Below are 72,089 nucleotides of genomic sequence, written 5' to 3' on the forward strand. Positions count from 1 at the left end.
CAGCTCTGTGACCTTCAAGTGCCAGATTAAACTAGAGAAAGCCGAAATGAAATGTCCTTTCTTAAGAAAGATTCTGTCAGTGACGTCAGAGGAACTTTTTTTTTTAGTTTTGGTTCTTCGTCTACCATAGCCTGCACTGATAAAATTCTTTGTATACCAATTTGCACAGATGTATTATACTCTTTGCTGGTTTTTGCTTCAGTCAAAATTGACTACCTTTTTGAAGTAGACTGGCACGACTGCATAGAGCAAGAGAGGCAAAATCCCATTCAAATAAAGTGAAAAGGAATGACCGGTGCAGTGATACAGACACACACAATGGAACTATACAGGACAGAGTTCATGGGAAATAATTGCTTTTTTTTTAAATTAACTTAAGTACATTTTTGTTGTTTGCAACGCTGTATTCATAGACGGTGCAGACAAGTTCTACCCATACAGTTAATTACAAGTTGCTCTTTACAGGAATAGTTAAACAATTTTGGAAAATATGCTAATGACATTATTTTCCAAAAGTGAGATGAGAAGATTGATATAAACTTCACACTGGTGCATTAATTATGGAGCGAGAGTCAGGACGTGGTTAGCCGTAGCTTAGCATAAAGACTGAAAACCTCCTCAAAAGCTCACTAATTAACATTGATCTGTACACAAGCAAAATTGCAAAAGGTTTTAGTTGTGTGCTGGAACTATTTCTTGGCAAAAAAACAGCCGAGTGCAGTGACTCCCTGGAGTCTTTTTCGCACAGCGAGTTTGCGGTTTGGTACTATTTTGTGTCCGGGCTAGCCTCTGTTCCGCTAGCTTCTGTAACTCAATGCAATCTCTCATTCAGCATTTCTTTCCATCTGTCTTCCTGAACAAATGAATTCCTGGGGTTTACTTTCTATATTCTAAGACAAATCGGTTTCCTCTACAGCACTTGCTTTTAGAAACTTACCACAGGGCTCATTAACAATATCTGGAAAGTTGTGCTGTGATGCTGCACAGAAGTGCTGGGTGGATGGATACGCTGTTTTGTCAAGAAACTGTTGTAGCACACAACTTCCCCCAGACTGACTAGCTGTTTATCCCTGTTAACAGTGTTTATGCTAAACTAAGCTGACCGTGTCCTAACTTTCATTTCATTCTAGAAAAGAGAATTTATCTCCCCTGTCGAGGAACTATTATTTTCAGCTGCTGTACTCGCAGTACATGCAGCACTCTGTGCTGTGTTCAATGTGTTCAATTGTACCATCAGCTCAGGGACATGGTGTGTCAGATTTGACACAACTCATGTGTCTGTTCCTTTAACACATCTGTTGTGTCAAATAGGTCAACACAAAGATGTTATTTTGACACAAAGATATGTCAAAACTTCTTATTTTTTTCTTCTTTTCATCCTCCAGGTGACGCACATACCTCATCCTTGCTCCTTCTGCAGTGTTGAATTAAGTCTTTCGGCAGGGCTTCATCTATTGCATGCCAAGCCATTGCATCCTGGACCAAGCACAATGCTACCAGAGTCCTCTCCTTCAGGTTGTCAAGGCAAGCTAGCAAGCACTTTAAACTTTTAGCGCTTGAGCCAAATATTTCAACCACTGAAAACAAGTCGGAAAGAAAGCGACGTTAATCTAGAAATCGAATTAAAAACTACATTTGAGGGATAACGTAACTTACACTATTCTGAGTTCCGGCCACTTCAGGTGAAATGTCATCCAACCTGCATGTGCTGACACGTGACGTTACATCCACAACATAACGGAGAGCAGCCTATTCAAAATACTCTGGTCCATAAACTACCATTTGAACGTTAATATGATCCTGAACATAACTTAGCCCTTTCAGATGGCAACGTTATCCATTTTGGGGAGCTCTTATAGATAGCCTAGTAGTTCATTCAGAGCAAAAGGAAAACAGGAGAATGTTGAATTAATGTTCCAATACAAGATTGTCCAGGACATTTGTCTTTTTCCTCTCATTTTCCATGCGTTTTCTCCATGACTGAAGAATTGGTCAACTGTTTTCCAGGAGACATGGGAACCCTGATTTCCTTCCTAACATTCCAATGGCCGATATGTGCTGACATGCATCTGCTGCCAAAACTTCATTTGACCATCCTTTCTTGCAGTATCAGATTTGTGACCCAGGAAAATGTCTAACGAGGGTTTAACAAGTGTGTATCCACGCCTTTCAAACTCCTCCATTAATGCTTGAACAGCCCCGCTGTCATGTGGTACAGCCAAACTACTCAAGAAAGAAGCAGTGCGCTGTTGCACACTGTCTAGTTCTCTCAAGCAACTCCTTTGTGCATCTGTTAAAGTCACATTTGACAATGTAGACATTTGTGCCACAAAAATGGCTGCACGGTCACCAAGATCAGCAAGGTTTCACGATTTCTTGACTCCGATGCTACATCTACAGCATCACCGGACATCTCCAAAACATCAGAGAGGGGATCATCAGTTACAACTACAATTGTACGATGCCCCTCTCTGGTAAACTGGGTTGAACTGAGACAGTGTTAGTTGATGATGATGGTGTAGCATGAAATCTATAGAGCTGGTTGGAAAGTTAAAGTTATATGTCCTTGGGTAGCCATCTTGGCTGCAGAGGACAGACGGGTGAGGTGAACGTCGTTCAAGTTGACGGCAACTCGCTGAAATTCAACCGTGGTTTCCTGTCGGGAGAGGCAGTGAGTTACGCCAACAGTGAGCGAGGAAAAAAAAGTATGAATAATATGTCATTTGTTAAGCTGTGAGTAGAGGGAGAGTCAGCGAGCCGCTTGGCCAATTCATGCAGTGTAGAATGCCATAGGGTTGCCATAGGCTTAAGCTAATGACGGTGACTAACAAAAAGCAACAGTTTTGCCTATGAACGGTGCATCTGTGCATGCTGGGCGTGGATGCACTGTTTGCAAAGTGATTTCGCAAACGGCAAGGGAGTTAGTATCATGGAAATAGTGGTTCCAAATCACATCGCAGATAGCAGCATTATTCTAAATATGATTGTAAATCGCAGTTCATCAGTCTTGTGTATGTCACGGCATTGTTTTGGCCGATACTCGCTCGCGCCTACAGAGTGCAAGCAACAGAATGCTGACTGCAGTTAACTTTCTGAAAACTCAACACAGACCCGTTAAGTGATATTTGGATGTGGAAAATGCCAAAGCAGCGGCTGAGGCTCTTCAACTACACTTGAGCTTACCTAAAACACTGAGTTTTAGGTACCTTTTCAGTGTCTCTCAAAGACTTTGTCTTACCCTTACTAACTTTGAATTGGAATTGACTCACCTCAGCTCCTGCTGCCCCACAGGCGTCCACACAGTCTCCTGAGACATTAAGAATCAGACTGGCAATAATGAGGTTTTGTGCCCCTCCTAGGCTGCCCGTGTCAACCTCAGCCCCTGGCACATTCTCTCCCATTCTTTATGTGACTGGAAACTTTCTGTTGACTTGTTGCTTTGAGTCCATTCAAATGTTAGATCACATTTGCTGTCATTTTGGTCAGTGCCAAGATCAGCCATGTGCCTCTCGTGGGTCATGTCTCTAGTTATTGATGTTAACAATTTAGCATACACTGTATTGAGAGACAGCTGACAGCTAGCACAGTATCAACAGGAAAATGATATGCAGCTAAATCTGGCAGCTTATAAAGATTTTGGACCACAAATGGTGCACAGCTCTCTATCCACGGTTTAATAAAGTGATATTCAAAATCTGTCTTTTGAGTATCAAACCATCACCCCCTGCAGGCATGAAAGGTGGCTGTAAAAGGTTTGTTTGTTTCTTCACAGAGAACAGCAGGAGTAGTCTGCTTGGATTCATGGCTTTTACAATGGAGTCCAGCAGTGACAGGTTTTCATTGTGAACACAAAGCATGAAAATGTCCGAACATTGCTGCTGTCCATCTGCATGTTATACAATGACAAAGACTTTTCATATGTATTTCCATAGATTTTTGATGAAGTATCAGCTGAGCTTACTGATTTTGAAATCGGGTTGCGTCACACGTAAAGAAAATCTTCACATATTCTCTCTAATCTTTCCAGATTTTCTCTCGTAAATATCAAACATGAAGGGGCGGCCCCGGTGAGTCTGCAAGCAGCTCGGACTGGATCTGTAAACCCCTCACATTACCAGATAATATGGGCCGAGCATCGGTACCGACCAAGGTCCCAGACCAGATTTCTCCAGATAAATGGGCCAGGTACGCTCCTGTTGTAATCATAAAGCTTTCAAGCTTGGGCCTTACTATTTCACACCTGCCTTTAAATGTCATTTTTGGCCCTTATACGGTTGTAACTGTTAATTTAAACACGCCAGTGAGAAATCAATTTGAATTTGTACCCTCGTCCTACCAACTGGGGTCCCAGCAGACCCCAGAGGTATACTTTTTGTTATATCTCACAGGGGCTTTATTCTATCATTCTAGTTTTTCATTACTTTGTCAATTTATTTGTTCCTAATGACTTCATATGATTGGTTTCTTTTTTAATTAGTGCGGGACCCCATTCAAAAGCTCCCAGTTCTGCCTATGCAATTTTAATAGGTGGAACTATGTATCGAGTTCATGTTTGCCATGGGGCCTGATACAAGGTATCGCACTCATTGCCCTCAGTGGCACTCTGTCTGCTGCATCTGATGTTCAAAGTCAGAAATGACACAATATGCAAATTAACTGTAACTTTGCTCAGATACCAATTCTGATTAATTTATTACATCACTAATAATGTCTTGATTAGAAATAAGTTAATATTTTGCTATGACGGTTGTTTCTTACCGTAGTTTATTCTCAGGGTCCCCAGGGAGACCCGTCAGTAGTCCTTGTATGTTAAATATGTTGATAGGATGAGGGTACAGCCAGAAGAGACCAAGCCGGTTTAAACGACGAGAAAAGGAAATAGTTTTTCTCGCTCAGTAGGCTGTTCCCTGTCTTTTATTAAACTAACGTCTCCTCCCTCTGCTTCAGCTGTATAAAACATCATCTGTTCACTTCTTATGGAAATCTGGAAAGAGCAATGGTCAACCCATCAGTGAAGGGAGTGGTCAGGAGCCTTGACGTCTTATGCTGGAAGTATTTATTGAAGCTTGGCCAATACAGTGGTGACTGCATGATGCCTCCTCAATTCTGAAGTTGAGCTTCCCTGTGGTCAGACTTTAAACCCCTCAATGAACATGCTACAAACGTCACACACCCAGAAGTGGTCAAACTCTTTGCACCGACAACAGGCGCAGATTTAGTCTAAACAAGCATTAGTCCTACAAACAAGGAAACCTGTTGACCTGAAATAGTTTCCGATATGTCTGCACACTCTGACCTGAAGACATACATGAACTCTGTCCTCTATCTGAATTGCTCCTGTCTTTCCCCAAACACCACAGACGGATCTCCTCCGAGATCTACCACTGACCTAATGCTGACCTCAAAGTCCACTTCCTACCCTAGTGACCCCTAATTCTGACGTCTGGAGGATAGGGATGAAGATAGAAAACTCCATAACATGGTAACTGATGCTTGAGGCTTGTAAAAAAAAAAACACTTCAAGCCTGCATAAGATATATTTGTCGTGAAGATACTACAAGGAGGCTGATGTAAAAAGGTTTTACACGGTTGACGTTTTGTGTTTTTATCCAATATGCACCGGACACAGCCTGAAGAGTTCCAGGTTGATGTAACTCAAACTAATTCCATATCTGGGACCAGCACAGACACACTTTCAGTCAGATGAGAAATTGAATGTGAGCTGGTCTCAGTGCAGACAGAGTGTTATGAATTTGAAAGGACGCATGTTTCGGAGTTAGCTGTGTGTTGTGACAGCGGTGCTTCCAGTCAACTCAAGCTATAAAGCTGCACAGCGGAGTGAGTGATGAAATTTTGAACAAAATCAATCATCATGATGGCAGCTCGTAGGGAAATAAAGGCCAGGAATGAAAATAACCACAATTATCCTTTAACCAAACAGGTTTCTGACGAGGAAAATTGAGGAGGAAATTAGAGATGTAAAAAAAAAAAAATAGTGGCGAAGGACGGGCAAGGCAATGAGGAGAAAATAGAATATAAAAGAAACCAGTCTGCAGCACTAAAATAAAACTAACGGAATCAAAACAGACATAAAGCAGAGCACAAATAGATAAAACACAAGTCACCTCCGTCAGTCATACTCTTCTGTGTGTCAGTCTACTGTTGGTCATAAGAGTTCTGTGTATATATGTATGTGTGTGTTTATGGGTTTATACAGAGTTGTAGCCAGAGTACAAGTCAAATAAACGTGGGGAATCTGACGAATTGTTATCATTTCGCCACTTCCCGATTGATCAGTTGATCAGATAGTGAAAATCCTGAGGGACCTCGGGCCACATTGCATATTTGATAACCTATGAGCTCCCTTTTGACAACAGCTAATGTTAGCATTCAACCACTTTCTAGACAGTGTTCTCCTTCCAGGCTTGAATAAGTCTGTCCAAGATGTGTGTTGATATTCTAGAATTAATGTATGCCTACTCTACCCTACTATCATTGTATATACACTGATGACCCCCACCGCCCACACCCACATACGATTATGAAAAAGGGGAGAAAGTAGCCGACTTCCTTTGGAATATATGTATATTTCATTCCATTCGTTGCATAAAAACAATAACAACAACGGTACAATTAACCTAAATATCGAACAGATTCTGAACAGACTATGTCCTGTGGATATTGTGAAGTATACAATGATTTTTCCATATATTTTTAGGAACACAATTATATATCCGTATTATGATTTTCTTTGAATTTCATTATCATACAAACGTTTTAATAATCCAAGCGGCCTGGCTTTATAATAAATAAATAAAAATATAAACTGAAATTGAGTTGTCTTCTTCACAGAAATTGATTAAATGCAACTGTATTATATTTTATATATATATGTATATAAAAATTCTTACTCCCTTCAAATCAGGAGGGTTTCACGACCCCCCCCATGGAGCTTTGGCGACCCCCCCCATGTTGTCCAGGGTGTCTCCCGCCTCTCGCCCAATGTCAGCTGGGGATGGCTCCAGCCCATTGCGACCCTGTGCACCCGACCTCGCGAAGCATAAGTGGTTATAGAAAATGGATGGATGGTTATTGGTGAATGAGAACGGAAAACTCGAGGACACATTGCGCACACAGTGTAGATGATGAAGGCCTTGAGGAAGTCAGTTTGTTAAATCAGAACATGACACAAATTATAATAGCGTCTGAATCAAAGGAGTGGCAGAAAGGGGGGCGTGCTCTCATGGAGCGGGGGAACGATGTAGATACACTGTTCTTGGGAAAAGGGGGCGTATTGGGTAGAAAACACCCGACATGAGAGAAACATTGGTGTCTCAGAAAGCAGAATGCAAGGGGGTGGATACATGCTACTAGGAGCATCATCTGTAGTATAAGTAAAAGCACACACACACGGAGCCCGTTCAGTTGCTCCCCGGGACCAGCTCGATTTATTGTACTCCGTTTTATTCAATACATCTGCAATACACCGAACTCTGAATGTTTATGACGGAATGTGTAGCAGGGGACCAGAACCCATCTGGCCCCGGTGGGGGTTTTCTCCCACGTGGGTTGGACTATGTTGTTTTATATTACTATGTTACTATGGACACCTTTTTTAGTGGGAATCAATTACTGAAAATGAGATAAGATGTCTTCATCAGTTATGTGACCCTAGCCTTGTAGCCTAGTCCGGCGAGCCTCCCATTATAGCATCTTTAATTGTCGGACTTGACTTGCCACCAGTTGTATGCACAGCATACTAAGGCTGCCACGAACAGTCAACTAAACGGTAGTCACCACTAAATATAATTCCACCTTTTGAATGTAATAATGAAACAGAAAGTAGTAAGTAAATCAGTTATTAGGTGTGGTTTTCTACATACAGAGGGATTTTCAAGTTCTTTTGAGTTGACTTCAAGATAAAATACTTGTATGTACTAACTAGAGGTGCACTGAGACGTCATTATCCGTTCCTGCGTTCGGATAGACGGCCGGAAGTGGGTGTGGTTTATACAGGAAGTCACGCAAAATCAGGCGAATGTTGTATTTTCTAACCCTAATAGTCATGGGCAATACAACTGTTGTGCCGTCAAAGCATTAAATTGATTCAATATTGGCTAGATAACTTGCTTGATTGTTTTTCCTTAATAATAACAAGCAATATCTCTTACCCTATTTTATATAACACACTGACATCTATCTAATATATGTCTATAATATACTCTCAGATGCTCAAACACTGTATGCTTCCGTTTTCCATTTGTGTGCGAGTGTAATAATGGCCTCTCTCCATACTGTACCTGTGTATGTGTGTGTGCATGGTTTATATAAAGACGTGTGCTTATTCCTCCGCTGCTGTGTGTGTGTGTGTATATATTCATTCTTCTCTGCATGTGTCAATGCGTCTGTGTACATTCCTCTATTATTCTGTGTGTGTGTGTGTTGTGTGTGTTTGCACTCCTTCTCCCCAGTCGAGCCGGCAGCTAACAATCTAGGTTAAAGATCCCTGGCTCGGTGGATCGATCCGTCCCTCAGCCTCTATCGGCCTGCCTTTAATACTTAATGAGAAAAGGTGTTTGATGAATGCGAGCCACCCTGCTCCCTGTGCGATCTATTAACACTGCTTTGCATTCATCTATAGGGCTTTGGGAAACATAGGCCTTCACCGGCCCTCTGCGTGATATCTGGGGGATTATATAAGTTTGACTGGCAACGGAGGCCTCCTTTTCTTGAGGCTGACGTTTTCATTTTCCAGGAAAACACTTCCTTCAACGTCTAGTTCTTTTTACATCCATATGTATGAGATATACACAACAACATAGGTTGTGCCTATGAGCGTATACTTGGTCCATTGTTTTGTTGCTCTAAAATAATACTTCTCTAGTGTAAGTCTAGCTCATATTTTTGGTCAGCGAATATGGATGTATATTATAAATTTAAACCTTTTTGAAGACTAGACATTCTTCAAATGATGCAGGTCTGTCACCAGGCAACCCCCTGAATTGCACAAAAGGATGAACAGAGTGCTGCAGGAATGAGTCAGCACTTTTACACTTCCAGTTCCGTCGTCTCAAAGTCGATGGGGTTTTTGGTTAGATGCTTGAAATAAGGTCTGTGTTCACGTTTTGTTCTACAACATAAAATACGTCAGTAGACACCCCCACTCCTGTATTTTGGCGGTTGCTAACAAGCGGCTAAATGAGACTACAGAGGTTGTCGCGGACATTAAACGTGTTCACGCTGAACACGGAAAGTCATCTACCCACGAGTCCGCCTTTCCAGCCTTGTTGTGTTCATACTCTATATCTATCTGTCTGTATATTTATATCTATCTATATTCTCTTAAAGGTTAAGCTCAGTGGTGGTGACGTTGAAGTAATGCGACCGTGGTGGAATTCCTTTATAGCCTGACGTTAGCTTTTTACTCCTGGCGATTTCCATTTATGCTTCAAAAGCCATGAAACTGGTGCTGATTAGTGAAGGCTATCTTGCTGAACAAAACGTTTAACTATCATAAAACTTTTGTTTTGCCACAGAGCTTATTTTCTGCAATAATCCAACATCCCATGGAAAAATCCCTTTTTGTGGAGGGAACCAGGCAGACTTCCCTGCAACACTCTACTCTTGTCTATTGGAGGTGATTGAACTTTGTAAGAGCAAGGTGAGTTTCAGCTGAGGTGCACTGGAGTCCTGAAACCTGGAAGAACTGCATAAAACAGTATAATAACATCACTTTCACTCTGAAACAAGCTTACCATTTGCTCATTGTTTTTTGGGTTTTTAGATATATATATATATATATATATATATATATATATATATATATAATTTTTCTCTCAAACACTCGGGGTGTTAATTTATCTCTGTCAGCCACAAGTGACCCAGACTGAAATGAAACTTGGTCCGATCAGTTGTGATTAGAGATGAATATCGCGCCCTCTTAGATGCATCCATTATCGGATACAGGTAAATTTGAACAATATACACTGCAACTCAAAGACAATGAGGAGGAATTCAGCTGTGATTTCATTTAATTTCAGCCTTTATTCAATCATATTCATTATCTTTCGTTGTTCACAAATGAAAACTGTATGGCTTAAAGTGATTCAAACACTCTAACAGTAATATCGGAGGTGGGGAAGCTAACCAGAAGTACATTTGCCAGACCAGCCAGTTCGTCTTCGTCCTTGAAATCTTTTCTCTTGTATCACCAAATCATACTGTTTGAAAACATTTCTGATAAATCAAATCTTTGTGCAGGTTTTCGAGTGTGGGGTCTTCTTCAAATCCCTCTGGTGCGCAAAGTCATTATGGGCTCATTACTGCCCCCCTGAGGCTGGAGGGTAGAAAAAACACTGGCTGCAGGGCAGCTAAAGGTTGGTGAGATCCCCAGCTGTAGGGGCATCCTGCATCCTGCATCCAGGACTCTCTCCCACATAAGTGGGTGAGACAGTCCCAAACGGGGACGCTAGAAAGGTCAAAAATCTGATTGTTGACTAGTCTGGTTGTTTTCTCAAAGGCTGCCTGAAAATGCGTGAGAGGTGTGCCGACTAGAAATGTGCACATCTATTAGAGATAGGGTTGCACTCCAAGGTCACATTGCAACTCCCCATCCCATTATACAAAGCCAGCCATATTATCACTGGATTGCAGTGCTAAGTAAAACCGTAACAAAGCTCTCAGGGAAATACTCTTTGATAACTGCTCAAATGTACAGTACATGCAAAAAAAAAAGAAGTGTAGATCACACTAAATAATTGGGTTTATCCTGGTCCTAATGCGTGTATAAATGATGGAAAAAAACACAAAGCACGGAGGCAGCACGGCGAAATCCCGAGCGGTTGATATAAATATCCTTCCCACAAGGGATGAGTAAACAAAAAAAATAAAAGCAGCGAAATGACAAACGGTGACAAAGATGAAGTGAGCTGAGAAGACAAATGACAGCAAGTCTCAACTCAGCTGAAACCGGCACAAAAGAATGAAATTAAAGCAGGAGTAAGACAGAAAAGTGAAAGGAGATTGTGTGAGTGTCTGAGAGAGAGAATAATAAACTGTCCAAGCTCTGTAAAGGCCAAGGTGTCCAGGTTTTTACAACAGACTTCTACATATGGTTACAATTGCAACATCCTGTTGTTATAAAATACATATTACGTTCCAGTGTTATTGCTATGAGGTGCCATTTCCCATTTTCTAAAAGAATTCTTGATATAACTGACAGTAAATAATAACTTAATTAATCATAATGTACTTATCAACAATCATGAGTAGTTTCATCATAATAAGATGATTCGTACGTACTGTGTTTGTAGCACGGAGGATGTGACATCCATCCAAAGTCTTGTGTGATTCAATACATGGCAATACAGCCTACACTGTTTCTTGTGGCTGATGTCACATGAATTCCCCCCCGTGAGGATCAATGGTGTCTTATCTAACATAGTATATGATCATATCTCGTAGGTTTTTAATGTTCCATTAGGATGTTTCAACATGAATGGTTTACATACATTTGTATGGGTATGTTTAGGCAACTCAGGGCGCTAGGTTATGGTAAGGGAAAGATGGTGGTCTTGGTTAAAGCTGCACTCATCAATATTTTGTATTAGCAATTAATCCGATGACTATATGTAACATGGAAAGGGACACTTGTGATGACCCCACAGAAAACGATCACTATCTCAGCTCTACGGAGCCCTTTTTAAGCGCCATTCAGCTCATCCTGTTGGCGTTGCAGGTTTTGGTTCACGCCAACTGCTCTCATGAAACTTTTTTCCAACAGCAGCAGCAGCAGACAGCTGTTGTCAGTGAGAAAGCTCTGATAGACCCTCTGCGCAAGACCTGCCCGGCAACCAAACAGCCAAACAGGCAGACACAGTTAGGGACTAGCCGATGAACACAGTGGAGCACTTAGCAAGTAAAGAGACAGATGGCGTTTCTCAAAGGTTGATGGAGACCAAAACAGAGCGAAGTAGCAAAGTCATATTGGACTTGATATTGGAAAACTGGACTCTCTCCCTCTCCTTTTTTTGGGAGCCTACAGATAACTCATTGGAGATAAGTGTGCAGTTCTCTTCTCTTCGACATACGTCATTACCACGAACGGTCTTTGGAGTGCATTAACCAGACAACAGTGGGTCATGGGACGCATTACATCAACCCCTGTCTCCTTAAACTCCCATTTCAAATTGGGAAACACTTTGCTTGCAAACATATTGGCACCTACGTTTCCTCAAAAGGAATCAGTAGTAGAGGTATGATGGACGTCCTTCTTTGTTATTTGCCTTTACCATGCTCATCAGTACATTATAAATAGTTTTAAAGGCAGCATATGTTCTTGACATTCCCATGTACATCGTTACCATTTGACTTGTGGGAGGATTCACCCTGACCCGCTCCTTTGCCATCTCAGTTCGTCATTCTGCCGCTCTCTTTGTATTCCGCCAGTCAAGAGAATGAATTCCCTCAATGGAGTCCACTCTTCAGCAGATGTCCAGGCTGTCACAGTTCATTTTATCATAATTGGTAGTTCCGCCTCAGGGGGTTAGGGGGGCATAAAGGGGAGAGAAAGAGACAGACATACCAGGGGAGATGGGTAGGGTTAGACAGGAGAGGACGAGCAGGAGAAAGGGAAGGACAGATGAGCAGAGGAACGAGTGAGAAAGCGAGAGGGAGCAGAGGGTGGCGGGTCCTTCAGCCAACATTTTAACTGGGTTGGCCTGGCGTTTAGATGGTCAGGTCTCAGAGCAGATGGTTTAAAGACTCACTGTGGGTCTCACATTAGCGAGCAGGATGCGGCACACTGAGGCTGGACGCACTGCAGGCCTTCCTCTGCCAGGACACTCTGCCATGAGATGTGTGATGCTGGGTGAAATCGACAGATGCAGCAGTGTGACCATCGCTTCTGCAGGAGTGACGGCCAGTGTCGAAGTGTCTCCTCTGCAGTGATTCCCTTCAAGCTTCCAGCTTTGGTCTGCGGGTGTTTAAGATCATTTTTGAAAAGGCTGATGGATGGATGAGAGATGCGACGACACTGACATAAACCACCGAACCACATCAAATGCTGTGTGAATCAATAGAGCTGTCAAAAACCCCATCTTTACAAATGTCTGTATGTTCCCCTGTACCTTCTTAGAATGCGTGAGTTTGTGTCACTACCCTCTCTTGCTAGCTAGCTAAGGCTGTCTTTAGACGGACGTTAGCAGTGCAAGGCAAAAAAGCCTCCTCATTAACTTCAATGAGGCCACCGTGTTGAAACATTGGGGATTGCAAAAAAAAACAAACACGGGGTCATACTGCAAAACATTCAATTGAATTTGGCCGAAACGAAACATGACTTTATACTATATAAATTATATAGATCCTTTTGTAATGTGAACTTTGTCAGTGTACTGTTTACCTTGTGACCGGCTCCATCAACGCAGTTCTTTTCATTTTTTCCTCTGAACGGCAATTAGCTTGCCCAATCACTATATTGTCGTGGTCACGTGGCATTTTCATATTCACTGGTTGCCGAACGTCAAGAAGGCTTATGCAATATGTCGGAAGCACACGCAGAGAGAAAGAAAAAAAAAAAAAACAACAACAACACACAAACGCAAGAAGAACTAACTTTTGCTGATATAGCTGAGCCTGTGACGATCGAATGATGACCCTCATCCCTGGGAAGAAATTTGGTTTAGTTTCTGTCTGAGTGTATGTGTTAAACTAAATGAACTGAAACCAGCATCAAGCTGTGATCCATCAGAGCAAAGCTGATAACGTGCGAGAGGACGCCAGGCCCAGCTCAAGGAGACGAGTCAAACTCACGGGGGGGGGGGGGTTCAGGCAAGGCCTGCATCCTTTCTTTGGCATCCACAACCAATGGCGCTGCAATATGTCGTGGGCCTTAAGCAGCCGATATAGCCGCAATGCTAAGCGTTCATCCATTTATTTCCCTTGATGTAAGAACAAATGTTGTCTTCAGTACTCTCCGTTCCGTGACACGGCCTACTGCGAGCTGTCCTACAGATGCTTGGTCATACATTTTGGGAACAACCACACACAGCCATATGGACAACGGACCCTTATGGACATGTGCTTCTGTGTAGCCGTGCTTGACATAAATTTTGTTAGTTGCTCGACGTTTGACAATAATAATAATAATAATAATAATAAAAAAACATTAGCAGTAGCAGCTAGCGCGACTAGGAGTCACTGCCATTAGAAATGTACACAGTTTCATCCATGAACAAGTAAAAATATAAGCTCTCAGCTGAATGGAATGGCTTTGACTCGCAGTGTAATAGGTCATAATAAATTAAACGGTACCGTTTTTGTCACCAGATCGTGGACCGTGTACCTAGTATTTAATGTAATGTGTCAAATTGTCTGAGAGGGCTACACCCCTACTTTTGACAGACGGGTGGAAAGAAAGAAAAAAAAAAGAAAAAAAAAATAATCTCGTAAATGTGCTCAGCTCCATTTCACATGAGTGGAGCGCACACTTTCGAGGCCTTAAGCAAAGGCAGACAGAGTCAGTGAGGTGAGGAGAGAGAGAGAGAGAGAAGAAACAGTGGGCAGCATGATGGCTGGCTGGAGACAAGTGGTCCGGTTCCACAGCAGATGGTCACAGAGCCTCTTGGGATGTGACATTATCAACGAGGACTGCAGCGGCTTTCAAATGAAAATGCAACTACTCACTCCTGAGTCTGCTTCACTGCTGGTTTTTATCACAGCAGCGGCCAATTATCCGAATCAAAAAGCTCACATCTTTATAACCCTGAGGAACCTGAATCCTGAATTACAAATGAGAATTTCAAAATGCTGGTCAAAGTACGGCATGCTGCGCCGAGTGGAAAGGAATGTCTTTCTTTTTTTTTCCCGCAGCTCCTGTAGGAGTGTAGTTCATAATATAAGGGGCCTTGATTCAATAATTCTGTTTAAAATCCGGCAATAAAGTACAAAATAATAGATTTAACAGTGAAACTGCACAGCTCTGTAACAGTAGGAATTCTTGAGATTTTTGTGCGACAGGGCAGCTTGTGTGTGTTTTGCTGTGCCATTGCGCTTGTTTGCTACATAACAGGGATCAAATGTAGAAATGAGTCCCGGATTCCAGAGGATGGCTGTCCCACTGTAAAATCAGAATAAAAGCCGGGAAAGCCAAGATACATGACAGCGTGCAATAGAGGAGGATTAGCAGCAGTGGTAAGAGAATATTTTGTGAGCAAGACAATGAAAATAAAGATTACTCCCAAATTCATAACATACTGTAACACCATCTCCCCCAAGTTACTGTGGCACATTCATTTGGCTTACCCCCTCCCAAGCAGCACATTGGATTAAAGAGTAATTTAACACTAAATCCACTTTTTATGAGTGAGTGTAATAAAGTGACCTTAAATATAGCTTTAAGTCAATTTTTATGCAACTGGCCCCAGATCAAAAGACAGTAAACTACATGTAAGTCTAAGACTAGGTCTGACTTGACACTTAAATGTACCTGTTGCATAAAGCTTCCCTGAGTGACTAATGTAGGACTGAGTTAGATGGCCTATCGCGCAATGCATTATGGGTGAAATAAGACACAGCAGGAGAGTGGGAGCTAATGGGAGAGTACATGTGTTGTGTACTTGTAATACCTTCAAAGTTTCTGGAACTACTAATGCCCAACTGCTCATTGCTGTTGGGCTTTTAATTGAGTGGTTATTGATTAATCAGAGTAACTTATCAAATGAACATCACGTATGCATTGTGACATTGTTTATTCATTCATTTCTTCGTGTAAATGAATGGACGCTCTCTTCTTGGGGCTCTTTCCAAAAGCCAAACGTTTGCCATCTTCAGCGCGGAGAGCAAGCGCTGCGTCCTAAGAAAGTTGAACTCTCACCAATTTGCTCCTCTCTCGTCCGACGATCAATATACCTGTCTTAACAGATTGTTACCATAGCAACAAAGCTCAGGCTCACCTCAGGCTTAGCCAGGGGAGAGGTGGCTAACTCTCCTACCTCAATTAAGTGAGTCTTACGCAACAGACAGGCTTGATTAGACCAGTCTAACCTGACAATTTAAGACTAGTTTTAAACTACGTTCATGCAACTGGCCCCTGAGGGTGTGTGTCGGGCTTAAAATACATCTTCTTATTCGTGAAGTGGGCGTTGCAGCTGAAACGGGGTATTAAGTTGCTCCTCGCTGAAATCACCACACTGACTGGTAGTGAATTAACCTACAGGTGGTTGAATGCTATTTATGTGAACCAGCAGCAGTAGGAAATGTCCGGATTCCATAAGCAACAACTAAATGCAACTCTGACATGACTGTAGAGAGCTGTCCATTAAGAGGAAGGGTTTTTTTTTATCAACTAGTTACACTAAAGTATGTGCATGCATTGTTTTCAGTTAATCTCTTGTGCATGTGTATGTAATTTGAATCCAGCGGGGAAATGGCGGACTCCGCCACTAGTAATAATGGAAGCTACTATGTAGAGAGGACATTTCTTATGTAAATATATTGAATGGCCATTGCAGAAGTAATGTCAACCATAAATGGGTAAAAACAGGATCTGAAATAATGAACATTTCATGGGTTGTAAATAACCATAACCAATAACCATTTTAATATTTTAGAAGTACGTTTTTAAAACCAAAGAAAAAGGAAGACGGTCATTATCCATACCTATAAATATAAAATCCTCTTCCTGCAGGTATAAAGATGACACAAGGAGATAGAGACAACAGGGATCACTTTCGCCAGTGACAACAGCTGTTATCATGGAATGTGTAGAGAAGGTTTCCTGCTCTGAGATGTCAGATCACGAAGCGGATTATGATTATGAGGTGCTTTGTGGTGCAGCGGGGACAGCTTATTATGGTAGACTGAAACTTAAACCTAGGTGGAAAATGAGGCCCAGGGACAGTCAGCACATCATTCATAAACGTTCCACCAATGAGACTTTCCACACAGGAATGTCACTGGAGTGCCCGCAAAATATGCATGAATCAATAGTCATAAATTAGCACAATTTCAGAGTGCCCTTCAGCCTAAAACCTGCTTTGATACTGTGATCAAGAGAAAATGTCCAGTGTTATTTACAAGGCAGTTTCACGGAGGAATTTCCTTGCCTATTTTAATGCAACATTTGCTGAACAACGGCTTCAAAAAGCACCCGAAATGGTATCTTCACATCTTACCAACTGACTGAAAAATCACTCAAGCTTTGCCTCTCAGTGGAAACGGCACAGCATCATGGTTAACAACCCAGCTGTCAGGCTTTGTACCAAAGGAAAACAAGAGGAACACAGTCCAGTTTTCTGTGGAGGCGCTGCTGCTGAGGAGACAGCGTACAAAAAATAGATTCATTGAAACTTCAGGGCCAATCCAAACAGAGGACTTTCCTCCATGTCCATAACCACCACCAGAAATTCATTTGGCTAAACAATGTTTATCGATGTCTGTCACCAAATCTGCTTTTGGTGAGGTCTGTGCTAATATTAAGCTCATTTGTGTGTGTGTGTGTGTGCCCTTATACACATCATACACTCAGTAATCCCCTGTTTAATATTGCTGATTTTGAATCACTTACCAGTGTGTAAGGCTACCAAACTGTTGCAAAACACAGTTAAGCTTTTGGAAAATATTAACGGTTCTGAAGTTTCCTCAGCTGTGACACAGATAGCCATTGAGACAGTTCCTTTTTCTTTGCCATGTTTGCTACTCAACGGCATATGCATAGATTTCTAAGAGAAGCAATGATTTCGTCACACCAAAAAGGCAATGGTTACAAGAACATTTCCAAGACGCACGTTCCAAGAGACACAGGTTAGCAGCATCATACGCAAGTTTAAAACTTCTGGTACAGCAGCAAACCTTCCTGGGCATGAAAGGGCACAATTTCTCCAAGGGTAATCAGACATTTGAAAACTACAGCTGAGAAAGACCCTCGTATTACTACCGAAGACTTGCAAGAGTACGATGACGGTAGGAACAGAAGTATTACTGCAGACTATGAGAAGAACACGAAACAAGCATGCCTGGAAACTTCATCACGCTCCATTCTCATATAAAAAGTCAACTTGAATATCCAGGAAAAAGTTCTTGGAATCTCTTTTGTGGAGCGATGAGACTAAACTGGAACTGTTTGGACCCGTGGATCCGCGGGATGTCTGGTGCAAGAAGGGCAAGGCCTATGACAAGAAGAACACCCATTCCGACAGTCAAGCACGGAGGCAGTTCTGTCTTGTTGTGGGTTGTTGGGGGGGGGGGGGGGGGCAGCAGGAACTGGTAAACTTGACTGTGTGACTGGCATCATGGATTCTTTGAAATACCAGGCCATTTTGGTAATCAGCTTGGTAATCACTGGACTTGTGATCAGTGATCCCAAGCTTACGTCCAAGTCAAGCAGAGCTTGTTTCAGTTAATCGTTCCTGGAGTGTTCTTGCTATCTCAATGCCCGGATTTGAGTCTCATTGAAAACCTTTGGTGGGATTTAAAGAAAGCAGTGGCAGCACGAAAAACCGAAAAAAAGAATATCAGTGAGCCGGAATCTTTTTGCATTTGAGGAATGGGCTAAAAGTCCAAAAGAGAGGCGTCAGAAGCTTGTGAGAAACTACCAGAAATGTTTACTGGAGGTCAAAAAGGTCAGAGGATGCTCGACGAAATATTGACTCTGGGGTTGAATCATTTTGCTTATGGGCCTTTATGGAGAAAATGTAATTTATCTTTAGTACTATTAGTAAGCTCAACATTATGTTTTGGAAAATCACTGAAATATGTACTATTAAACTTTCTTCGACTGTTTACCAAGGCCTTAGCTGACATGTTTTCATTGACTTTAATTCACATTATTAGAATGTGTTGCACGTTTAGGGGGTTGAATAATTCTATAAAACTGTATTTACACATCTAACAGGCACAGAGCAACGTTAGCATTCATTTGGAGTCATGCTACTGGCCCCCTCATGAATGTAAGTCCAGTATTCACCCTCATTATAACTGGATTTTGTTCTTTTCCAACTCTGGAGAGAAATATCTGGGCTATTAGCTGCTACTTGCTCAACAAAATTAACCTGTTTGGTGCTGAGCATGTGTCGTGACGTTTAGAGCCTTGACAGGGTAAAAAAGCTCTGTAGAGCTGCACAGTTGGGGGATAATGTCAACAGTCATTTGATTAATTGTTCATTTTAAAATACCAATCACAGATTTCATTAGACTGTCTTCAACTCTCCCCTCTCCCAGCAATTTGTAACACTTTATACTTTGTACATTCTGAGTACGTCATCCAAGACGATGGATGATGGTTTAGCCAGTGGTTACATGGCAGCTCTTAGTGTGTTCAAGGGTAAATGACAGGCACACTGTACAGTCCATTTACCATAAGCCAGGGCCCAGTATGTGCAAATTCACCTGTTGGCTGCTTGATTGACTGACAGATTATAAATTGCAATCAATGGTTAAATGAATAATTGAACTGGTTTGCTGAATGTTAGACAGTGGGTTTGTTGGTAAGAAGAGTTGATTTGAGTCTGGGTTCAAAGTGCTCAGGCAAAGTTTGAATATGTTGATGAGAACTGCAGCCATCCTACAGGTATTATACTCTTAACAGGGTCTTTCCTTTTTGTAAAAACTACAGCGTCCCAGCTGCAAGTGCAACGACTGCTGTTTTTAATTAAAAATGGAATTATCACACCTTTCAAAATGTCACTGCATGGCTCGTCTTCAACCCGTTTTCTACACTTTACTGTCAAAATCTCATAATAGTAATTTCAGTTCTATTTGCCTCCCTCAACTGACAAATTATTGCCTTTGTCTTCGACCACCCACGTCCATCAGCCTTTCGCGTGTTAACGTGGTGTTTGATCTACCTTGTCACACAGTAGTGATTCCTGCCGCATCTATGAGACCCTAACCACGGGTGATACAATCCTTACAAAAGGAAGTTATGCTCACTTGAAAATTGTGAGAAAACCCAATTTGGGCATTTGCAAACCTGAAACATGATTTGCACTCGTATTTGTAGCCGGGTGGAAAGAGTTCTGCAACAGTATTCAGATCACATGACAGTCCATTTGGCTGAACCTTGAAACGCTTTTGCTTGACAGCAGTGTGTGCAGGGTAAGGTGCGATGTCAGGGTTAGCACTTTAGCGAGCACGAGCGTGAAATGTTAGTTAACCCACGGATGAGAGCCTGTGTCTTTTTTTTTCTTCTTCGCCGAAACAGAATATGTTATGTAAATCCCCTGAGTTGAACCCGGTATCAAATAGTGGGAGATCACAGAACAAGGGCTCATCAGTCACACTGTCTCTCCCCTGGAAGCTGCTTCATGATAATAAATGGACACAGACCTGAACAATATTTGCCTGTGGTTTTTAATAAGCCATTACAGTGCCATGAATTCTTAACCACAAAATGCACCGTTAAACACGGAGTCGGCCTGGATACTGTCAGAGTCACTTAACATGGTTTGCAGTTCATTTTCTTCAGAGCCGCACATTAGTACGACATCACAGATTAGAGGATGACACACCTGCTCTCCATTCTCTGGTTTCCTTGCTTGCAGTAGTGAGTGTTAAATTAAAATTGACCTTTTTCAGCAACACATCTCATTAATGGGACAGAGGTGCTCGCTGTGGCTGTCCTCGCCTCGTTGTCAGACACGGTTCGTCGTGATGTTTGGGCGTTAACGAAGAACACTGTTAAATCCGTTTGGCTTCATAATGTTATCCTTCATAACACGCTTCATAATGTTTCACAGTGTACGTTGTTGGTTCTAAGGAGCTAATGTGAGCGCCACTAGCATTTCCTATACCATTTCACCACCAGCCAGGAACATGAATCCATGGATCGTTTCCGTGTAGTGCCATCTGACTTGCCACAAAGCCCTCAGCCACAACTGAAATCAATTGGTTTTGGTCATCTGTACAGGTTTCGGGGACACTCTCTGACTTGTTTGCCTTTTTAAATGCTGCACAGTCGAGTGCTGGGATGGTGGAATCAGTGTGTCTGAATGTGGTCTCATGGTTGGTTGCTTATAGGAGCCCGGCTCATCCTGTCCACATGTTGATGTGTCCTTGGGCAAGACACTGAACTCCAAGTTGCTCCTTATGGGCAGGCCAGCGCATTGCCAGCAGTTAAGTGCTGCTCATTAATCCTCTACATACATAATTTGTCATTTGCTAGACAGACTGCTAAACTCGGGATCCCCCTGGAGGAGCAGGAAAACGTAGCTGGGGACTCTGGACTTACCTTGCTTAGCCTTCTGCCACCATGACCTGGTCCGGTTCTTCTCGCACTTCGCCATTTGCGTCGTTCCTTTTCACGTCACAATTGCCTTAGGTATATTTTTCTACTTGACTATTTTTGCCCACATTTTCCCTTGTACATATGCCAAATGTCTAAATGATGATATATTAAGATGAATCAGACCTCGTGGTGTGCTGCCAGCTCTTTCTTTGCTCCATATGATTGACTCCAAAACAGTTTTTTAGTGACAGCTGTGAACAAAACAGGACAAGGGAGGGAAAAGGCTGCATTTCTGGCCGTATGAACAGATAGCAGCCACCTTTCCTCTTCCATATCACTCAATACAAGACAGAGTCTGGTCTATGTGGAGTTTAGTCCCAGAGGGATGCATTGTAGGGCAGCAGGCCCAAGACTCATCTGTGACCTTCCTTGAATGCAGGCCGGGGGGGTAGGAACGGACTGGTCTTGAACTCGTGATCGGCCAGGTTGGCCGCTGTCTGCCGTGTCTTCCTGTTTGACTCCAAGGCCTGTCACGCTCTCTCTGGTTGTTGGGCTTTGTATTTTTCAGTCTGTCTTCTCATTTTGCCTTTGTCTAATCTTTCCCCAGTTTTTGTCACTTTGCATACACACATTTTCTTGCTAGTCTAGCTTTCCAGTTCTTTCTCATCTAAAGGGCTTGCCTTTCCCCTCACTTTTTCTTTCCTCCTTTTTGATGTCTTGTCATCCTGTCTTTTAAAAGAAGACGTTTTAGCCACCCTGCCTATCAGTAGTAATAACATTGTAGACTAATGTTCCTTGCAGAGAACTGGGAACTCAGGAGTGACTGTAATTACTTGACCCTAACCGTAATGTAGATTCTGTCCACATTAAGCTGGTTAAATTTAAAAATGCATCTTTTTCTCTGTTTCATCCCTCTGCCCACACTAAGCCAATGCTTTTCCCACCCAAAATCAGAGCTCAGTCTTAGGGAATCGACGGCATTTTAGTGCATTTTTTTTTTTTTTTGTGAAACAAAGATGTCAGTGGAAGGGATGTGTGGCAGTAAAGTAAAGAAGACAATTCGTTGTTGCTTTGAACTTTATCCATGATCATTTATCTTAAAGTCAGTATAGCTTATCAAACAACACAGTTGTTGTCATTAACCTGTATTTCAGTGTCAGAGACACGTCGAGGATATTCATTGGATATTCACAGAAAGTGATACAGTTCGGTTTGGTGGAAAGGCTCTGCAGTAACACAGCAATGAAGGAGAGACCTAATGTAGTAAGCTAAACCAATTAATGAAATGTCACATCAATATGATGTGCTATTATGAAGTGGCTCACGCCAGCCGCCAAGCTTATGCATACGGTAACTTTACAGTGTTCATCGTGTATAGTCATTTTTGGTATGACTGTTTTGACCACAGATAACGGCGATTGAATTCGCCAGTAGCCGTGCGGTTAGTTGACTCATCTAATGGTAAGCTAACAAGCTGACGTTACGTTAGCCAACGTTACTTGTGACTGTTTCATTAGAATGAAATGACACAACGTGAATAAAACTTGAATACATTTCCACTTGCTGTGTACGTGAGTCAGGTCAGGTAGAGTTCCATCGATGATGGTGGTTGAAGACAATGAAGATTCCCGTTCACGAAACTACTACTTTCGTCATTGTTTGATTGACAGACGCCTAGCTTCTGAAATTACATGCTACGCGTTTAAGTACACCACCATTAATGCAAAGGATCTGTTGAGATATACAGTGAGAGCCTGGATTATGAAGACATTGCTCCTACAATCCCTTCCATGAGTGCAATGTTGCCGTTATTAATGGAAATGATGGCCAAAACTACAAAAAGTTCAGTTCCATGCACGTTTTGTCCCAGGATGGATTGGGCGTGTCCTTTCAGACTGTGGAAGCCAATCCATTACAGCCTACTAAGTCCACACAGAGAGGACTGCAATTTTACTGTTTCCTGTCAAAGGCGGCTCAACAAAGGCTCACGTGTTTTGAAGTAACGGAACGATCAGAACTTCATCCTTGAGCCTGTAAAGTCTGGATGTAAAAAGTAAATTCAGTTCCGGGTATTTCTTTTCTAGTAAAACAGGTTTTTTTAATTTTTTTTTTTATGTTTAAGCTATTTGTTCCTTTGTTTTCCTCTGTTTAGGTCTACAGTCTCATCCGGTTTCTTTTAAATCTCTCACACTGCTCTTTCCACCTCAGTGGCCACTCGCTCCTGTTTACCTTCATGAAAGATTAATGATTGTTCATGGAAGCCCTTGAAAATACTGCTAATACCTCTCATGTTTGACTCTTATCATTTAACCTGCATGAGTGATTCATCTACGTCAACTGAAAAATGGTCTTCAGTCTGTAAACGAACTACGCTATGAGTTACAGCAGTGGCTCTCACTTTTTTTCTGTCACCCCCCCCCCCCCCCCAAAAGCCAAAAATTGATTTGAAATAAAATAGATTATTCAGGTCAGCACGATAGCATCAGCAAATAAACTCCTGTTGTATATTTCCCTACACAAACAATGTTTATTCAACTTAGTTGCACTCCGTAATTGTCCCATTTTCGTCCAAGCCCCCCCTCCTGCAGTGGTTCTATGCCCCTCACCCCAGGTTGGTCCACCCACCAGTTTGAGAACCACTGAGTTGCATTTTATTTGTTGTATGTAACATCAGTTGTTTGAGTCGAATGAATGAATGAATGCATGCGTGCGTATTCTAGTGTCTCGGAGTGAAATCCTCACCTGGTGGACATGAACGTATCGTCCCTGCAGGGTCCTCGGGGCTAGAACGCTTTACTTGTCACATGAAACGTGTCGAGCTTGTTTTTGTTTCTCTCTTCTGACAGATTTCAAATGCAGCAGGCGTCAAAATGTCAGTATTTATGTTGGTTTGGCGAGTGTTTGGGACGCATGCCGTAGGGCGTCCCCGGTCCCACTACGGCCGGGGATCTTTGTTGTACTTGGTCCCCCTTCTCTCTCCCTGCATTTCCTGTTTGCATGTCTACTATCTCCGCCAAATGAAGACAGAAAAGCTTATTTATATCCTTCTAATATCGATTTGTTTTGACTTGTGTAAGTATTTGCTCACAATTGTAATTACGAAAAACTTTTTTTCTGGAGTGACAGCGCCCCCCTGCATGGCGTTCTCTTGGGGAGGGGGGAATGTTTGGTACAAACATGGCGATGTTGGTGCTGTCATGAATAATAAATAACAACCAGGATGCTCGCAAAAAAAAAAAAAAAAATCACCATAATCTAATGAATGCTTTCAGTTGCAGCTGCTAGCCCCAGAACAAAATGGAGAACCCCCCCCCCCCCCCCCCCCCGCCCCCCTAAATTCAGGTTACAGAAATTAGCCTTTCATTATAAAAATAATTAGTCGATACAATGAAACGAGTAGTTTAATAGCTTCCTCTCATCTGCGGCATATCGCCGGTTTTCCTCCCTGCAGCCATGAAAATAATTCTGACACACAAATGACTTATTTACGTGCTAATTCTTTCTTTGGAAGTTTTTAGTCCATCACGACAAAAAGCCTGTGTGCCCCTCCGTCTAAACGAATCTCCGTAATACCAATTCTGATGTTACTTTCTATCCTTCTATGAATCTGTTAGGTATAATGTTAGAGCTGCTAGATAAGCTTGACTTCCAGCAAAATGGAGGAGAATTAAATTTCCAGGTAAGCTTCATGACACTATTTTTTTCTATAATGCGTGCATTTCTGCGGCTCATAAATAAAAATGAATCAGATTGGCTTTGCATTGTTTATAGTACAATGAAATCTTCAATATTTCCACAGCTCATTGAGCTCCCTGTGAGTTTAAAAGAACACGAGGAATCAATGTTCATCTCGTCGTCTCGACTCTCTCCTACCAGTTTTCTTAATCACACCTCCTAATCACCTGATAATGTGAAATTAATGAACCCTGGCAAACTGTGTGTATATGCACGCACATTTGTGTCTGTTAATGCTGTATTTCGCTTTATCACCGAGTAATATTCAAATATTGAACATGGGAAAACGGCAGCACTGCTCTGAAATGTGTGTAGGCATAGATACATCTATATGTGTGTGTGTGTGTGTGTGTGTAATTACAGTAGTAATTTCCTGAGTGTGTGTCAGAAGGTTAATGATGCGTGGAGTCATTAATCAAGGTACAACGAGGTGTTATGTATTGACTGTGTGTGTGTCCCTGCCATGTGTTTGCCCTGTCTTCAGTGTCACATTAAAAGACAATACCTTTGTGCAATATGACTTCAGTGTGTGAAGTTGTGATTTTGTGTGCACGGGTGCGTTTTCCAGTTTTCAAGATGCAGCGTGAATCCCTTGAACCCCCTCTCAATAGCCAAGGGCAGGCTTTAACGGATAGCTCTAGTCATAATCAACACATGCCTTTTAAAAGACGAAACCAACAACGGATGTATTCCACTCCCAAGTTATTGTGTGTGTGTGTGTGTGTAGTCAAAGCCGGGCATATCAGTTAGCCACACTGTCGCACTGATGTTCCTCCATTATAATTAACATTAATTATATGTAGGGCAATGTAGTAGTATTTAAATCAATACATTATCCCACTGACTGACTTACTGGAGCACCAAATGTGGATTAATCCGCTGCTGAAAATAGTTCTCAACAAATGAGCTATTACTTCCTATTTCAGTAACATTTGTTAAAAAAAAAACTAACTACAGCGCCCAGTTGTTCTAGGACACTACTGACATTTTTTAAAAGAATAAAACTACATATTTGTGAGCAGTATTTAGATTTAAATACGATTGAAGTTCTCTGTGGGAACCAATTAGCTTGGGGCTGGATGCCATGTACAGGGTAGAGAAGCTGGAGGGTATCGAAGATGAACTGCCACATTGTTGGTTTGGTCTTTTGGGGAATTCGTTGACGATAAGGAAAATGTAGAATAACGCCAGCCCTATCCAGTAACTGCTAAGCTGCAAATTCTGTGACATTTGTCCGCATGCGAGGCTGCTGGTGAATGTGGAGTTTCTGTAGATCGCATGCTTTTCTTTTCACTTTTTTTTTTCTTTTCTCCTCTGGTGGAGACTAATGCTATCTACTCAGTTATACTACTATTTATTCTCATGATTTCTCACTCCCACACTCAGCCAACAATCTTAATTACCTCTGCCACTGCTTCACAATAAAATCAACATGGAAGATAACATGTAAAAACCCATAAAACTCAGGGAAGTGAAATGATGCCTTCAATGTACAAATAATTTAAGCAATACAATACAATACATTAAAAATGTAGTTTATATATGCACTTTAGATTGGCACATAATAGAAATCTGTTTGGCACAGGCGTTCATGTTCCCTTCAGGATGAATTGTATTAACTTTGGTGATCATCTGACTTTTCCTCTCGCACTATCATCTGACCAAAAATGTAACGTATCCAATGATTTAGTTCATGACTAAATTTCCACGAGACTAAAGACATTCCCATCAGCCTCAGCTGTACCTTGTGTTTCGCACTAATTAGTGAATGCTGGAACGCTAACACGCCAAACTAAGATAGCAAACACGGCATACCGACTAAACAGCATTTAAATTGGGAGAGAATTAAATGAGTGAGCAAATATTTCGTTGGCACGTGAATCATAAAGAAGAGAAGCGTGAAAGTCTTTGGAGATCAGACCCCATCGTGATGCCATGATATTTTAAGGGGGTAGTGAAGCAGCAATGTGATTGGCTGATTGAGATTTGTTGCAAAATCTGGTTGGATAGTGAGTGAGAGAGAGAGAGAGAGAGATTGGAGAAACAGGAAGAGAGAGAGGGATGTGACCGGATGAGCAAAAGATAAGTCTTCCTGACTGAATTTACGCTGAGCTTCATGCTCACATTGCCATTGCATTAGCATGCTGAAATTAGCATTTAGCTCAAAGCACCACTGTGCCTATAGTTTTAAACTCTTGTCCAATACAGTTATTAAGATTTTTTTTATTATTATTTGGCCCTCAGTTAAATTTAGTTGTAGATGAAAAGTTTGCATTTCTCACCATTAAAATGGATTGGATTATCCCTTCATATGAAATTGGTGCACAATCTAATCCAAAGAATGGAACTGTACTGTGTGTGTGTGTGTGTCCTGCAAAGGCCTTCTCTACTACTTAAAAAAAAAAAAAAACGGCACATTTTTCCTGCCGACTCAAATGTTTGTCAAATGATTCCGTAGTCAATTCTTTCACCTAGCGTTTCACATCCAGTTGTCGGCAAATGAACCCCGAGGCAGTGAGCTGACTCCCAGCAGCAGCCCTCCTTGGCTTCTGCCACGATCACTTACCATTATTATCACAGCTTGGTGAATGTGCTGCCCGTCAATACCCAAGATGATTTACGGGAGGGGGGGGGGCGGCGCAGCCATTAGCTTTATGGGGGCTCAAATGTGCAGGATACAGGAACTAGAGGATGTACAAACCATTTGCATCAGGCTCACATGGCTCTTTATTAATGCATGTATGTGTTTCTATGGAAAAGGGCCGGTGTTCATGCGACATCCGTTTTATGCCCATGTGTCCTGTCCTGTGTGTCCATGTCAAGGCTTATCCTTCATTGTTCTTAAAACGGCGTGAGTGCACTGCATGTGTGTGTATATGCTTTTAAGTTACATTAATCTAAACTGGAGCATTTGATGCACAACACAGCATGGCGAAAAGAAAATGGCCATCTGCTTATAAGCAACGTCGAGATAAGTCAAGACGTGCATATACACACGTAAGCGCCTTTGTGTCATACTGTACAGCGTACTTGTGCAGATTTCCCTCCAGGTCAGTGTGTTGAGTTCATTCGTGCGTGCGAGTGTGTCACTCCGTCAGCGCGACTGCCAAGGCTTGTGCTGCTGATGAGGGCCTTCTATACATGCGGGGTGAATAATTCCTACTTTGCTGGCGACATGCTGCGCCCACCGGGTCGTGAAAGTCACTTTGTGTCGCAGTAATTGGCAGGGTGATCCACCGCATGGTGATTAGGCAGCTTGGTGTTGCTAAAGACATCTGTGTATCCAGGAGAAACCACACAGGCAGCGGCGGAGAAAGATGCTACAACCAGTTGAATGCATATTGTTACAGAACACGCTGCAGGTACGTTCATCCACTGCACGCGCATTCATATACAAGCACATACAGTATTTAGTGCCGCAGTAAATTGCGGTCCACACATTTTCCTCATGAAGTGGCGTGTGTGCCTGAGCACACACACAGAGGTGGAAATGGTCACTGAGGGAACTCCTTTTATACATGCTGATGCATTTCAACGCTAAAATGTAACTTAATATAATCACTAAAGGTGTTTTAGTTCCATTAATTTTTCTATCAATGTAGGATTTTTTTTTTGTTGTCTCCAGATAAGATGAATGCCTAAATTCTCAGAAAAAACCTGATATGATGGGACTGTTCATGAATAGGAACTCCAATGCTAACATGGATGACACAGTAAATGAAATGGATGGTCAGTGCACTGGTATGCATTGCATCAGGCAAAATTCTTCTGATGTGTTCAGAAATACTGAAAGTGCATCTTAAAGTATTGATTTAAACAATATTTTGTTCAAAGCAAAACTCTTCTTAATGCGAAACACACACACACACACAGACACACAAATCACTGTGTTTCGATGGTAACTGCAAAAGCAATCCACAGCCTGGTGATTATCGGACTGTCTGTCACTGAAGTTGTGCACAGAGATCATGTATGCAACAGAGAGGAAAACTGTCTCATACACACTTAGATACACACACACACACACACACACACAGAATCTGGTAGTGAGAAGACAAATCAGCACCACACACAATTACTGGTTTTCATTTTAAATGGGGACCACACACAGTAACTGTTTTTCATTGTAAACGGGGACCAAGTACGTAATCATCACCTGCGGGGACCACCCTTTCTAAAGGTTCTAGGGGACCTAATTTAGATATGATTTGATTTAATGCACAAAGATTCCCATTTCATTACCGGGGACCGTGCTACAACAACAAAGCATGGGATCAGCAGCACACGGGGTCATCTGTGAACACACATTTCACAAAAATATGTAGCTCTGTAATTCAAATAAACTCTGTATTACACTCTGATTCATTTCATAGGGTAATTTGTACATTGATTTTCCATTACAGTTTGGCTTTATGGATTCGTCTTTCGTAACAGTTTCTTCATCTTTAATCTTTGTGAGCATATGTTTTACCACTTCAACATTGTATCATGTTGCGCCGAAAGTACTAAACCGTCTCTGGTAAAGGTGTACTGTAGATCCTCAGGTGCCGTAAGCAGTGTGCAGGTGTTCATTAGTTGCAAACGGATATGTTCAGTTCACCGTTCACCAGGACTATGAGCACGTTCAGTGAATGCCGCTCTTTTAGCACGTTCATGCACAACACTGTACAGAGCGGGTCATGGATCTTAAGTTTAAGTGACGCTACAGCGATTCAGATTCCGCTTGCTTGCTTTTTGGTTTCTTTCAGCATGTCATTTTTATTGTAATTTTGACAGTAGCACCTTTTACTCAAATGGAAATAGAGATAAATCAGACTCACACTATTCAAATAGTTTCAAATGATGATACCTTCGACCGCAAAGTTATTCGGAGACATCCTGCATCACTGCTTGCGTTCTCCACGGGCAGTCTTCGCCTCCATAGTCATAGGTCATTTCTACTCCTTCTTTTATATTGTTGAGGGCAAACAGACATTTATGTGAATTCTTTTCATTGTACAGTTGGGGCGTCTGTGGTCATCATCGACCAGCTGCCCAAATGATCCGTCTTCTCTGGAGGCATCAATACTTAAAAAAGAGGTGGGGGGGGGGGGACCAAGAGACACTAATATTACACAAATGTAAGGCCTCCTCCAGTTCTTCCACAACAAACAGTTTTATTCGATAGATATTTTAACTTCTGATATATTTCAATGTATTTACTTCGCAGGATCACATTGTTAAATGACAGGTATCCACTGTGCAAGCCCCACACAGCGTATGTCAAATTTAACAATGTATACAACAAAAACAGAGGTTTACCTTTCCCTTTGAGCTAGGACTAAGGAGTATAGTTTAGCATAAGAAGTATAGTTAAATATATTGTACAGGTGTAAGGTAACATCTTACCACCATGTTTGCAAACGGAAATGGTGTACACGTTTATTTGCATGTGGAGCGGGGAAGTGAGATCCGATCACGAGGCGCATGTCAATACCAGGTCTGAGCAGAGCTGTAGCTCCTTATCTGACATCTCTGGCTTGTTCATGAATCAACAGCAGCAGCAGCATTGACAGATCCTGGATTCTCAGTGGCTGCCAGTTCATTTTACATATTTTTTTATTTTATTTAACAGTGTGGTAAATGTGATGCGCACAAAGAGAGAAACAATTTTTTGGGGCCTTTTCTTATTTGTCTTACCTCTATCACCTCTGGTAGGTGGGAACGGAGAATGAGACCTGGGCCTTGACTCCCTCGACTCCATGTCTGAAACAATATTACGGTAAAATATCTTATCAGTTTGGTAAATATTATGTGCACAAAATGAGAGATAAATGATTTATATTTCATCTTCTCTCACAATATAGCACATTTATCAGACGCTCCCATCTTATAGCATGTAATTATCATACAATCGAAGTGACGTATGAAACGAAATAAAACACTGTCTGAAGTGCCACAGTTGAACTGTCACTATCCGCAGGTTGACGACTGGGTGCTCTTCGTCTTGTCCCAGGTCCACAGGTTGTCCGTCTACGATATAGATGAGACATTATAAGTGTCAACACCGCTGTCTCCCCCTCTTGCCTCTGTGATTGTCGGGTCCGTGTGTGTCGCTGTCGGCAGCATGGCAGTCTTGATTCAACCCACCAGACTCATTTTGCTACTTCATCCAGATCAGATTCAGAATGCTCATGTAAAAACATGAATTATCGGAGGCCATCAACAACCCCAACTAACAACTAGCCAATTAGCGCCATGGGTGGGACGAACGCCGTTATCAAGCTGTTGTCAAGATTCAGGCGGATAGGTTGGACTCTAGTGATTGGTTAGGGAAACTCAGATCCCCCTCCCCCACAAAAATCAGGTAGAGTGGAGGCAGAATGTCTGAAGGTGGTTCCCACACAAAGCTAACTATACGCTGTCCGCCGGTATGATATTATCTAAGAGGATACTAGTAGCTGGTGAAGTTTAAAGGGCTAAACCAGAAACCCTAGTCAAATGGGATGGTCCTTGCTGCCAAAGGTAACCAACTGGCCGAAGGCCTCACTGACCTTGGTAGAATCTCTTACCCGATAAGAAAACAAAAAGATTCTGTTATATCATAATATAACATCAAAAAATGTCTTTCTTAGGGTGACACAATTTGAATATAAATGAGTAAACGTTCTTAATGAGACGCTTTATTAGTCACATTGGGAGTGTGTCAGTGCAGAGGCTCTTATCAATGCCTCGCCGCTCTTATTAAACACAGACTAAAGGTCTTTTGTCTGGGTAAAGCCATGGCAGACATTTCCACGCTGCATTTTGTCATTCTCACTGTCGCTCTCTGCCACGGGTTATGTTTGGACAGGTTAATTGGTCGAGATTGATTTTTCACCCTTGAAGGTATGCTTGCGCACACACACACACACACACACATCTGCGCAGACATTAATCCTCTGGATACAAATGCAGGGAGCGTTGCTGATATTTGTTTGATTTGTGTATGTGGGTATTCAGGCTCATGCTGCTCATCACACAACACGCTAACAAACAAAGGGATGGTCCTGTCTGTTGTTTGACGCCTTGTTTGTCATATTGACAACCTCTTATTTGGTGGTAGTCAATATCTGCAGAGAGGTCTCCAATAACTGGGCATCTCACAAGTGTGTCTCACAATCTGCTTTACCTTCGCCAATCAATTCAAAGTGGCTGTGTCCACCCCCCACACCGTGATGAATATCGATGATGTAAATATAATTTTCTTTCCACTGGATTGTGCAGATACAGTGCAGTAATTATTAACAGCTGCACGTGCAAAATGATCTTCATTTTTGATTTTGTTTGTAGTGAAAATGTATTTGTATTTGTATATTTCACTTAGGCATGTAATGGACGACTGTAACGGTGAAATGATATGTAGGGAAATTGGCTGCCATTTACCTGGCAATGAGTGGAAGTGATTGTACCAGCCTTTGTAGTGAGAGAAAACATTCTACAGTGGGTTTTTCATTGGTCCAATTTATGTGCTATATTAACCAAGGACTGATGACCACCTGAATGCAAAGACCTGGTAAATATATAGCAGAGCAGAGCAGGTGGAGGCAGAGATGGTGTTGATATGGGCGCTAATACTGATGTAAATGCAGACAAACACTCAGATTTAGCTTAAAGAGGAACTTATAACAACTCCCAGAATCTTGTCTTGACCTTTAAGTGGTTTACAGTGATTCCTGAAGCATCATCTCTGAAACCTCCAACACTTTTACGACACACACTTTTTGCAAAGCTGTAAACACAACTCACTGCTCGACGATTTAATCGCACACTCCTCGCAAACCTGCTGACGTCGGTCCCTACATTGCCACACTATTTTGCCAGTTGCCTGTGAAAACACTCACAAATCAGAGCTTGAGCTCTATAAATAGGCCACAGGCAAACATTTGTTTTGGACAACAATGGCGGCCAATACTGGGCAGAGAGATTTAGCCTAATTTTCTTCTGGTCTTCCAACACAAACGTTTTTTGTTTTCTTCGACTGCGCTTTGCCGCTTTTGTGTTCGGAATCCGCATCCATACTTTACACATTTGGATACCTGTGAGCAGCGGTTGGGGCGGCACAACTGTACACCTTCATCACTCGTATCGGCACGTGAACTTTGATGGCACCATCAGTGGTGGAAAGTAACTACATTTGACTCAAGTCACATACTTAACTACAATTTTGAGGTACTTTTTTATTCCACTGCATTCATTTGATAACATTAGTGTTGCTTTTCAGAGTCAGATTAATAATACAAAATTTCAACTAATACACCATGATGTATTATTATAGGGTAAGATAAGACTATATTGTTTCCCGGGGGTAAATTCACCAGCTAGCCAGCAGTATATAAAATAATTCAAATTAGCCCCACCTTTACCAGCTGCGACATTAAAGTGATACTTGTACAACAGTCAGTTTTTCTCGCATACTTTTACTTTTGATACTTTGACGTTAGCACTTTTGCAGTTTGACTCAAGTAAAATTCTGAATGAAATATGTTACTTGCAACAGAGTATTTCTGTGGTATCGCTACTTATACTTGGGTAAGAGATCTGAGTACTTCTTCCACACCCTGCACGCAATACCTGGGATAGCTCTACCCAGCAGAGGTCTAATCACACCTGAGTGTGTGTGTGTGTGTGTGCACGGCCTGAAATCTACCAGAGACATGTCATTTCGAAATGATAGATGATGTGTTTTTAAAGCATGTCTGCAAGCTGCCTTTTAATCGATTTTTTTTTTTTTTTGTAAAAAAAAACAGTGCAACAACTGTGAGAGAGGTAAAGCCAGCGGAAGGAAAGTTGAGGTGAAAATGACGGAAATATGCTGTTTGCAGAGTGTAATTTCTTGGACACAGCCTAGCAAGCAGAGCCAAATAAATCTATCTCCTTTCTAACAGCATAATAAGACAGTGGAGCGGTTAGCTATTTGATCTTTCGGTTCAGTAGCTGAGTAGGATTTCAAGTTGCTGCTGGAGGTTTGGCTACTTTAAAGTGGAACTGTGTACCCATGCTTGTAATTTAGTTTGGGTCTGGGAATACTGTTGGGGAATGAAGAAAGAGAAAATATGAAATGTTGGGGTATTTTTTATTTTTTTTCCCATTTCCCTCTGCGTATGTTTATTCATGTTTTCTCTCTGTCCTCCATCCCTGGATCTATGAACTCTCTCTAGCCTCCTCTGTTGCTCTCCTCTCTCCATCTGTCAGTTTCTGTCCATCTCGCTCTCGTTTTCCCTCCCTCTCTTTCTCGCTTGCCTCACTCTTGATCTCACTCCCGTTCTTCGATGTCCATCTGTCATTCTCTCTCTTTCCATTCGTCATCTCTTCTCATTTCGCTCTCTCGCCCTGTCCACGTCTCATCTCCTTTATTAAATGTGAGACTTGTTGCCAAGCAATGCAGTGCGTTAACTGAGGTAATCTAACGCCTATTACCGGATGACTGGCGATAAGAAAATGTAATATCAGTGTTATCGGCAACAATGTAATATTCAGATCAATGTAACAATGTGTCTTTTTACTTATTTATATCCTGTGTTGAAAGATAGAATAGTGTATACGTTATATATGTTTCATTTTTGTCCCGTTTGTCTCCTTTCTTTCTACTTCTGTCAGACTCGAGACCGTGTTAGCCATGTTGACCATTCCAGATTGCTAATTTCCAGATTGCTGCTTTCCGTCTTCACTTTTGGTCAGACTCTGAGACAAGGGTTTGAGAAGACTGATGTAAAAATCATGTTTATCAGGAAAGCTTTAGGAGGCGTGGGCAGCTTGCCCCGACGTATGTTGCTCTGCGCGAGACATTTCTACGAATATCTACAACATTGAGTTGGCGAGTGCTAAGTTAGCGTTACCCATCGAGTCACAAGTGCCAAGTTGCGGTGCTTTGAGCTCTCTTGGCCACCACATACGTGTACCTAGTCCTTTTTTTTGCTCCAGTCTTTCTGTACCTGTCCACTAGATGTCCTCGGTGTGTTTCCCTGCATCGGTCTTTGCCTGTCTCACTCAATAATTAGTCTCTCTGTATCTGTAGTCAGTGTTTCCCGTCTCTCAGTCTCACATGGTTTCAGCTGTCTTTGTGTTGTTGCTATTCTCGTTCTTACCTGCAGTATATCCTCCCTGCCAGCATTTTACTAATCTATGTTTGACTGCTATCGCAGGTAACCCTGGTTTTCACCTTTTATGGACTCGAGTGGGAAAGTTTCATTCACATCTCTACTAAGCCGATTATATAGCCCAAAATATATACTAAATAACAGCCTTTCTCTTGCATGCTTGCTTTCTCCTTAGATTACCTTGTTCTCCGCCGACGGTGGTGGAAAGAATGCTGAAATACTGAATTCATGTAAAAATACTGCTGCTGTTTAGTTTGGATTTTACTTAAGTGAAAGTAAAATGACTTCTATAACAATCTACTTAAATAAAAGCAGAAAGTATCTCATTCTTTGAAGAATGATTTGTTACATGGGATTTCCCTTTTATATTCCGAAAGAACAAAAGGATATATCCATTCCCTTTTTAAGCAAAGCTCAGCATGTCAGCAGCTTTTTATATTTACAATACAATAAATTCTAAACCTGACAGAACAATAGTCTTCCAAGCCAATTAAAGAGCGGGAATATTGTGTGCCCTTGATGAAAGCCCTTGCAATTAGCATCAGAGAAACCCTTTGTCTTAGAACAGATGCCCTGCAATCCTCAGCAACACTGATCATCACACCAATTCAAACACGCTCTCTCCACTCAGTGCACTTGCAGAGGTAGCAAAACCCTTGAATGCTGTTTAGCAAAAAAAAGTGATGCAACTGTTACAGTAAGTAACTAAATACAAGATTACAGTACTGCACTGTATGTTTTATTGGGGCTGAACGATACAGTTTTATTCTCTGAGCTTGCTGTTCGGTTTGAGGAGAAGCTGAGGCTCAAAGTTTGAGGAGTTCGGCCTCTTTTCGGGTCAACACGAGTCCAGCACAGCTGAAGAGGCACTCGCATGCAGCGGAGGCAGGGAAGCCGGAGTTGAGTTTCACAGACGTTGATGGGAAATGAGTTCGGTAGGTCCATCTTGTCCGAGATGCATGGTCCATGCATCTTTTGGACCTCACTGAAGAGAAGACATCCTTTTCATCTGATGAATGCTGCTCCTGTTCATCCTCTTTCAATTGGTCAAGGTGTACGTATGACATTGCACTGAGAACAGAAAGTGGTATTACAAAGTAATGAATAATTGCATGCCCTTGACAGGGAATATCATTATCATGAACTGATTATCATTAGTTCATACGTATGAACAACTTCTTTTACAAATGTGTAATCATTTAAACTGTCCACTAGATGGAGTTTTCATATTTGATCCTCGTGATGAAATACGTGCTTGGGGGCAAGACAGTCATGTAGAATAATAAAATGCACAATCCCAGTATAATATGAATGTAATGTGTAAATACCTGCTTCAGTGACATCAGTTCTTTCTGTCCAAGTGTTCTTGAACTTTGGCAGGAGGTTTAGGGATTGCTGCAGCTATTAGCTCGGTCGTCCATCATTCCACCAAAGCGCCTTTGGAGGCCATCCTAAATGGCACTGATGAAAGGGAGGCAAAACCCCTTACAGAGCTTCCGGTCTTCTGAGTTTTGCTTGTCACTGTTAGATCACTGGAAGCCGCCATCCCATGTGTGTGTATTCACCTTGGACTGGATGTTTTAAACTATCACCACGGGCTTCATCAAAGTGCAGTGTCCTTATAGAGGAATCAGCCTCTATAATATAAAGCACATATTAATGTTATATTAAATACACATATGTTGAGTTCCACCGGGTTTGGGTTTAGCAGGTGGCATGCACACCTTTGACGAGGAGGTAGTCTGTATTCAAGCCCCACTGTCTTCTTTCAGGAGGCTCAATGTGTCCTGATAGAATGCTTGAGAGTATTCTTCATGTTTCTGATCACCAGAAACACTAACACTGTAATGTAACCCCCCCCCCGCAGGTATCAATACAGTATTTCGGATTCTGATTCTGAAATGCCTTGATCAAGTCTGAGCCTGTGTCTCTTTTAGTTCTCGCCACCTTTCCCCTTGTGCGGTACCGACAGTGAAGGGTGCCTTGATTCAAGCATGCATTTCCTGTCATCCTCAGAGTTCACCTCTGTTCAACTTTGACCGAGCAAAAGAGAAATTATTATTCTAGCGTGTTTCTTCACTATGTTTAGGACATTGTTGTTCTTTCGTTGAAAATGTAATGTGAACGTACCTTCAGAGGCTGACCGCGTAATTAGAACAGTTTGAGTCTGGCTGGCACTTTTGCTGCAAGTCATTTTTTCCGGTTGCCTCATTTTCAGTCACCTCTCTGCTGTTCTATCAGAAAAAAATTGAACAAAAATTACTTGAAAAAAAGATTCTACATTGGGTCTTGTACTAGGACTTGTAGACCACTGACATACTTGCTTTTAACTACACATTACTACAAACAAAAAACATTGAAGACCTGAAGTCAAAAGGACAGGAACAGTGAAGAAAATTAGGCCCAATCTAAACAAAGCACTAAAATGAAATGAATCCTGTGCACCAAATGAATCACAACAAGGGGAAGAGATTTGTTTTGTGCCCAAGCATCAACACCTTGTGCCATAAATTGGCTAAATTGCCGCAGTGACATGTTTTTTTATTCAGCCCCTCTCGCACTCTGTACTTTTTATTATTCCGGTTTATCTCTTGCTGTACCTCTCCACTCCTGTCTTCCTTCCCGTTGTTTCTTTAATTATCCTACTCTGCATCCCACTCCCTCCTTCTCCCGCCACCTAATTCTATTCTCCTCGCCTCTTCCACGCCGACTGGTACACTCGCACTTCTCCTGTTACCTTGACTGGCATTTTCAAGCCTCACACTGTTGTCTTTTTACCTCGAGGCTGGCCGAAGCGAGCATGTTGTCTCAGTGACACACTGAGTTAAAGTACAGGGTTGTTCAACTATTGTGGGGTTTTTTTCAGTCCAGCAGACGTGTTGGATTTCAGCATTTCAGCTCTATTTGGGCTGGCTGGAAAGTAAGATAATTGTGTATCCTAGCTTGTAATTTGGTATAGCAAGGTGTTGGAAAAAGTTGAAATTTCTTTTGAGTGCCATGTCTGCCCGCGTCCGCCACCAGGAAACGTATTTCTCTTCCCCTTGCCTCTGTAAAGGTTAGGACAGGAAGGAACATCTTCCAGGCTGTGGCAAGGTTTCATAAAAGTGCATTATTCCGTTCCGAAAAGTGCCAGGATTACAGGATGCACATTATAACTATCTGAACACACTAGTTAGACGACTTTGACAAGAACAAGGGGAAACCAAGTGTGAGGCTGAGGCAAGGAAAGGGAAGTATAAGGTGACAGAAATGATGAGCTGCGGGGAGAAAGAAGGAAGGGCAAGAATTAGAGGTGAGAGAGAAAGAAAGAGTCGCTATGGAGAAGAACCACAGAGAATATTTTCCAGAGAGAGATGGGTACATCGTTAAGAGAATGCACTTTAGTCACCCACAACGAAGTCTCCAATTATATTTGAAATGTGCAAAGTGATACATGAAATGTTATCATCATGGAAATTCTACGGCAACAGAGTGAATTAAATCTGCTGATGAAGACCATGTGATGTGGTTGAAAGCCTCCGAACAAGCGAGTCAAGGCATGGTCACACCAGAAAGTCTTTGCGAAATTCACCTATGTGGTTCTAGAAGCTTGGTGATGGATGTAGTGATTACTTGCAAGGCTAGCGGGTGAACTACTATAGCCGGCGGGCTAACCATTAAGATGCTAATGCTAGTCAGTCACAATATATATTTGTCTCTATCTTCTATGTACTGGGCCATTTACTTCCCCCTGGCATTATTGTGTTCTCTCACTAGCTAAAAAGCTTTTTCACTTTTGGATGTACGTAGCCATGGAAAGATATGGTTCTGGAGGTAATCATTCTCATGCTCAAGCATTTAGACGTGTTGTACAGAATGGGAGAGGTGCCATTTTAGAAAAGAAGAGGGCCAAGCTGCAACAGATACTGTCTGATCATCAGATAAACTGTAACAGAGAAGTAGGATATTTATGGATATTGCATGATAGGAACTGGTTTCTGTTTTTGGATATTACGTAGTACAAATTGGTTTTATTTTTGTCTACTTAAGTTATATCATCAGTTTTCATTTCAGAATCAGAATCAGAATCAGAAACTGTTTATTGCCAAGTAACATACATTACAAGGAATTTGCTGTGGTCTGAAGGTGCTATTGTTTTGATAACAAATAAGTAGAATATAAAGCTAAAATAACAATAAGAATAAAAATAAAAATAAGATAAGATAAATAACAACAGTGCAGTGACCAGAATAAAGTAAAGTAAAGTGTCCAGATAAAGTGTCCAGTAGGGGGTGGGTGCGTTAATGTAACGCAGTGGGGACAGGGGTGATGTACGTTAATATAACGTATAGCTTGTATAGCTTGTGGTAGTGTTCGGGGGGGTGTCAGTGAGAGTTTTTCAGGTTGACTGCAGAGGGGAAGAAACTGTTTTTGTGGCGGGAGGTTTTGGTCCTGATGGACCGCAGCCTCCTGCCAGAGGGGAGGGGGTCGAACAGATGGTGTCCGGGGTGGGAGGGGTCAGCAGCGATCTTCCCTGCTCTCCTCAGTGTCCTGGAGGAGTACAGGTCCTGAAGAGATGGGAGGTTGCAGCCGATCACCTTCTCAGCAGAGCGGATGATACGCTGCAGTCTGCGTCTGTCCTTGGTGGAGGCAGCAGCGTACCAGACGGTGATGGAGGAGGTGAGGATGGACTCTATGATGGCAGTGTAGAAGTGAGCCAGCATTTTTTGTGGCAGGTTAAACTTCCTCAGCTGCCTCAGGAAGTACATCCTCTGTTGGGCTTTCTTGATGAGGGAGCTGATGTTCAGCTCCCACCGGAGGTCCTGGCTGATGATGGAGCCCAGGAAACGGAAGGACTCCACAGTGTCCACTGGAGAGTCACACAGGGTGATGGGGGCGGGTGGGGCTGCGCTCTTCCTAAAGTCAACAACCATCTCCACTGTCTTTGAAGCGTTAAGCTCCAGGTTGTTGCTGTTGCACCAGGTCACCAGGTGGTCAATCTCCCACCTGTAGGCAGACTCATCCTCACCAGAGATGAGTCCGATGAGGGTGGTGTCGTCCGCGAACTTCAGGAGCTTGACGGACTGGTGACTGGAGGTGCAGCTGTTGGTGTACAGGGAGAAGAGTAGAGGAGAAAGAACACAGCCTTGAGGAGAGCCGGTGCTGATCGTCCGCGAGTCTGAGACGTGTTTCCCCAGCTTCACGTGCTGCTTCCTGTCAGACAGGAAATCTGTGATCCACCTGCAGGTGGGGTCAGGCACGTTGAGCTGGGAGAGCTTGTCCTGAAGAAGAGCCGGGACGATCGTGTTGAAGGCAGAGCTGAAGTCCACAAACAGGATCCTGGCATAGGATCCTGCGGAGTCCAGGTGCTGGAGGATGAAGTGTAGAGCCAGGTTGACGGCGTCGTCTACAGACCTGTTGGCTCTGTAGGCGAACTGCAGGGGGTCCAGCAGAGAGTCTGTGATGGATTTGAGGTGGGACAGGACCAGGCGTTCAAATGATTTCATGACCACAGAGGTCAGGGCGACGGGTCTGTAGTCATTTAATCCTGTGGGCCCTGGTTTTTTGGGGACGGGGATGATGGTGGAGGCCTTGAAGCAGGCTGGCACGTGGCATGTCTCCAGTGAGGTGTTGAAGATGTCCGTGAACACCGGAGACAGCTGATCGGCGCAGCGCTTCAGGCAGGATGGGGAGATGGAGTCTGGTCCAGCAGCTTTACGCGGGTTTTGTCTCTTGAAGAGTCTGTTCACATCTCTTTCAAGGACAGACAGAGGTGTCGATGCTGGAGGAGTGGGGGGCGCTGTGGGGGGCAGCTGTGGTGGTAAGAGGTGAGAGAGTTCAGCCCCAGGTGTGATGAGGGGGTTGGGGCTGTTGGGCTGGAGCTGGTGGGTGATGGTGTCAGGACTGTCCCATTGTCTTTCAAAACGACAGTAGAAGTCGTTGAGGCTGTTGGCGAGGCGTCGGTCGTTAGCAGAGTTGGGGGCTCTTGGCTTGTAGTTGGTGATCTGCCTGAGCCCCCTCCACACAGAAGCAGAGTCGTTGGAGGAGAACTGGTTTTGAAGTCTCTCTGAGTACAGTCGTTTAGCTTCCCTCACCGCCTTGCTAAACTTGTACTTGGCTTCCTTAAACTCTGCTCTGTTGCCACTCTTAAACGCCTCTTCCTTTTCCAACCTCAGCTGTCGCAGTCTTGCTGTGAACCAGGGTTTGTCGTTGTTATAACTCACCCTGGTCCGAGTTGGTACGCAGCAGTCCTCACAGAAGCTGATATATGAAGTCACAGCCTCTGTGTACTCATCCAGACTGTTGGTAGCAGAGACTGTTGGTAGCAGCATTTCACCTCTTATGGTCTTAACATCATTCATGTTTTGTTTTCTTCATGCATACCTGCACGAGAATAAAGGGTCATCAGTCTACCTTTCCAGACTGCACTGTTGGGGTACCTCAGGGCTCCATTTTAGGACCTCTGTTGTTCAGCATCTAAATCAATGATTTGCCAATTTGCGAGATACAAATGTATCCGGACAGATGACACGGTCATATACTGTATGTTCATTCAAAATCAAAACAGGAAGTGGCTTATAACAAGACCTATGGAGAAAATAACTGACTGGCTATCTCACTCATGTCTGTCTTTAAGTGTGCTTAAATGTGTTTTCTCTTTTAAAAGAGTCAACACTCCCAATCCTGAGATTTTAGCGAAAGGAGAAAAAGTAGAGGTTGTCGACCATTTTGTCTTTTGTTCTGTCTTGCAGCACGGTTGGACGTATTAGAGGTTGCCGTGACTCAAAGCATCTCTGCAGGTGATGAGAGCTACATTTAGCCTAATTTGCGCCACAGTGGAAATACAATACATTTTCAGTCAGACACAGCCACTGTGTAATTTGAAGGAAACCCTTAGCGCTCGGATCTATCCATGGAGCACAAACACAACAGACTGCTGTCAGCTCGGATCACAACATACCTGTCAGATCAATCAGCAGAGCGCTCGATAATGTGGGACAGAGCCACCAGGTATCACAAGCATGTAAATGTTACAGAAGGAAAAAGATTGCCGCAGTTGGGCCAGAGAAAGAGAAATCATTTAGATGCTGACAGCTGACATCAACAGGAGTAACAATTACATGAGGACCACTTAATGGTTTTTTGGGGTTTTTTTTCTTTTAGAGAGGCCGAGCTTCCCCTGACCTGACTTTGTGGATGTATGACAGAAGCGCTTTCGATAGTCCCCTTGACTCGCACCCACAACTCCACAATGCAAAAGCAAGAAAGGCTCTAAATCACAGTAGATAAGAACAGAAAAGAAGCTGCAAATGAGACAGACATAAAGGAAAGGAAGATTTCCCACTGAATAGCTTTCCATTTTGTGCAGTTTCAGCACCGCAATTTTGACAACCTGACAAATCGCATTTCGGTACTTTCACTCTTATTTTCTGCTTTTCTTCTGCGCTCTGGCAATTTTTTTTTTTTTTATGCTTTCTGTTCTGCACTTTGTCAGGAAGGCCTTTGCAAGTGAGAACGACAATAACGACAACCATAAGTTCTGAAAAAGGGGAGGGAAGTGAAAGGAGCGGGAGCAAAGACGGGTGATTTTATGAGGACAGTTTCTCATTTTTATAAGCAAGGTTTCACTTTCAACACTAACTTTTCCCGCAAGTCTAACTCGTACTGGTTCCCTCCCTACATTTCTGTGTTTGTGTGCTTGTCTCCCTCTCTCTGGTTGGTGGTAAAGGTGGAGCAATGAAGAACCTGACAGATGGAGGGAATGAAAGTGAGTCTGGTCAGAGCTTCCGGGGGAAAGCAAAAATGGAGGGAATGAGGTTTAAAGGTTTTGACAGAGACACATTGACCAGCCTGGTTCCGAGTCAGCCTTCGTAGTTCTCTCTCTTTCTCCCTCTTCTCTGACTTCAACACTTTTCTCCTGACGAATGGCCTCTTTCCTGCCTCACTGACTAGAGCTGCTGTGCAAAAATATGGTACACAGGCCAATGTGCGTTTGAGTGTGTGTGACGCATGTCTGGGTGTGTAAATGACGGATAATTCTGTCTGCGTTTAGCAGTGAGAGTGTGTTTGTGTTTGCACAAGCAGAGCAGACAAATGACCCAGGCTGCGTCCCACTGTATGTGTGTTGAGCGTGTATTACTCATGTTGTGGGGACATAAATCTGTTTACACAGTCACATTGTGGGGACTCGCCTTTCCTTATGGGGACAAAATGCGAGAAATGAATGGAAGTCAATGTAATGTCCTCTGAAGTGATGGAAACATGACTGTGTGTGTGTGTATGATGCTCATGTGTTACCCATCTGCACTTAGTCTTACAGATGACAGGTAGCAGCAGGTGTTGTGTTCTGCTGCAGATGGGGGTATGTGAAGGCTGACTAATGCCCGAAAAACATGTACATGTTAGCTGGTAGACGCGATCACTTTGAGAGTTGTTTGTTTTGTTACTTTTCTATTTAGACCTTAGCAGAGTACACAATGTTAAAGTACAATTCAACATTGGTTGCAAATACTGTATGTAGTATGACATTTAAAGCCGCATTCTTTCATTCATTTACGTTTTTGACCACATGGGTGCAGTGCAACGAGCTCTCAACACTGATACAGTATCACCTAATAAAGTTGTTATGGTGAAGGTGTTACCTATTTGCACATCCGGCACCCACGGAGCAACATTTGCATTCATTTGGAATCGTGTTTCTGGCAAATTTAAAGATCAGTTTGCAGTTCTCTCCTAAAGACATTGATGACGTGTGCGAATCAGCCAGGGTCAATCCAGAAGGAACAATAGAACTGTAGAAGGCATTCCTGAGAGAGCTGGGAGGAATCCGTGGACAAATACCGCGAGAGGGTCGGTGTGGAGCGCGCCCGCAGGATGGGAACCAGCTCAGGTGGTAAACCCAGGCCGATAGTGGTGAAATTCCTGATTCAAGGACAAGATGGCAGTGCTGGGAGGGAATTGGCCTCTTCCTCAGCAAGAGGACTACACTGAGGCCACAAACCAGAGGTAAAAAGAACTCATCCTGGCCATTAAAGCTGAAAGCAGTAAAGGGAACATTGCATTCATCTGATGTGACACTCATTGCCCCCCCCCCCCCCCCCCCCCCCCCAAATAGCCCATGTTAATATATGTAGCCTCAGAAATACGGTTCAGGATACCGATAACTAACATCGGACAACATTCATACTCTGGTCATCTCTGAGGCCGACTCATTCGATGGCGCTGCGGTGGCAATAAAGGGATGTAACTATCTATAGATGGGACAGGGATAACTTGGGGGCAGCAGTTGCAATATACATTCAAAACCAGGTTCCTGTTAAGCTCAGAGAGGACTTCATGTCAAGTGCTGTTGAAATGTTGTCTTTTTAAAGCCTAATTTAAAGCCTTTGTCTGAACTTGGCAGCCTGTAGCATTCCAAGAGCAGAGTATCTAGATCATTCGCGTGGAGTGTGTGATGTGAATAGAGAGATTCATTTCTTGGAAAACCTGGACATTCATTTTCTTTTGTCCAGCTGCCCGTTGAAGATGAAACGTCTCGTCGTAATCTGGTTCAGGTCATTTAATCGACCTAGCAGGGTTTGTTTTTTTTTACAAAGAGCACACTGGAGAACTTTGCTCCGAAGCTGTATCTGTTCCCATCAGATTTAGTGATCATAATCTAGTAGCTACATCAAAGGAAAACCGGAAGTTCGAAAGACTGGGCCTATCATTTCCTGCTCAATATTTTTTTTTTTTTCTGGGACACCACTGGAGTAGCTTTGCATGATTCACAGTTCAAATAGACCCTGATTCATCTTACGGTGACCCTTCATGCAGCCCCCTCAGTTCACCCTCTGTCTGACCCAAGCCGTTTGAGCTCCTGTCTCTTTAAGGCCCTTTTAGCTCTTTTGTTACTCTCCACCAACAAATAAAAAAAGAATACATATTTTTTTTAAATCCTGCCAAAACTTATGTTGTTCAACTACACAAGTCAGGCCTCTTGCATTAATCACGGTTTGTCTGTTGCAGTCTGAGTGTATTGCCCCCCCCCCCGCCCCCCTTTTTTTTTTCTTGTCTGCCAGCTGAATTGGTGATTCAGAAAGAGAAGCCAGTGTCCACTGACTTTATCTGTTGTTCCAACAAAAACCGACTTCAATTTCGGGCTGCTATCAGCCGTCTAACACTTCCACACATTGATTATGGTGTGCCGCTGTTTTCTTTTCCCCAGACTTGGACATAAAATTCTTCAATTTGCAAATGCAGCGATGAAAGCAAATATGAAAACGTCTGCTGTCGCACAATGAACGCATTTGTCGCAGCATGTGTTTCATAGCTCGATACATGAATGCTGATTTTAGAGACGGGGTTGAGCTAGAGCATCGGTAGTTCTAGGAACACATTTTTCACTTGACCAGAAGCAAAGTACGGGTGGGTAGAGCGTGACTGAAAGACGAGAACCGATGGGTTCCTCTGACCCCGAAAAAAACGTGGCATTAAAGTCCATGTCTGCACTGGAATCCATAAACAACTGTATTGTTGTTGTTATTGGGAGCTATTACGTGGCATTTATTGAAACTGATGCATAGAAAAAGAAGACAGTAGAAAGAGAGTCGTGACAAGCTACATCATGTTCCTATCTTACAAAGAATTTCCCTCGCACAGGCACTTGAATTAACCTGTTTCCTCCATTACTCCCACTTAAACTGCAATAATTGCCTTTATGCCGTCTGCATTCTGAATTATTCATTTCATGCCTAAAACCGCAAATTTATGCTGAATAACAAATGTGTAAACATGGGGATACATACATAACTCGGGAAAATGCAGGATGAAGCTAAAGGAAGCTGAACAACACGGGTCAGTCAGTCACGTGAAAAAGGTCACAGATAAAGTAAAGGATAACGGATTAAAATAAAACGTTGTGGCCACGTGTCAGGAGACCCTGAGTGGAGGGAGGGAGAAGGGAGAAGGGGTGGATGAATGAGAGAGAGGAGGGAGGAATTTTTAGTGTAAGTGTAATGTAGGCTCCATTTTTAAGGTTGGCGCACATCCTTAAAAGAATAGAGCTTCAGAATTCTCAAAACTCTAATCGCTAGCTTTTTTTTTTTATTAACAGCATTTACTTGTACTTTTGCCTTCAATACACAAGAACATTTTTATAACAGAACATTTACATCAGTAAATATCGGATACTTTGAGACTTTTACTCAAGTAATAAAATTGAATGGGGGACTTTAACTTCTGTCAAAGTCATTTTCTGGTGAGGTATCTGTACTCAAGGGTGGCTTTCAGGTACTTCATCCACCACTGAAGTTGACTGACAACCTGTGTGGCTCTGATCGGTCAACGGTTTCTTCTAATCCAGGAGCACAACTGTAGACCTTTTCATGACGATATCATGGGTATTCTTCTTCTTATTTTGAGTAGAATCTGAAAACCTCCAACTCTGGTGCCCCCTAGTGGTACTATTCTGTGTCAGACAGCAATGCACACCACATATTTTGGAGTGTAACCTCCTCTTTCTCTGTTATACTTTTACCTTTGTTCCTTCTCTTTCTTCCCCTCGTCTGCGTCCGATCGTTCTGCCGTTTCGTGATGTGTGACAAACCCTGCTTCCCAAACTGCATTTGTGCCTTTGCAGAAGGGATTCCTCTCAGCCGCGGAGTTCCTAGGCTCTTACATTAACTTACAGCAGGTTCAACTGACCATCTGTAACTCTGCTTTGAAAAAATATAACCCAATTTAGTATAAATCATATTTAGATGGGGCCGAACTGCTTAAAGTATGGCTGAGGGTGCCAGTAAATCTGCAGCAGAGAAAGTGTGAAGCTGTTTTCGAGCAGAGGAGGCAGAAATTGATTACTTTACCAAAGCAGAGAGTAGATAACTCCTCAGCTGGCAACCGCACTGACAAATCTGCAGAGCTCCTTCTCTTCGCCTCTCTCCATCTCCCTCCTCAACATCCAATAATTCATTGGCAGAGTGCTCTACCTGGATGCCTTCTGGCGAGGACACCGTAATAGACTAGAAAACAAAACAAACCAAAAAAAAAAAAACAAGTGGAGTACAGTGCAGGAACGATCCCAATATTCAGGAGATTTGACGGCTCTGTGCCCAGCTGTGCACACATCTCTCATTTCTACCTCTAATGCCAACCAAAACAGCTCGTCAAATTCTGAACCCCCGACTGTGACCATCGAAACAAAAGTGCTCATCTGTCCAAAAGAATAAGCGATACCTCTTTATTGCGTTTGACCCCGCCTAATGAACACACACACACACACACACACACACATTTGGTTAGTTATCTAAACAATGAGGCAGTGGTGGTTTTATAGTCACTAAAAGCGGCCTGTGAAGAGGATATTTACATCTTTTTTGAACAAGAAAAAAAGAGTGCCTTAATCAGGGCATCTACTTTCATCTCTCCATGAGAGTCCAAAAGAATGAACCATTTGCATCATAAGGATGTATATTTTATATCTAGTATCAATGTGAAGAATAAGCACATCAAACTGGGTCTTATTCTTATAATTGTGGTCATTCTGTGACTGCGGGTCATCATAAGATTCAGGAAAAGTAGCGCCGTGCTCCAGTGCTCCCCAAAATAACCTTAAATTTTCCAGGAAGGATTTCAAATGTTTGCGTCTGAGTCAGACCGAAGGAATCAGGAATCAAACCAGCCACATATTCATCAGTGACCGCAGGAGCAGCACCAGCTTCCTGACCGACGTTGCAAGATGATCCTCTTGCTGTCCCGCCGCATGCGTCTCCACCCTTTCTCCACCTTTCCTCTTCCAGATGGTTTAGCGAGATGGTTGACCTCATCTGTGTACTCTGCTTCAAATTTGATCATCAATCAACCTGGAAGTGTCTAACTAGCAGCCATGATAAGAGCTGGTCGAACTCTCTAGATGCTGAGGAAAGGTGCTTCAGTTCTTCCTTTCTTATCTCCTTTAGCATAGGGTGCACCACGGTTGTCTTTTCCTGAGTCCTTGTGAATTCTCCTTCAAATCTTTCCTTGACGTCGTGACGTTTTCCATCGAGGTCAAGGAGAAGCGTTTTGGAAAAGACATGAGACGAATCGTCCCGTTTGCTGCTGCTTCTCCAGCATGCTGGCGCGCTAAATCAACAGCAACCCACAGCCGCATGCATGCAAAAAAGCGACGGGCAGCGATCGAGGTGATTGAGTGCAAGGTTACCACCTCCTCCAAGATGGCCAACTCTTTACATGAAGCTGCTTTCACATCCTCCATTTCTGCAAATTCAACGTGGCGCCACAAGTCGCGGGGGATCGCGAGGGATCGCGAGGGGGATCGCTTTCTGGTGACCACTTTTTTCAGTGTCCCCACACACAATCCCTTCATTAGAATCCATTTCCCTTCTTTCACCCCAATCACGAAATTCATCAGACACATTCAGGCTGTCTTAAGTCATTAGCAACGTGGCCAAAGGTCATTGTATCACACCTATGCCCTACATCATATAGTTTTGGAGAACTTAACCCCCGTTGTACAAGGTGGGCAAAGTGCTGGAATGGTAAGAAAAGAGAGAATGTCTTGGCCGTCTAAAGATTGCGGGTAAAAGCTGGGAAAAAAAGTGTAAAAAAGATGCTCTTCGGAGTCAAGAGTTTCAAGCATATGCAAAAAAAAAAAAAAAGGAGTAAGAGTGAATACCAGCTTTATTAAAGCACGGTTGGCTACATACGCATTTAGGTTCGGAGTCTTTATCTGGGAGTGCGCTGAATTAAGTGTTCCAGCTGTTGTGGAAAGTGTTGAGCTCATTATAGAAACATGGCAGGACACACAAAGTGGTGGCAGCAGAGACGCGATGCTTTGGAAAGGTCACGGAGGCCCGCCTCCTCAAGGTTGCAGAGAACACTGTGGCATATGTTGTTGGCACAGCTGGTGATACCTTCCATATGCCGCGATGCTCAGATCTCATATTTTGCTTGGAGAAAGAGATATTGAACAATAACAGCGACTAAAGAATCTGTAAGGTAAGGTGGACGAAATGAAAAACAAAACAGGACATGTTCTGATCTTCTTCTTCTTCTTCTTCTTCTTCTTCTTCCTCTGGAAGGATTAAAAGTAACTTTCCATTTCTATATTAGCTGTAAAGAGAAAAACACAAAACCTTGGTACATATCATCTGAAAGAATAATTTAATACACAAGGACAAATAGGTAGGTATCATACAGTAGATCATTTAAATGTCAAAGGATGAACCAAGTAGATAAATATGCAATTGGAAATATCAAAATGATGTAAACAAAAGTAGTAAAAGCAGTACATAGTAGTTACAGTTACAAAAATGTCGCTTGTTCACACAAGTTAAAAGAAAGTGAGAGCAGACCAACATTTCCTGAATTGCAATATTGGTCTGAAGAATAATCTTTTTTTACCTATAGTTGCCATAAATGGTCTCTGACTGCCGGTCCCATCTTAAAAAAAAACCCCCAAAAGAGGTGGATGATGGAAGGTAGGTGACAGCTCAGGGTCTGATTGCAAGATATGCCAGTGTTTAATAATGGACTTGAAGGCATTCGAGTGAGGAGGGAAAGTGGTGTGTCCAGTAATACGGAGCCCTTTCCTTCTCCTTGCCTGAGTAAGTATCTCAGTCGGAGGAGAGAGATGCTGGCATGTATCCTTTTATCAGTCAGCACAATCTTTTCCATGTCCCTTGATGAAGCGCAGATACTGTGTATGATTCATTATGTGGAGAAATTTTCCTCATTTTCATTGATCTTATCGCCGCTGTTTCTGCTTATCACGGCCGATGTGATACACATGCATAGGCGGAAAATAGAGATGAAGCGAGCGGGTCAGAAAAGTATGAATACCTCATCTACTGAAAAACTCATGTTGCTTTCACCTTTCACCATGATTAAAAACAATACGGGAGTAAATTCTTTCGACCCTCTCTTCTTCTGTTTTTACCTGATCAAACTGCACACCATATACTAATATTAACTATGTTTATATACCACGAACATAACTCGAAATGATGAATGCTGAAAAATGCCAGCATACGTAATTGTTTCTTTCGTTCATTTATTTCCACAAGGAAGCATTGCATGAAGCCAGACGTACAACACGTCACACGATAAATAATAATCATAATATTTCTAAGTAGCCAGAGAAAGATGCATAGGTGCAAAGATGCGTTTTTTGTCTTTGACACACAGGGAAACTGAGGGAATGCCACAAAGGTTCCCAAGCATGTGCACAGAAGTACCACCAGACCGAATGGACGGGATCAAACATGTGAATTGGTGGAGCTTTAGAGGGGTTTGAATGTTTGGGCAGAGCCAGGCTTGGCTCGGTCTTCCCCCCCCGCTTCTGCTCATTATGCTAAGCTAGGCCAACTGTGTCCTGCCTCCGTGGCTGATCATCAGTCTTGTCATCCGACTCTGGCAAAGACAGCAAGTGAGGGTATTTCCCCAAAAAATGTTGAAACATCTTCCCATTTGCTGCTCTGAAAAACGGACTAAAGCGGACACAGTTGTGTTTGAGGCGAGTAGCCACTTCCTAAGGAGGACCGTGCGAAAGCGCCACGGCAACTGGAACAACCAAAAGCAACAACATGGCCGCCATTTGACTGCTGTAGAACGCGGGTGAAAAAGCATTAATAACGGTCCTCAGAGTCGGCTAGTAAAGAATTACACATCCACATGCCGACATGTGAGTCCAAGTGCATCTACACACACAGAGACGGACAGACAAAAATGTATGAACACACACACTGACACACACACACACACACACACACAGGGGCCTCGCGGCACAGCAGCAGATGAGATAACATTAAGTCAAAGAGACAGCTTCTTCTTTCTATGACTCACAATAAATGTACTAATATCTGCACTCTCATTCTTGCCGTCTCTCTCTCGCTGCCTCACTCTGTTTTGGAGAGAAAATAGACTAATATTTACTGCCTTACTCTCCTTCTGCCTGTTTCTCATTCTGCTCTGTTTTCTCCTTCAGTCCCTCTCGAATAAATCCGACTTAAAGGAAAACAAGTGTTTGGCGTTCTCGGTTATTTTGTCACTTCATGTGCTGTATGTACACGTTATGCTGTATTTTGACATTTTATAACAATACAGACAAATGAGTGTCATTACTTGATCATATTATGTATTATTCTGGTGCACGCTGTTTGCAGCAGATGGTCTCGTATCACTTGAGCTGACTTTGCTGCGACACCGCTACGTCACTTTGCTTGAGACCTTATTGTACTGTTAGCTTTACATTTAGATTGCATGTACTTGGCTGACGCTTTTCATCCAAAGCGACTTTCAACAAGTGCATTTCCAACCGTGCGGATACAACCCCAAAAATTGCAAGAATGGTGCAAGCGCATGAGCTACATCAAACGTGCTACTGCTATGTGCTACTTTCAGTGCTGCATGTATATTGCTTGACGTGAAGTGCTCTTGCATAGTTTCTATTCTTATTTTATTTTATTTATGTCTAATCTATTTATTTATCACTATTCTTCTATTTATTTATGTGCTTAGTTCTGTCCTTAAATTGGGACCTGATCATTTATGCTAGCGATGTGGCTAAAGCATGGGCAATGTCCGTCTATTGGTCGGTCCACCACTTTGGTCCAGACGGAAATGTCTCAACAACTAATTGATAATTTGCCGATGATGAATACTATTGACTTTGATGACCCCCTGACCTTTTCTCTCGCGCCGCCATGAGGTTCACATTTGTGGTTTTATACTGAAATATCTTGAAAAGCTGTTGGCTGGATTGCCATGAAATTTGCTTCAGACATTCATGTTCCCCTCAGGAGGAATTGTAATAGCTTTGACTTTTCATCCAACACCATCATGACATTCCCATCAGCCTCAGCTGTCCTCTGTGTGTACCGTGTGCTAATCAGCGAATGCTAGCATGCTAACATGCTAATGGGGAACATTGCAAACGTTATAACGGCCAAACATCATCAGCATGTCATCATTGCCACTGTGAGCATGCCATCGTGCTGACGTTAGCATTTAGCTCTAAGCGCTGCTGTGCTATGTACAGCCTCTTGGTCTTGTTTTTGTCTTTTTGTCTTTTTTCAAACTCTGCAGTCTCCCATAATCATCTTCAGTCCCTAAAGAAATGGTGAAAAAAATGTGATTAAAATGGAATAATAAATAAATGGTGGAAGTAGCAATGGAAAAACCCCACATTATTTTTATATTATGTAAAAAATGTAGGACAAGCACCCTTGTCTCTTAAGAGGAAACATGAATATAACCAATATTCCACTCACAATTCCACTCAAAATGAATAATACTTACGCATATATGCATACAAAATAGCAGCGCAGGCTCAACACAGAGTTTTGGGTTTTTTTTTATCACTTCACACCATTGCATCTACTTCCACTTCACATGTTATTCTTAGTGATGTGAGTATATGTAATATTTCTTGAGTGCAAAACAATTCAATTGTTAAATCAAAGACATGTGCAGCAATCCACACACATACAAAGTTGACTTTTAGGGATTTTTTCTTTAATTCAAAGTCTCCCAAAATAAACCATACTTTGCCCCCCCCCCCCCCCCAAAAAAAAATATGTTTATTGATTTTTCCAGGGCAGAACAACACACCTAACCCTAACACTTTCAAGGACGACCCCCCCCCCCCCCTCACTCCTCCACACGGCCCACAGGCGCACACCTCTATATAGGAAAGAGACTCAGATCATGATGTAAAATAAACAAACTTTGCAAAAAAAAATCCCATACTACATGAACCCTCTAGTAAGAACAGTAGAGGTATCCATTCCAATATAGGACATAAAAGGCTCCCGTGTTCTATGAAATACATGGTCTTGAGAATGTAGCACACGTATGATGAAACACATTCAAGTGTGACCTCATGCCACTGTGTTTCGGTCGCGGCCAGTTCAGAAGTGTGCACTTTCTTGCACAGAATGTTAGTATTTATATTAGCAAGTTTCCCTTTACATCCACCTGTAATAAAGCCATTCGATATCCCAAGTAGCATGCATATTGGGTCACTTTCTAGATTTAATAGCAAAAATTTTATGAATTTCCTGCCCTATAATAAGCCAAAACCTCTGTATTTTCTGGCAAGACCACAGGCAATGGGTAAGATTACTCGTCTCTATTATCGTAGCAAGATTTCCCTTTTAATAATAATAATAATGCTAAAAATATAAATGATAGTAGTAAGAGAGAGTCACATGACTAATCCTTTTGCATGTGTTTCCTTATGGTTGCCTCTCGTTTATCAATGAATATAAATACATACAAGCCAGCCTGTACGCAAGGAAGTCTACACACACACACACACACACACACACACACATTCCTCTCTCGCACACGTATCCACTTGCTCTCAAATACTGACATTAAATCCGCTGATTGGAAATCAGCAACATATCTTTTGTGTGTGTGTATTTCACAGAGACGCAGCGAGGGATGAAGACTGCTTGATTAGTATTCAAACGATATCGCCACGCGCGTGCATTCGGCATTCGCAGGCTCATTTTAAACCCGCGCGTAATCCTCCGCGTTCGGTAGCGTTCACGGGATCGTTTGAACTGTGCGTGATCGCTCAGAGCTGGCAGAATGAGAAGGGGCTGCAGAAACACACAGGTAAAGATGACGCGCTTCATTTTCCGGATAAAACGTTCCATTATTGACGACGCGTAACATATTACCGATAGCATGAATAATTCCCAGGGATTACACAAACACTTTGAGACTGTCAATACCAGGAAAACAAATATCACAATTAGAGGTTCTTGTTGCATGCTGGACGCTAATGACGCTGTGTCTGAACTGTTGAGTCGATCCCTGGATTTGTTATATAGTGAGTGGATGTCAGTGAAATCTCAATCGAGATCTTCAGCGTGCGTTCACATGAGTTTAGCTGTGGACTCACCTGTGCTGCAGTTTTACCTCCGCAAAACCAATGATATACGAGTAAATCCCACTGCTATGACTTAATGGGCAGATGACATTTTTGAAGGGAAATCATTCCACGTATCCTGACAGATCATCACTTGGCCCTCTGCTCAATTTATGTTAATCATTTATATTCAAATGTATGAAATGTTCTGTGTCTGTATGAGGACAAGACCATGCAGACTCTGAAGGCTCTGATGGCCAGCAGGGGGCGACGCCACTGGTTGCAAAAGTAGTCCGATTGTATAGAAGTCTATGAGAAATTGGCCCTGCTTCTCACTTGATTTTATTATTTACTAATTTATACCTTTTCCTAATGAATCTCTTGTTTCAAGTCTTCTTCAACATAGCATGACGTTTGTTTTCACACAATTATGGTCCCATTTAGAGTAAAATAGACAGCAAAGCAGCGTATAGGTACAATATATGTTGCTAATGGAGGCGTTCGGTTGCACTAAAAGACACTCTGAGCAGTCGTCTGTTCATTTGTTCCGGTAAGTACATTTACGAGCTAACTTTGTCAGCAGCTACATCTTGCAGCACAGCCAGGTGCAGTCAGGTCGCCGGTATAGGTAGGCGTGCACTCAGGTCCCCAGCTCCACTCTCTCGTCCAAAAATGGTCACTTCTGGTTCCAAAAATCCAAGACGGATCAGCAGCTGCTCCTGCATTCATACAAGTGTGTGAATATATATATATATATATATATATATATATATATATTTAAGGTCACGCCGTCCAGTTTTGCCGCCCATCTCTGAGGTCAGACTTGAGTCAGCAAAAAGGGTTCCCATTTTCATGGAGCTCCCCGCAAAAATGATCCAAAGCCAGTGTGCTTGTGTGTCGAAACTGTTAATGAAGGCTCTCGTAGCAGACTGAGTTAGGAGCTGCCTTTGCTTTATTTAGCCAAGATTTAAATAGATTTTTTTTGGCCCATGAGCTGGCTGCCACAGCTTTTGGAATTCTTCCTGCTGCAGCACAATTTGACTTTGCTCTGGTTACAGTTTACTTCGGCGCAATGATGTTTGCTTACTCCTTAGTGTTGTATTTTTTTTTATTTTATTTTTTTTATTCACGCTGCTTTCTAAACCAGGCCTCTACCACTGGAAGCCTAATCCCAACAATTTAAACAATGAAACTAATAGCCATGTTTATATCTGTAGTAAAATACACATTGTATGAATAAAAAAAAACAGAGCAACTCACAGTATCATGGACATGACATGGATGTCTGGAAAGTCCTCTGATTCTTTGAGCAGTGGAGGAAGGGGAACTACGCCGAGCTTGATTCTTCAGCAGTTTGAGTGGCCATGGACGGCAGTTTGTTTGAAAGATGGTGCGGTGGAAAAGTGCCCAAGAGCCAAATATTCCGTGGTTTTTAATAGAAGAGGATCAATCTGCAGGAGCCACAGGATGGCATCAACAACATGTGATCCACGAGAATGTTTTCAATTTTGGCTATAAGTTAGTTGGTAGCTTCCTTTGTCTTTTTCTAAAACACAAACCTGTCCAGAATTAAGAAAAGGTGTGAGACCACAGGCCATGAGGCTCCGTTTCTTTCGCCATCTTCATGACAGCTTGAAGTTCCGTAAAGCTGAGGGGGAGCCATTTGATCCACTCTTATTACAAAAGTGATTTTGGAGCAGCTTTAAACGCTCAAATATCAGAATCGGTATCGGCCAGGCTCGGCAAATTTTGAGGGCGCGGTGGGATTATCTTGAGCTACAATCCCGTTTGTTCGTCCGTCTTTTGTTATTTCTGCAAGCCTTCGACTCGCATTTGCAAGCACGATTGTTTTCCAGTTTGCTCCCCTTGCCATATAAAGAACTTTTCAGTGTCCCGCCAGTGAAACGCGCACTGAAGTCCGACTCTCTCATGCTCGTCCCCGCCGCCTTTCATTTCTCTGAACAACGAAGAATGACCTTGGCCTTCAAGTGTTACACCGCCATTGAAAATTCTCCGGCTTCCAGTATTTTGTCCACCCACTCGAGTTCTACTCAGTTCAGCTGAGGCGCTGGCGGCGGCGAGGCCCTTTCCGCACACGGGAGTTGAGGGTTGTGAAAATGATGCTCAGCAGCTCGGCATCATTTTCAGCGTCGCGCGTTCAATAAATTGGGCCTTGTGTGAAATGGCGACAGACAGGGCCATTTGGCAGAGAAAATAGACTGTCCAGCACGCGCGAGCGTGGCTGTGCACACGCTGGACACATTATGTCCTCTTTGTTTAGGTGTCCCGGCCGTCTGCACTGGAGGAAGCAATTTAAAAAAAAAAAAAAAAAAAAATCCCACGAAACACAGCTTTTTAGCTGCTTAAAATTGTACATCACAGAGCATCGATGCCACACTGCTCATTTTCCCCTTCTCTTATTGCCTTTTCTTTGCCTATCATCCGCATCTCCCTTCTTTCATTCCCCACTCGCCTTTTTTTTATTTTTTTATCTCCGACTTGTATCTCTCGCTTGTTACTGTTCTCTCATATTTTTCATCATCGCTCTCCGTGCCTCTTGCTTTACTTCTCTCTCTAAGGAACCAGATGTGTTCCATGTATGATTTATTCAGATGCAGAGATTGGGGCTGAGAGAGCCCGCTGCAGGCAGAATGCACTCTGCCTGAGTTCAAATGGTTGAGTATACTTCCAACCGTCATTCCTTATGCAAATTAGTTTTCCTCATTTATATAAATCACGCTTTGCTTCTTTTTGACTGAAGACATTGCATCATCAGTGTGCACATGACCTAATGTTTTTTTAACAAGCTTATGCTTAAAAATGGCAGTAACCAAGGCACCGGTGAAATTGAGAAAAGTGTCTTTTACGAGTGAAAATGTGCCGAGTGATCTTGCCAAGTATCAGTTCAATCTAACATTAACACAAAGGATCAATCAATCAAAGAATCATTGACAAAATAGGGCATAATGTTCTCTTTTTTTTTGCCACTATCGTAGTCAAACTAGCGCCACCATCTTCATACATTTCTACAGTGGAAACATCCTGCCGCTGTTAATGGTCCTTGATTAAATATTTTACAAGTAATGGCAAGTCTGCAGCCATTTGAAGTCTCAGAGATGTCCCAGGCTGTCGCAAATGTACTTTTAAGAGACCCAAAGGAATTTGCTTGTAATGCATAGATTCTGTGAGTGCTTTTAGGTTGCCCTTATAATTGTATGTGTTGTGTTGGTACTCTTTGAGGCCTAGAACGGTCCAGGAAATGGCAAAATATAATGTCTTGGTGTAAGAAAAAAAAGAAAAACCCTTCATGTAGCTTTTAAGGTTAAGAAAAAAAGGCCATGAGACTTTAAGTTTCAAACCTACATTAAACTTTGATTTGTTTTGCCAGTAGAATGCATTTAGGTTTATAGTGTTTCTGTTCAAACGCGTCAGAGTAGATTGGACCATTTGAACAGCTGTGGTTATGTTGTTGAGTCTGGTGGAAAGGACCCTGCTCTTGCAGATGCTCACAGTGGAAAAAACCCACCGGAGGTAAACAGAATAGAACCTTGAGAACATAAGGCACAAGGAATGGGACGCCATGACACGTGGGGAGGTCTTAAAGTAGCGAGAGACAGACTCGTGCATTGTTGGTTTTGATGTTTTTCGCGAGGTTCATTGGCACAAAAAGTATAAAATAACATCAGCTGTGTCCTTTTAAAAAGAACCGCGTCTCCAATGTATGTGAAATGAGGAACTTGGCATTCCTGTGTCTCAACCTGGTGCCTACCCACAATGCAACGCGGCCCGCCAACCGTTTGGTCAGAGATTTGGTTGCGTTATGCTAGTAGCGGCTAATGTAGCCTCAAGTCGCTCGCCTCAAGCAGAGATGAGGAGCAGGGCTACAGAGGTCTGGTGAGCTCACCTCTTTCCAGCTGCACACCCCCAGGGGTTCCTCTTTATGAGTCAGCCGATACACATTATTTTAGTTCTTCCGTGCCTGAGATGATGGGACGCTCCATTTCTTCCATCCAACTGACTGAACGAATGAGAAGAATGAAATTATAGCCTGAGTCTGAAAGTGTCTAATCTGTCTCGATCCTGTAAAACGCGTTCCCAGTGCACCTGAAGGTAGCGCACGTCGGTGGCATTTGTAAAAGCTTTGAAGCATCTTGACTCCCTCCGTTCCCAGCCCCCCCCACCCCCTCCTGTGCTCATAAAGACAGTTTGAAGTTTGCGATCAGCTGGCAATTTTCAAAATGCTGTCATAACAATAGACTTCCCAGTTTGCAGCTGCAGGTGTTCTTGGGGTGTTACAGCTTTCTTATAGCATTTTGCATCGGAGACCTCATGTCCCGGAGACCCAGAATGCCGCTGCCTTTGCTTTTTTTTTGTACAATTTCCCCCCGGGGATCAATAAAGTATTTCTGATTCTGATTCTGATTTTCCAGGAAGCTGTCACCCTGTCTTATCAGAGATTATTCAAGAGACATTTTTTTTTTTATTAGACACTCTGTTGCAAGTGAATCTACTAAGGGAAGAACAGAACCGATGAGCGCTGCCGAGGACAATTTTGACAACGAAGACGAAATGATCCATGGCAAACTCATCATATACAGCAGCGTATTTAGTTGAGGCACTTCCTGTATTTTGGATGGCAGATTCCAAATCTGGACTGCGTTGTGTCTTAAAAAGCACTGCATGTTGGGGTTGACATTGAACCTGCCTGAGGGTATGGCCTTTCAGGTCGCCTTCCGTGAAAGGCTTGCTGGGAACTGAGGGGGCACAAAGCCAGCGTCAAGAATAATTGCCCCTCATAGGGATGTGAGCCCTACAATCAAAAATAAATAATACAGGTTTTTCGGGGCCCTGTACATGTCCTCCAGCTCGATGCAGGGACTCCAGCAGTTCTTGGTTATGTGGCTCATCTACTGAGCCCCACAGAGGTGTCACGAGACCAAGGGCTATCCAGATTCAGAATCAGCCAGAGTCGCACTAAACTGTCACCCTACTCGGCTCAAAAATGAAGACACCGACAGAATAGTGACAGCACAGTGTCAAAATTCCAGGTCAAAATGTGTTCCTTTGGAATAAAATCGTCTGGCTGTTGAACAAACATATTTTTTCCCGTAGTCTTGTGGTCTGGTTCTGTGGACAAAGAACTTTGCACAAAGCAAGCCCCATAACGTCGTCTCTAACAATCACATTTTTGGCGCAGTGTTACAAAATGTTTTGTTGAAACCACGCTGTTTAAGAAAGAACACATTTCACTGGAAACGAGGCAGCAACTTCAGATTCGTAGAGATGCCGTCGTACAAACTTACATGCGTGCAGTCATTTGGGTCATTTTTTTTTTTTTTTTGCTTGCTCCTGCCACATAACCCGATTATTTATTTCTATCAATAATGAAGCTGTGAGTTTTCTGTGCCATCCAAAACCACACTAGTTGCGCACATCACGTGAAGTGCTTTATTTAAATGCACGTAAAATGTTTTCAGCATATTCAGATGGGAAGGTTTACAGTCGGCACGTTAACAGTAATACTGATTCAGCGTTAGTATTTCAGTGTTGAAAACACGACCCAAGCACAATGTCAAGAGCGAGTTCGTCCGTGACTGCCATAAACGTGAAGTTCAGTAGATATTTCGTAATCCATGTCAGTATAGAGATTAATCGCCCACATAGTAAGTGGACAAACAAATACAACAGGAAAGAGACATGTCATCTCAATAAACTGCAGATCATCACCTCAATCAATCCATTTCTTTAACAAACCACTTCAAAAGCACTCTGCCTTTGTCAGTCTTAACAGAATGTAAGTGGGAATTTTTTTTTTTTTTTTAAACAATCAGCCGAAGAATTCTTAAAATGTTGGGATTTCAACTGTTGTCTGTTGCGTCGTTTACATTTCCTTATCTTATAGCATATTACATGTTTTTATTGAAAGTATTGGTGTCTCTGGAAAATAAAACGGGGCTTCTTGTTTTTCTCAGAAGCCCAAAACTACGTTTTAAGGGAGGAAATATCTCTCATGTAACGGCTGTAAAAAAAAAATAAAGCAATGTTGTATTGGAGCCCGGATCTTAGGTGTTTTTTTTTTTTTTTTTTATCAGAATGACACAGCAGTTCCTCTCTGCGCCGGAGCAACAGGGCGAGGGCAGCAAAGCGGAGCGTGTAAACAGTGGAACTTGTACGGTGACATTAAGTGCAAAAAAAATAAATAAATAATCGGATGTGGCCCGCTGGTGTAAATCTGAGCATGGTTTCCTTTTTTCCTCTTGTGTTATCCGACTCTCAGTTTCTGGCTCCTGTTATCAGATGAGCCCTACCCTATTTTCGGCTTCAGAGCCCCCGTGTCGCTTCCCACAGGCTGTTAGAGCGCATATGGCACTACAGAAACACTGCTGAGGGCGAGATTATCAATTCATTGCTTTGTTGCAAGGGCCTCCCTTCGGGACACGCGGCTCCCTCCCCTCTCCGTTCAGGTGTACGCTTAAAACGAGGAACGTCGGTCGTGGAATACATGGCTGGTTTGAGGGGGGTGAGCTTAATAATTCACGGCTTTGTTAAAGTGTGTCTCCTTCAGGATTGCAGGGCTACAAAAAAAAAAAAAAAAAAAAAAGACTGGGATCAGGTAGAGTCAAATGTATTCAGTTAATGCGGGACTGTCAGATGCTCGACAGGGCGTCTGTAGACCCCCCTTGGCAATCAGCTGAGCTAGTGAGTGACACACAGGACATGATTGTAAAACAATTAACAGCAGGTGCGCCGGTGGGTTTGTCAACTGGGTGCTTTCCATTATGAAAGAAACACAAGAGAGGCTCAATTATAAAATCACTGAACCTCTGGGAAGATCCTCACAATGTGACTCATCCTCCGCGCTCGGAGGAGCTGTGCTCAGAAACATCACCGGAGGGGAAGGGCTTGATAGTCGGGGGCTCGGATTGTTAAAGCTGCATTAGGTACAGTAAATTGCACACTGGTGGCTCCAAAATGGCAGCAAGACAACTGTTTCCCCCCCCGTGTTAGCCAAACATCCGATATCCCATTGTTGATTACAGCAAAAAGGTATCCGTTTGGCTTATTTTCCCCCGCAGGATGAAGAGGGTTGATATGGACTTCAGCAATTAGCAGCCCCTCAACTGAGAGTGGTGAGAAAAATAAAGGCAAAACATTTGCAGCTTGAACATTTTGACAGTTTTTCCATTGATGGGTGTTTTTCATGGTTTTGTCGTTCACTGGTTTGCTGTTTGTTTTCAAAAATCAGGGCCCGATATCATAATTTGTTATGCCCCCCCCCCCACCATATATCTATTTGGCCTCATCATGTTCTCGGGTCATAACCCATTTTAGACATGCCATGGCCCTGCCAACAGCTTCTGCTCACCCTCCCATCAGTGGGGTACAATCTTTAATCCGAAGTTATAAAACTGTCATGCAGCTTTAAATGGAAAGAATAAAGTAAGGCACAAGTATCACTACTTTAGCACAGTTCTTGAGTAAATAATATACTTAATGAACTGAGTTTCGTCACTGAGGAAGTCCAGCTGTGGAATGTAACTGATTTCAGTTCATATTTGTTTGTGATGATAGTTTGCTCAGCCTCCCTTTTAGCTGCCGAGGTCAGACACTCCACTGTAATAGGCACTATCCCCAAAGCACCCAAAGTAGCCCAGTCCCACCTTAGATACCTCTGCTAAGTCATTGTTCAAGCAGTGAAATAAGTTTAAAGACAGATTTAAAAAAAAAAAAAAAAAATGGAGAATAGAACAATACATCCATCAAAATAGAAAGAAGGTAGAGGGTAGAGAAAGGGAGGTCACCCTGACATTTCTGTGTTGAACTTTAGTGTTCGGTGTCTCCCAGGGCATCTTGCGCATCAATCCATTGTACAATAACCGCCTTTATTTTTTTGTTCAGAATCTTTCATTTTTATTTTTATATTTGCACAACTGCGTGTCCCGTTTTATTCATACTCAGTTTAAACTAAGTTCTGTACACGGCAGCATCATGGGAAGGTTGACCTGGGCGATGCACTGCATGCACAAGTATTGGGCAAGTTGTATTCCTGAGGATTCCTTTTATTTTTGAACAAATGCAGTGCTCTCAGTCAATCCGAAATGTTAATAAACCTCAAACCTGAGTATTTAACGAAGGAAAAGTGAGTTTTGGCTTACTCAGGAGAATATCTATGTGTGCACAATTATTAGGCAACTATTCCCATCTCACTTGTTCATTTTCATTTATTAGAGTAAGAATAACAAATAAACAACTCGAAATTTACAAATTAACACTTCCCTGTTGACTATTTGCAACAAAACGTTTGATTGTTCGGTGATCGCGCCTCAATAGCTCAGCTACTTCAAGAGTGCTGCATCCCTCTGGAAGGCATTTTACAACTTTTGACTTTTCAGAGTCTCTTAAATCTCCTTTTTGGCCCGTTTTGTCTGAGGCAAAGAAGCTGCCTAATAATTATGCACACCTTGATATAGGGTGTTGATCACTTTAGGCCACACCCTCCCTCATTACACCAGTACACATCACCTGATAATGCTTAAATCCAATTAGCATTCAAGTTTATGTAGCTTGGAGTTGGTAAATATGCATGAAAACATTTGGACCAGCAGGTTCCGAGCCAGTTTTTATGTAGTTTTTTTAGCCCCTTTTAGACATTTTTGTTAATCTGATGGCAATTTAACATGTTGCTTGAGTCACACACACACACACACACACACACACACAAAAAAAAAGCAGATTTCGTTGAGATAACTATGCAAGATTTGACACATGCACAGGAGCTTCTGTGTCAGACATGGCATTAGGACAGTTGCATGTTACATAGTATAATCCCTACAAGGCACTTGACTTTTACATTCAAGGCGATTGAGAGCAGGTATTCTTGTACTCAAACAGGAAAACTCCATCTAGAACGATGTTCGCTGCGACTGAGAAGCCCAGTTAGACTGTTTGGTTTATCAAGACAGCGCCAAGGTTGGCTCTCCTCCCGCGGCCTCCCTCAGGAATTCATAACTGGCTTCAAAAGCCCGGACACGGGAGACAATATCCGTCACGCATGAACCGCTTCCTTTGTCCGCAGCGGGGACGGCGCTGCCAGGTGTAAAGGGGGCCATAATCACACATGATTGTGTAGTTAACTTAAAACCCTCAGACAGATGTTAAAGGAAATGAGGTTAAGAGCAGGTGCATCTGTGGCATAATCAAGTAGGCAGCTTCTCACAGACGCAGCACCGGAGGCGAGATTATAAAATCCCTGCTTCCATCCCCTCTCCTCTGGGGCACTTTCCACTCTTTGAAAGCTTTGAATCGGGCGCAGAGAGACAGGGAAAAAAAAAACAAAAAAAGCAAAACAGTGAGCTGAGGGATAGATAGACGGTACACAGGGCGAAGTTATTAATTCAGAGCTTTGTTGAAGCCAGCTCCCTCAGGACCACCAGGCTGCTTTTCAAAATGCCTCCGCCGAGGTACAGTCAGATATATTAAGTTGTTGAAGGACTCATGCAAAGCAGCTCTGAGGACAGGCCCTCAGAAGAGTGCTTATTCACAAACCTGTGCCACAAAGAAAGGGTCAGGTTCAGATAATGCTGTTTGGGGTTATCAAATGGGCAACCTCCATTATACAGATAGCATCGGGGGGGGGGGGGGGGGGGGGGGGGGTTGGAAAAGTTTCCCATGAGCATACATGTTTTTCCTTTTCACAAAATACTATTCAGCCAGGGATGGAGGGGCCAGAATGTCCCTCAGGAATTATTGGTTGCATTTCAAAAACAAAACAAAACACTAGAGCCAGGTAAACACAATTGGCGCATCCCTGCTGTCCAACCTCAAGTGTGCAGAGGTGATGCATTCACATGCATCTGACGGAACGTCTTCCTATTTCAGTGCGCGCGCCTCCGCGGGCTTTGTTCTTATCGTCAGTCTCTTGCGGTGTTCCTGCAAATACGCGCAAAAATACACACCTGACAAACAACACGAGCTCGACGAGCACACTTCCATCTCCGTTTCATAAACCGCGACTCCTTTCTTGGAGCAGTTCTCGCATTTATTTTATTACGGAGATGCTGCTTCCTCAAAGGAGGACTAATCCTACTTTCAAGAAATAAACACTGTCGTTCTTTTGAATTACATCTCACACACATACAGCCTGCAATGATTTACATTCATATACCACTAAATTGCCACGGATAATGCATCTGAGAGGGAAATGTAATACTGTGCGGATTACATGTGCAATCAACGTTGTGTTCCAATGCAGGGAGTAGTGAGATGTATTTGCACTGCAGTGTAATGCAATGCAAATTACATCTATGTGAAAGGACAAGGTAGGAAAGGTTTGAAAAATGTGACATATTAATGCTACTGCTGCCGCAAAACCGATTCATTTGCCTTTTCATGAGACCATGGGACTGAAACCTGCCAAATACACGGAACAGCTGGCACTTTCCAGTTCTAAACTAAGCTCTTAGTTCTAAGCTAAACAGGGACTCCCAGAAGTCACTTAGAAGTTTGCCACCCCAGTAGCGACCTGTTTGTGGATGTGCCATTGATAGTATATCGTGAGAAAAATCATCAGAAAGCAACAAAATAACAACGATGTCTTCATTATTAATTAATCAGCCGATTATTTTCTAGATTTACTGATTCTTCGTTGGGGGGACCTTGGCTAGCTTTCCGCCGTCGCTCCGCTTCTAAAGTTGATCGGGCCGGGCCCATTCACTGATTGACACAACCAGAGTGGTGCAACAGCTGCGCACGGAGCTTGGCATCGGTTTCGGTTCATTTTAGGTTATAACAAATAGACACATTAGGCAGTAACTGAACCAAGGTACTTCAGGGATGACTGTTATCATTCATTGTCCATCACGGCCTCCTACTCTCACTCTCACGCTTTTCTTGGCATCTGCACTCCTGCAGGTTCGTGTTGGATAAGACCCGCCCTCCTGAGATTAACGACCAACCAGATATAACAATGTCACCATGACGCAGTAAAATGTCAGGAAATGGGGACCTAGGAATTTAGGAACCAAAAAAATATTCTATTATGTTTTCAATCATGTAAAAAAAAAGTCATCACAATTGAGGAGCTAGAAGTAGGTCATGTTTGTCATTTTTGCCTTGCTATTAAAATCACAGTTACTCAATGACCAAAATGTTTGCTCATTAATTTTCTATTGACTAATTCATTGTTTCAGCTCTTTAAATGAAAGAATATCTCTAAATGAAAAACTAACTAGTCCCCCCAAAGTTTTACACCAGGACATTCTTTCTAACCAATGGGACAACATGATGCTGTCATGTCACTATGGTTACAACATGTTAATGGAAACAATCTGTAGCTCTTTCTCATGAGTGGATGTCTGTTTTGCCAACAGACCTAAGACTAAACTGATCGGTCAGCCTATTTTTCCTCTGCTGTTTTAAATACATGTTTTTTTGGCCTCTTGTTCACAGGAAGTGATGTATTTAATGGTTCATGGTGGACACAGCAACCGTGTGTTTGGAATATGGAGAGTGACAATCTCTCCCTGAACAGTTTAGATTCAAAAGGACAAAACAAATACAAATGATTGGTTAAGTACATGAGTGAGAAGAATTGTAGAAAAATGTCACAAAAAAATGCAGAACGCATCAGAATAAATACTAAATGCCTCTGGTTTAAAGATGAACACACACACATTACTCCGTGGACAAAAGTATTTTGAAAGCTTTCAGGTGAATAAGCAGGGTTGGTAAAACACTGAACTTCCCACTAGATGAATGCAGTTGCGAAGATTATGCTTTATCTCTGTGGTATTCCAATGTGGATATAAATAAAGCTTTTTTTTTTTTTTTTTTCCATTCCCCAGCACTGAAGGCCTCCACTTCCTCCTCCTTACATAAGGCTGGGTGTTGGGTCTGTCTGCTTGACCATGAATGGGCCTTTGTGCTCACCAGTCGGCCTGTGGCATTGATTTAACACATGCCTGCGATTGAAAAAGTGACTGAAAACGAATCAATTATATTTTCTTAAATGGGATTTATTGAATGGGATTAGCTGACAGCCACAACATGTGCCAACGTTGAAATTTCCCTCTAAGGGTTATTTCTCCTTGCGACAAAAGGCTTTCTTTTGTTTTGTTGCCGAGCCAAGGGCGCTTTGTTTTCATTTAGCATATTTATTTTGTGTAACACATCAAGATGGAGGGGAAAGGGAAAAAAAAAAGGGGCCTGTTTTTGTCTTCCAACAGAAAGTCCCATACCCGTTCCCGTCTGGCTTTCACAGTAAAGCATTTTCAGTTTGACCCCGAGCTTGTTAAGCACTCATCTGATAACCTTTGGGTTTTTGGATTCGTATGATATTTTTTCCTCTGAAGCTGTGCGGTCTTTCAAATCGAGCATTTTTGTGCCGAAAAATACCATCATGGGACGTTAAGACGCTGAAAAACCGAGTCAAATGCAGCTCCTGTCGTGTGTGCATGGCTCTTTAACCACCTATGTGATTCCGTCGGTATTGTGGAAGAATTCACACTTCCTTAAACACGTGTTGGAAGAATGAATGAACAAATGTGAAAAGAAATGCTCACTGCATGTTTGACAGCTGTGGCCGGGGATGAATGTGGAGGAAGCGTTGCACTCGCTGAAATGTGGGATTTAATTTAAGTATTGCGTGGTATGATTAGTATTGATGAGATTTGCATTGGTTTATTAAGACAATTTCAAAATACATTAACATTTGTAACAACTCAAACCTCTAAAAATCCAAATCCACCACCTTGGCAATTGAAACATCACCAGCTCCACAGAAGAGGCCAGTCGAGTCTGGAGTCTGTGGCCGGTCCATGGCTTCGAATTGTATGAAACATTAGATGTTACTGCTAAACGTTGGGAAATTGCAGGGGAGAACACTTGAAAACAACAGTTGAAAAGCTACTCCATCCGTTCATCATTGCGCTCCTGTGGATAAAAAAAACGATGCAGCAGAACCGGAGATATCGTCATTCTACACGTTGTTCTTGGCGCCTACATTACCCACAATACACCTGGACGGACGACAGACTCAGCCGGCACATTAAGGTGCTTTATGCAAGTAGCAGCTAAGGTACCCTCAAGCAGAGATGAGGAGGGCAGGCTACAGAGGTCAGGCAAGAGCACGTCCATGTATGTGCTAATACCATTCAAATGTAAGCCCCCCCCTCCCCCCCCCCCCCCAATCTTTTCCATGTGTGTTTTCACCCGCACACCTGCGCTTGCCGTGCCTTGTTAGCCACACGCTCATAAAGGATGTCTTGGGCCATGGACATGGCTCCGGGTGTTCCAGCTTCACACCTCAGAGGAGCACTAACGATCCCTCCGATTCAATTTAACGGCCCTCCTCAGCCACAGTGCATGATCAGTGGCAATATCTAAGGGAGGAAGAACGGGGGCGGAGGGGGGGGCTTTCATTCAATAGAGGGCAAAGGGACAGGAAGAAGGGGGGGGGAGGAAAGGAAGAGAGCAAGAGGAAGCCGAGCGCGAGGAGGAAAGTGGGATTTTGAACACGTTTAGGGTGAAAGGGAGGGATGTGGAGACAGCTGAGGACTTTTGTTCGATAGAGGGCATGGCAAGTCTGGGAGAAAGAGCAGGAAGAGAAGACAGAATGTGTGGAGGTGTAGGACAACACATATAAACCTATACATCCACCATACACTACAGAAAAGACGACGCTGCGGACCCCTATTTTTTTCATCTGAGAGGATTCCAGAGTCCAGAATTTCCGGCCTTTTTACGTTCGTGCAAAGGTGGATAAATAACCAGTTATCACATAACTGAGTGGATATTTTTCTTTGTATGTATGTTCAGCCGGACGCCGCGCTGTTCGAGCCGGAAGAAACCCTGCTGACGCTGATACGAGATGACTCCACTCGGCGGAAGCGTCGCTCAGAAGTGCCCCTGTTTGAGGGACGGCTCCTGGTGGTGGCGATGCTTGTTGTATTGTGGAGTCACCACAGGACACGGCGACACTGTCCTGTCTTGCAGCATCCATATATCGCATGTGACGCCTCTCTTTCTCTTCACGGATTGTGATGGAATGAATTATTGCTTGTAGCGACTCTTATTCCTTTCCCATAAGGGTTGTCTGTGTATCTTTTTTAGATCAATAATATAACTAGTGCTAAAGATTGTAATATTCATTAATGAGTAATAAACACTTTCCTAATTTTGTCTCTTAACTGCTGTCAAAGTAAATGTTTTGGAGTCAAGATCACTACCATACCATTTGTGTCTTCTGATCTAGTAGGAATCCCTACCGGCAAAGTCCCTTTTGTCTCTCATAGCCGGGGATCAGAGTTCCCGGGTTCCCTGCAGAAGAGCAGCTTGAAGTTAAGGCCTTTTTTTTATGTGCACAAGAGTGTCTGTTTGTTTGACAGACTTCATGAGCGCTGATAGATGCGACACCAGCTGTTCTCCGGTCTCCAGCTCACAGCAGGAACACACCCTCCTGTTGGTAGGCAGGCAACTGAACCACACACACACACACACACACACAAAAAAAAAAAAAAAAAAAAAAAAAAAGCACCAGGTTGTGCTCGAAACTCACATATTGTAATCGGGGCAGAAAAAAAAAACGTCAGAGGAACGGGATTTGCTTTTCCTGTGTTCTTACTCTATATCTGACTGTTTGATTTGAGAAGTTGAGATGATGAATCACTCTCACATTTCCAAGGCTGAGTGAAACATGTGAACAGAGCCCCCCCACCCCAGGCGGGCGACCTCCACTCCGCAAACGCTCCATAAACCCTCCACAAACCCAGGAGACGAACCTGTCACGCGGCGCGCGGCTCCAAGGTAAATACACCAGCTCCGGCCGGGCCCTCGTCTGTCATTCATCAACGGCCTGTCATGTTGCATGTATGCTGAGAAATAAATCTCCAGCTCTGGGAAGTCGCTCATCCTGATAGGCCGATTTTTTTTTTTTTGTTTGTTTTGTTTTGTTTTTGTTTTTTTTTAATCCTGTGAGAGATGGATTCTGCAGAAGAGGACAGCAGGCTTTCCGGTCCAGGCTGCGTGCCCTCTCGCTTCATTCGTCCACACGTTAGCCAGACCGGTGAAATAGTCCCCCCCCCCCCCTTCCATTTGGCAGACGAGGCATGCAGATTCAGAGGCGGGAGGGAGAGCGAAAGGTAGCTAGCTCGCTTGAGCCGCAGCAGACCCGAGTCATTCGACAGCACATGCTGCGTGCACCCACAGGAGCTGAGAAATAGCCTGCTGATCCATGCCCTCAGGACACCGGCGGGATGTTTGTACACTTTTTCCTTCTCTGTACAACACTGAATGAAAAAAAACCCCCAAAAAACCCTACTGTGCTTGCTGTAGAGAAATCACTACCATCTTCTCTTTAATCGCTGTAAAAGCAGTCCACCTGCCCCAACTAATTCCTTTCTCCATCATTGATTATTCAGTGTCCCTTGCACACAAGCTACTGAATAAAACAGTCACATGGTGCTCATTACTGCTGGAGTGTTTGCGCTATCAGTGTCTGCTACCATGAGGCCTTTTTTATTCCATTGAATTTGTGCGACTTTATGCATCCAGCCAAGGTGGCTTTCCAGCGGCTTTTTTTCTTTCTGGGAAAGATGTACCAAAAACAACCGGCGGTAGAATAAATCTCGGCCTTGTGCTGTGGAGAAGCAGCAACAGAAGCATTCATACTGCCATGTTGCATATTATTTGGAGCATGAAAGCCCCCCCGTTTGAATCTGAATCTGGATTGTCTGCAAACATCACCCATCCTGTGACTCACCTCTACGTTCTATTTAGTTATTTTTTTAAATTACAAGTGAGTTATTTTCATGCCATAAAACATTTTTCTAGTCGTATCAACACATCAGCCTTTCTTGTTATAACAAGAAACCTTTCTCTTTAGCAAAATCAGGCAAAATAAGGTTGTAAGGTGTGCTGTTATAAGAGACTCTCTTAAGTTTTTACAAGACAAAGATCGTCTAAAGAGACAGAATTGTAGGCTTTGCTGTTAGATGCAGTCGGTTATGTATATCTTTGCACCAATTTGTGCTTTTTATGCATCAGCTTCAAAAGTCCTCTGCTCCTCTCAACATGAATGTAAAGGACATAGAGAGTCATTAAGAGTAAGGCACAGTTGCATCAGTTACAATATGGACTAAAAACATCAGATCACTTCATCATGGACGAAACGGCGACGGCGATTCTAGGCGTCACTTTCATTTCCGCCAAACTCGGACTTTATACTTCTCTATGTCTCGATGAAACCGGTTTGGTTTTCGTTCTGTCGTTCCATGTGGAAGCGTGGTGTACGTATTAGTGTGGGGTGTGCACGAAAACACAAAATGCGTCCTGTATTGATTCAGTAAGGGACGGTGCATTCTTATTTTTCAATACCGGACGATCCCTATTCTCTAGCCTTGACCTGTCGTACCTTTTAAGCAAGCCTTTGAATCCTCCTCTTACCCCAGCAAAGAGCAGAAATTAGGCTGCTTAATTAGGCCTTATATCCACATTGTATCTTGCTTGGGCTATATGCTATAAATGTCTTGACTTTGGGCTTTGCTTGAACCCTGTTGCTTATCGTAGCAACTTGTAAAAAGCCCCTTGTTACAACAACGTACCAAACTTATCTTGTCACAATAAGTTGTTAAACAATATAGGTGCGTTATAGTACATTTCCTGTACAGGCGACAGCGCTAACAGTGCATCCAGCGCGTCCTTTATGACTCGCGCGGTGACATTCTTAGCACACAGGTTCAGATTGAGTTCAAGTCAGCCTTTGGGGCATATAACATATGTGTCATTCCTGTCTTCATTTGTTTCTGCTCATTATGTGAGGGTGGGAGGGGGGGGAGCAACCACCTCCGCAATGGAAAAAAGATGATTTCAAATGAGGAAGCACTGTAAGCGAACACATGCGCCCCCGTAACCTATAGAGCCTTTTAGTCAGCTCAACACGCCTAATTATACAGACAATATATTTATATATATATATATATATATCCGGAGAATGAACTTTCCCATAATAAATCAATAATGAGTGAAAGCAGCTTTTCCAAGGAAATTCTATTTGTTCTGTTTTTACCTATAATTAGTGTAAAAATGACAGACCAGCATTAATAATTGAGCGTAACCAATATCGGACGCACTGGGCTGATATAGAGCTTCCATTAAAAAAAAAAAAAAAAACATTACTGAATATCACATAAAAGTGGTTTATTGATGACATATTTCAGAGCCAATCAATATTAGTGTCGCTATGCATGGGAAGATCTCTGGAGACGTTTTGATTGGGTGTGTGTCATTAAGGTAAGCATGGAGTGGCTGTAAATGCTAAAAAAAATGCCGGTCGTAGCCTTTTTTTTTTTTACATTTTTTTTTGTTCTGCAGAGAGACCCGGGCCTTCATCTTTCAGTTTCCCATTGTTTAAAAGTGGATCTCACTGTATTGTAGCCGAGTGTCTCCTTGTTTTCCGGTCCGCTCCTGGTTTAACTTGTTTGCCTGTCGCCTTGATACGGTAAATTCAGTGTAGTGAGTTCCTCTGACACTTCACGCCGATCAAAAAAAGAAAAAAAACGTATGGCGAAGTAAAGAGGCAACTGGAATTAAGTAGAGAGAGATTTGCTCAGCATTGTTGTTACACCAGTGGAAGTAGAGCAATCAGAGTACAGGGGATTCCACCTCTGCTCAACATGTTTGTTCATATGTTTACTTTTTTTGAGTATTGGCTTGTATGTGAGAATTAACGACAGACCTTTATCCCTAATTTTCACATTTTATTGTTATAAAATTATAATTATTATTTTGTGTTTCACCAACAGTGGTGGATTTACCATGTGAGCCATGACAGGACAGGAAATTCCACCCCTTTATTAACAGCCAGACTTCATTCGGTTCATGCTGGCCTGGTATTATTTGAATAATGAAGCCTTAGCTCAGGCTGAGCACTGAAGCTTGAGTCATTCTTCTATTCATTCTCGGCGCAATCACCCGCTCGTTCGCAGCTAGTAACCTCCAAACGTATTTTGCGCAGCCATCGTGAAGTGACAACGCCGCGATGTTCCTCCTCGTGTGCTTAAGTCTTGGGTATTGAGGACTGAACTAAATGTAATGTTCATGCATATGTTTTATTAAGGAGGATTAGTTCTTCCAGCAGAATCCTTGGTGCTGCTTGAAGTCTTTGTGTGTGTGGGGGGGGGGG

This window comes from Enoplosus armatus, chromosome 10 (assembly GCF_043641665.1).
Source record: "Enoplosus armatus isolate fEnoArm2 chromosome 10, fEnoArm2.hap1, whole genome shotgun sequence".
Lineage (NCBI taxonomy): Eukaryota > Metazoa > Chordata > Actinopteri > Centrarchiformes > Enoplosidae > Enoplosus > Enoplosus armatus.